General features: G+C 38.2%; 1 protein-coding gene across 1 annotated transcript; it reads left to right on the forward strand.

Annotated features, from left to right (window-relative positions):
- Nucleotides 1-21,139: 21,139 nt before the first annotated feature.
- On the forward strand, nt 21,140-51,172 carry LOC135567415 (butyrophilin subfamily 2 member A2-like; the record flags this gene model as incomplete). Its single annotated transcript, XM_065014815.1, has 5 exons — nt 21,140-22,673; nt 35,334-35,678; nt 38,037-38,339; nt 47,301-47,423; nt 51,104-51,172. Coding segments are annotated over exons 1-5 (910 nt in total), but the record flags the coding sequence as incomplete, so codon positions are not given.
- Nucleotides 51,173-51,456: the final 284 nt, after the last annotated feature.

Below are 51,456 nucleotides of genomic sequence, written 5' to 3' on the forward strand. Positions count from 1 at the left end.
ACATCATTAAGTTGTATTTTGCACTAACAAATATATACATTTCAGGAAAAAAATTTCCCCCTTCATTTAAAATGTGTGTATTGGTATTGTATGAAAGATTTTGTCAGCTTTCTCCCTGTCTCAACCCCAAGACCCCACTACAGTGCCAGTGTTGTCCATGCCTCTGCCCAGGCTGCTGGGTAGTCTACTGGTGGTGTGTCCCTACCTGCTGGTGACCGTCATACTGCTGGTGAAAGTCAACAGACGTAGGGCTCAAGGTAAGAACCTGAGTTCATACATTCCACTGGCTCCAACAACCTGTTGTCCAAATACATTATAATGGGGTCACGACGCTGAACCATGTCTTAGTATTGATAACTGTATCTCTGACTGAACCATGTTGTAAAGTGTTGATAACTGTATCTCTGACTGAACCATGTTGTAAAGTGTTGATAACTGTATCTCTGATTGGACCATGTCTTAGTGTTGATAACTGTATCTCTGACTGAACCATGTTGTAAAGTGTTGATAACTGTATCTCTGATTGGACCATGTTGTAAAGTGTTGATAACTGTATCTCTGATTGAACCATGTTGTAAAGTGTTGATAACTGTATCTCTGATTGAACCATGTTGTAAAGTGTTGATAACTGTATCTCTGATTGAACCATGTTGTAAAGTGTTGATAACTGTAGCTCTGATTGAACCATGTTGTAAAGTGTTGATAACTGTATCTCTGATTGGACCATGTTGTAAAGTGTTGATAACTGTATCTCTGACTGAACCATGTTGTAAAGTGTTGATAACTGTATCTCTGACTGAACCATGTTGTAAAGTGTTGATAACTGTATCTCTGATTGGACCATGTTGTAAAGTGTTGATAACTGTATCTCTGATTGGACCATGTTGTAAAGTGTTGATAACTGTATCTCTGATTGGACCATGTTGTAAAGTGTTGATAACTGTATCTCTGATTGGACCATGTTGTAAAGTGTTGATAACTGTATCTCTGATTGAACCATGTTGTAAAGTGTTGATATCTGTATCTCTGATTGAACCATGTTGTAAAGTGTTGATAACTGTATCTCTGATTGAACCATGTTGTAAAGTGTTGATAACTGTATCTCTGATTGAACCATGTCTTAGTGTTGATAACTGTATCTCTGATTGGACCATGTTGTAAAGTGTTGATAACTGTATCTCTGATTGAACCATGTCTTAGTGTTGATAACTGTATCTCTGATTGGACCATGTCTTAGTGTTGATAACTGTATCTCTGATTGAACCATGTTGTAAAGTGTTGATAACTGTATCTCTGATTGAACCATGTTGTAAAGTATTGATAACTGTATCTCTGATTGAACCATGTCTTAGTGTTGATAACTGTATCTCTGACTGAACCATGTTGTAAAGTGTTGATAACTGTATCTCTGATTGGACCATGTTGTAAAGTGTTGATAACTGTATCTCTGATTGGACCATGTTGTAAAGTGTTGATAACTGTATCTCTGATTGGACCATGTTGTAAAGTATTGATAACTGTATCTCTGACTGAACCATGTTGTAAAGTATTGATAACTGTATCTCTGACTGAACCATGTTGTAAAGTGTTGATAACTGTATCTCTGATTGAACCATGTTGTAAAGTGTTGATAACTGTATCTCTGATTGAACCATGTTGTAAAGTGTTGATAACTGTATCTCTGATTGAACCATGTTGTAAAGTGTTGATAACTGTATCTCTGATTGAACCATGTTGTAAAGTGTTGATAACTGTATCTCTGATTGGACCATGTTGTAAAGTGTTGATAACTGTATCTCTGATTGAACCATGTCTTAGTGTTGATAACTGTATCTCTGATTGAACCATGTTGTAAAAGTATTGATAACTGTATCTCTGATTGGACCATGTCTTAGTGTTGATAACTGTATCTCTGATTGAACCATGTTGTAAAGTGTTGATAACTGTATCTCTGACTGAACCATGTTGTAAAGTGTTGATAACTGTATCTCTGATTGGACCATGTTGTAAAGTGTTGATAACTGTATCTCTGATTGAACCATGTCTTAGTGTTGATAACTGTATCTCTGATTGAACCATGTTGTAAAGTATTGATAACTGTATCTCTGATTGGACCATGTCTTAGTGTTGATAACTGTATCTCTGATTGAACCATGTTGTAAAGTGTTGATAACTGTATCTCTGACTGAACCATGTTGTAAAGTGTTGATAACTGTATCTCTGATTGGACCATGTTGTAAAGTGTTGATAACTGTATCTCTGATTGAACCATGTTGTAAAGTGTTGATAACTGTATCTCTGACTGAACCATGTTGTAAAGTGTTGATAACTGTATCTCTGATTGAACCATGTCTTAGTGTTGATAACTGTATCTCTGATTGAACCATGTTGTAAAGTGTTGATAACTGTATCTCTGATTGGACCATGTTGTAAAGTGTTGATAACTGTATCTCTGACTGAACCATGTTGTAAAGTGTTGATAACTGTAGCTCTGATTGAACCATGTTGTAAAGTGTTGATAACTGTATCTCTGATTGAACCAGGTTGTAAAGTGTTGATAACTGTATCTCTGATTGAACCATGTTGTAAAGTGTTGATAACTGTATCTCTGATTGAACCATGTTGTAAAGTATTGATAACTGTATCTCTGATTGAACCATGTCTTAGTGTTGATAACTGTATCTCTGATTGGACCATGTCTTAGTGTTGATAACTGTATCTCTGATTGAACCATGTTGTAAAGTGTTGATAACTGTATCTCTGATTGAACCATGTTGTAAAGTGTTGATAACTGTATCTCTGATTGAACCATGTTGTAAAGTGTTGATAACTGTATCTCTGACTGAACCATGTTGTAAAGTGTTGATAACTGTATCTCTGATTGAACCATGTTGTAAAGTGTTGATAACTGTATCTCTGATTGAACCATGTTGTAAAGTGTTGATAACTGTCTCTCTGATTGAACCATGTTGTAAAGTGTTGATAACTGTATCTCTGATTGAACCATGTTGTAAAGTGTTGATAACTGTATCTCTGATTGAACCATGTTGTAAAGTGTTGATAACTGTATCTCTGACTGAACCATGTTGTAAAGTGTTGATAACTGTATCTCTGATTGAACCATGTTGTAAAGTGTTGATAACTGTATCTCTGATTGAACCATGTTGTAAAGTGTTGATAACTGTATCTCTGATTGAACCATGTTGTAAAGTATTGATAACTGTATCTCTGATTGGACCATGTCTTAGTGTTGATAACTGTATCTCTGATTGGACCATGTCTTAGTATTGATAACTGTATCTCTGACTGAACCATGTTGTAAAGTGTTGATAACTGTATCTCTGATTGGACCATGTTGTAAAGTGTTGATAACTGTATCTCTGACTGAACCATGTTGTAAAGTGTTGATAACTGTATCTCTGATTGAACCATGTTGTAAAGTGTTGATAACTGTATCTCTGATTGAACCATGTTGTAAAGTGTTGATAACTGTATCTCTGACTGGACCATGTTGTAAAGTGTTGATAACTGTATCTCTGATTGAACCATGTTGTAAAGTGTTGATAACTGTATCTCTGATTGAACCATGTCTTAGTGTTGATAACTGTATCTCTGATTGAACCATGTTGTAAAGTGTTGATAACTGTATCTCTGACTGAACCATGTCTTAGTGTTGATAACTGTATCTCTGACTGAACCATGTCTTAGTGTTGATAACTGTATCTCTGATTGGACCATGTTGTAAAGTGTTGATAACTGTATCTCTGATTGAACCATGTTGTAAAGTGTTGATAACTGTATCTCTGATTGAACCATGTTGTAAAGTGTTGATAACTGTATCTCTGACTGGACCATGTTGTAAAGTGTTGATAACTGTATCTCTGATTGAACCATGTTGTAAAAAGTGTTGATAACTGTATCTCTGATTGAACCATGTTGTAAAGTGTTGATAACTGTATCTCTGACTGAACCATGTTGTAAAGTGTTGATAACTGTATCTCTGATGGACCATGTTGTAAAGTGTTGATAACTGTATCTCTGATTGAACCATGTTGTAAAGTGTTGATAACTGTATCTCTGATTGAACCATGTTGTAAAGTGTTGATAACTGTATCTCTGACTGGACCATGTTGTAAAGTGTTGATAACTGTATCTCTGATTGAACCATGTTGTAAAGTGTTGATAACTGTATCTCTGATTGAACCATGTCTTAGTGTTGATAACTGTATCTCTGATTGAACCATGTTGTAAAGTGTTGATAACTGTATCTCTGACTGAACCATGTTTAGTGTAAAGTGTTGTGTTGATAACTGTATCTCTGATTGGACCATGTTGTAAAGTGTTGATAACTGTATCTCTGACTGAACCATGTTGTAAAGTGTTGATAACTGTATCTCTGATTGGACCATGTTGTAAAGTGTTGATAACTGTATCTCTGATTGAACCATGTTGTAAAGTGTTGATAACTGTATCTCTGATTGGACCATGTTGTAAAGTGTTGATAACTGTATCTCTGATTGAACCATGTTGTAAAGTGTTGATAACTGTATCTCTGATTGAACCATGTTGTAAAGTGTTGATAACTGTATCTCTGATTGAACCATGTTGTAAAGTGTTGATAACTGTATCTCTGATTGAACCATGTTGTAAAGTGTTGATAACTGTATCTCTGATTGAACCATGTTGTAAAGTGTTGATAACTGTATCTCTGATTGAACCATGTTGTAAAGTGTTGATAACTGTATCTCTGATTGGACCATGTTGTAAAGTGTTGATAACTGTATCTCTGATTGGACCATGTTGTAAAGTGTTGATAACTGTATCTCTGATTGGACCATGTTGTAAAGTGTTGATAACTGTATCTCTGATTGAACCATGTTGTAAAGTGTTGATAACTGTATCTCTGATTGAACCATGTTGTAAAGTGTTGATAACTGTATCTCTGATTGAACCATGTTGTAAAGTGTTGATAACTGTATCTCTGATTGAACCATGTCTTAGTGTTGATAACTGTATCTCTGATTGGACCATGTTGTAAAGTGTTGATAACTGTATCTCTGATTGAACCATGTTGTAAAGTGTTGATAACTGTATCTCTGATTGAACCATGTTGTAAAGTGTTGATAACTGTATCTCTGATTGAACCATGACCAACTGTATCTCTGATTGAACCATGTCTTAGTGTTGATAACTGTATCTCTGATTGAACCATGTTGTGTTGAAACTGTATCTCTGATTGAACCATGTTGTAAAGTATTGATAACTGTATCTCTGATTGAACCATGTTGTAGTGTTGATAACTGTATCTCTGATTGAACCATGTTGTAAAGTGTTGATAACTGTATCTCTGATTGGACCATGTTGTAAAGTGTTGATAACTGTATCTCTGATTGAACCATGTTGTAAAGTGTTGATAACTGTATCTCTGATTGAACCATGTCTTAGTGTTGATAACTGTATCTCTGACTGAACCATGTTGTAAAGTATTGATAACTGTATCTCTGATTGGACCATGTTGTAAAGTGTTGATAACTGTATCTCTGATTGAACCATGTTGTAAAGTGTTGATAACTGTATCTCTGACTGAACCATGTTGTAAAGTGTTGATAACTGTATCTCTGATTGAACCATGTTGTAAAGTATTGATAACTGTATCTCTGATTGAACCATGTTGTATCTCTGATTGAACCATGTTGTAAAGTGTTGATAACTGTATCTCTGATTGAACCATGTTGTAAAGTGTTGATAACTGTATCTCTGATTGAACCATGTTGTAAAGTGTTGATAACTGTATCTCTGATTGAACCATGTTGTAAAGTGTTGATAACTGTATCTCTGATTGAACCATGTCTTAGTGTTGATAACTGTATCTCTGATTGAACCATGTTGTAAAGTGTTGATAACTGTATCTCTGATTGAACCATGTTGTAAAGTGTTGATAACTGTATCTCTGATTGAACCATGTTGTAAAGTGTTGATAACTGTATCTCTGATTGAACCATGTCTTAAAGTGTTGATAACTGTATCTCTGACATCCATGTTGTAAAGTATTGATAACTGTATCTCATGTTGTAAAGTATTGATAACTGTATCTCTGATTGAACCATGTTTAGTGTTGATAACTGTATCTCTGATTGAACCATGTTGTAAAGTGTTGATAACTGTATCTCTGATTGGAACCATGTTGTAAAGTGTTGATAACTGTATCTCTGATTGAACCATGTTGTAAAGTGTTGATAACTGTATCTCTGATTGAACCATGTTGTTAAGTGTTGATAACTGTATCTCTGATTGAACCATGTTGTAAAGTGTTGATAACTGTATCTCTGATTGAACCATGTTGTAAAGTGTTGATAACTGTATCTCTGATTGAACCATGTTGTAAAGTGTTGATAACTGTATCTCTGATTGAACCATGTCTTAGTGTTGATAACTGTATCTCTGATTGGACCATGTCTTAGTGTTGATAACTGTATCTCTGACTGAACCAGGTTGTAAAGTGTTGATAACTGTATCTCTGATTGTATGTCTTAGTGTTGATAACTGTATCTCTGATTGAACCATGTTGTAAAGTGTTGATAACTGTATCTCTGATTGAACCATGTTGTAAAGTGTTGATAACTGTATCTCTGATTGAACCATGTCTTAAAGTGTTGATAACTGTATCTCTGATTGAACCATGTGTTGATAACTGTATCTCTGATTAACCATGTCTTATTTGATAACTGTATCTCTGATTGAACCATGTCTTAGTGTTGATAACTGTATCTCTGATTGGACCATGTCTTAGTGTTGATAACTGTATCTCTGATTGAACCATGTTGTAAAGTGTTGATAACTGTATCTCTGATTGAACCATGTTGTAAAGTGTTGATAACTGTATCTCTGATTGAACCATGTTGTAAAGTGTTGATAACTGTATCTCTGATTGAACCATGTTGTAAAGTGTTGATAACTGTATCTCTGATTGAACCATGTTGTAAAGTGTTGATAACTGTATCTCTGATTGAACCATGTTGTAAAGTGTTGATAACTGTCTCTCTGATTGAACCATGTTGTAAAGTGTTGATAACTGTATCTCTGATTGAACCATGTTGTAAAGTGTTGATAACTGTATCTCTGATTGAACCATGTTGTAAAGTGTTGATAACTGTATCTCTGACTGAACCATGTTGTAAAGTGTTGATAACTGTATCTCTGATTGAACCATGTTGTAAAGTGTTGATAACTGTATCTCTGATTGAACCATGTTGTAAAGTGTTGATAACTGTATCTCTGATTGGAACCATGTTTAGTATTGATAACTGTATCTCTGACTGAACCATGTTGTAAAGTGTTGATAACTGTATCTCTGATTGGACCATGTTGTAAAGTGTTGATAACTGTATCTCTGACTGAACCATGTTGTAAAGTGTTGATAACTGTATCTCTGATTGAACCATGTTGTAAAGTGTTGATAACTGTATCTCTGATTGAACCATGTTGTAAAGTGTTGATAACTGTATCTCTGACTGGACCATGTTGTAAAGTGTTGATAACTGTATCTCTGATTGAACCATGTTGTAAAGTGTTGATAACTGTATCTCTGATTGAACCATGTCTTAGTGTTGATAACTGTATCTCTGATTGAACCATGTTGTAAAGTGTTGATAACTGTATCTCTGACTGAACCATGTCTTAGTGTTGATAACTGTATCTCTGACTGAACCATGTCTTAGTGTTGATAACTGTATCTCTGATTGGACCATGTTGTAAAGTGTTGATAACTGTATCTCTGATAGAACCATGTTGTAAAGTGTTGATAACTGTATCTCTGACTGAACCATGTTGTAAAGTGTTGATAACTGTATCTCTGACTGGACCATGTTGTAAAGTGTTGATAACTGTATCTCTGATTGAACCATGTTGTAAAGTGTTGATAACTGTATCTCTGATAGAACCATGTTGTAAAGTGTTGATAACTGTATCTCTGACTGAACCATGTTGTAAAGTGTTGATAACTGTATCTCTGACTGGACCATGTTGTAAAGTGTTGATAACTGTATCTCTGATTGAACCATGTTGTAAAGTGTTGATAACTGTATCTCTGATTGAACCATGTTGTAAAGTGTTGATAACTGTATCTCTGACTGGACCATGTTGTAAAGTGTTGATAACTGTATCTCTGATTGAACCATGTTGTAAAGTGTTGATAACTGTATCTCTGATTGAACCATGTCTTAGTGTTGATAACTGTATCTCTGATTGAACCATGTTGTAAAGTGTTGATAACTGTATCTCTGACTGAACCATGTCTTAGTGTTGATAACTGTATCTCTGACTGAACCATGTCTTAGTGTTGATAACTGTATCTCTGATTGGACCATGTTGTAAAGTGTTGATAACTGTATCTCTGATAGAACCATGTTGTAAAGTGTTGATAACTGTATCTCTGATTGAACCATGTTGTAAAGTGTTGATAACTGTATCTCTGACTGAACCATGTTGTAAAGTGTTGATAACTGTATCTCTGACTGGACCATGTTGTAAAGTGTTGATAACTGTATCTCTGATTGAACCATGTTGTAAAGTGTTGATAACTGTATCTCTGATTGAACCATGTTGTAAAGTGTTGATAACTGTATCTCTGATTGAACCATGTTGTAAAGTGTTGATAACTGTATCTCTGATTGAACCATGTTGTAAAGTGTTGATAACTGTATCTCTGATTGAACCATGTTGTAAAGTGTTGATAACTGTATCTCTGACTGAACCATGTTGTAAAGTGTTGATAACTGTATCTCTGATTGGACCATGTTGTAAAGTGTTGATAACTGTATCTCTGATTGGACCATGTTGTAAAGTGTTGATAACTGTATCTCTGATTGAACCATGTTGTAAAGTATTGATAACTGTATCTCTGATTGAACCATGTTGTAAAGTGTTGATAACTGTATCTCTGATTGAACCATGTTGTAAAGTATTGATAACTGTATCTCTGATTGAACCATGTTGTAAAGTGTTGATAACTGTATCTCTGATTGAACCATGTCTTAGTGTTGATAACTGTATCTCTGATTGGACCATGTCTTAGTGTTGATAACTGTATCTCTGACTGAACCATGTTGTAAAGTGTTGATAACTGTATCTCTGACTGAACCATGTTGTAAAGTGTTGATAACTGTATCTCTGATTGAACCATGTCTTAGTGTTGATAACTGTATCTCTGATTGAACCATGTCTTAGTGTTGATAACTGTATCTCTGATTGGACCATGTCTTAGTGTTGATAACTGTATCTCTGATTGAACCATGTTGTAAAGTGTTGATAACTGTATCTCTGATTGAACCATGTTGTAAAGTGTTGATAACTGTATCTCTGATTGAACCATGTTGTAAAGTGTTGATAACTGTATCTCTGATTGGACCATGTTGTAAAGTATTGATAACTGTATCTCTGACTGAACCATGTTGTAAAGTGTTGATAACTGTATCTCTGATTGAACCATGTCTTAGTGTTGATAACTGTATCTCTGACTGAACCATGTTGTAAAGTATTGATAACTGTATCTCTGATTGGACCATGTTGTAAAGTGTTGATAACTGTATCTCTGATTGAACCATGTTGTAAAGTGTTGATAACTGTATCTCTGACTGAACCATGTTGTAAAGTGTTGATAACTGTATCTCTGATTGAACCATGTTGTAAAGTATTGATAACTGTATCTCTGATTGAACCATGTTGTAAAGTGTTGATAACTGTATCTCTGATTGAACCATGTTGTAAAGTATTGATAACTGTATCTCTGACTGAACCATGTTGTAAAGTGTTGATAACTGTATCTCTGATTGAACCATGTTGTAAAGTGTTGATAACTGTATCTCTGATTGAACCATGTTGTAAAGTGTTGATAACTGTATCTCTGATTGAACCATGTCTTAGTGTTGATAACTGTATCTCTGATTGAACCATGTTGTAAAGTGTTGATAACTGTATCTCTGATTGAACCATGTTGTAAAGTGTTGATAACTGTATCTCTGATTGAACCATGTTGTAAAGTGTTGATAACTGTATCTCTGACTGAACCATGTTGTAAAGTGTTGATAACTGTATCTCTGACACATCCATGTTGTAAAGTATTGATAACTGTATCTCTGACACATCCATGTTGTAAAGTATTGATAACTGTATCTCTGACTGAACCATGTTGTAAAGTGTTGATAACTGTATCTCTGATTGAACCATGTTGTAAAGTATTGATAACTGTATCTCTGATTGAACCATGTTGTAAAGTATTGATAACTGTATCTCTGATTGAACCATGTTGTAAAGTGTTGATAACTGTATCTCTGATTGAACCATGTTGTAAAGTGTTGATAACTGTATCTCTGATTGAACCATGTTGTAAAGTGTTGATAACTGTATCTCTGATTGAACCATGTTGTAAAGTGTTGATAACTGTATCTCTGACTGAACCATGTTGTAAAGTGTTGATAACTGTATCTCTGATTGAACCATGTCTTAGTGTTGATAACTGTATCTCTGATTGGACCATGTCTTAGTGTTGATAACTGTATCTCTGACTGAACCAGGTTGTAAAGTGTTGATAACTGTATCTCTGATTGGACCATGTCTTAGTGTTGATAACTGTATCTCTGATTGGACCATGTTGTAAAGTGTTGATAACTGTATCTCTGACTGAACCATGTTGTAAAGTGTTGATAACTGTATCTCTGACTGAACCATGTCTTAGTGTTGATAACTGTATCTCTGATTGAACCATGTCTTAGTGTTGATAACTGTATCTCTGACTGAACCATGTCTTAGTGTTGATAACTGTATCTCTGATTGAACCATGTCTTAGTGTTGATAACTGTATCTCTGATTGGACCATGTCTTAGTGTTGATAACTGTATCTCTGATTGGACCATGTTGTAAAGTGTTGATAACTGTATCTCTGATTGAACCATGTTGTTAAGTGTTGATAACTGTATCTCTGACTGAACCATGTTGTAAAGTGTTGATAACTGTATCTCTGATTGAACCATGTTGTAAAGTGTTGATAACTGTATCTCTGATTGAACCATGTTGTAAAGTGTTGATAACTGTATCTCTGACTGAACCATGTTGTAAAGTGTTGATAACTGTATCTCTGATTGAACCATGTTGTAAAGTGTTGATAACTGTATCTCTGATTGAACCATGTTGTAAAGTGTTGATAACTGTATCTCTGATTGAACCATGTTGTAAAGTGTTGATAACTGTATCTCTGACTGAACCATGTTGTAAAGTGTTGATAACTGTATCTCTGACTGAACCATGTTGTAAAGTGTTGATAACTGTATCTCTGATTGAACCATGTTGTAAAGTGTTGGTAACTGTATCTCTGACTGAACCATGTTGTAAAGTGTTGATAACTGTATCTCTGATTGAACCATGTTGTAAAGTGTTGATAACTGTATCTCTGACTGAACCATGTTGTAAAGTGTTGATAACTGTATCTCTGATTGAACCATGTTGTAAAGTGTTGATAACTGTATCTCTGATTGAACCATGTCTTAGTGTTGATAACTGTATCTCTGATTGAGCCATGTTGTAAAGTGTTGATAACTGTATCTCTGATTGAGCCATGTTGTAAAGTGTTGATAACTGTATCTCTGATTGGACCATGTTGTAAAGTGTTGATAACTGTATCTCTGATTGAGCCATGTTGTAAAGTGTTGATAACTGTATCTCTGATTGAACCATGTTGTAAAGTGTTGATAACTGTATCTCTGATTGAACCATGTTGTAAAGTATTGATAACTGTATCTCTGATTGAACCATGTCTTAGTGTTGATAACTGTATCTCTGATTGAACCAGGTTGTAAAGTATTGATAACTGTATCTCTGACTGAACCATGTTGTAAAGTGTTGATAACTGTATCTCTGACTGAACCATGTTGTAAAGTGTTGATAACTGTATCTCTGATAGAACCATGTTGTAAAGTGTTGATAACTGTATCTCTGATTGAACCATGTTGTAAAGTGTTGATAACTGTATCTCTGATTGAACCATGTTGTAAAGTGTTGATAACTGTATCTCTGATTGAACCATGTTGTAAAGTGTTGATAACTGTATCTCTGACTGAACCATGTTGTAAAGTGTTGATAACTGTATCTCTGATTGAGCCATGTTGTAAAGTGTTGATAACTGTATCTCTGATTGAGCCATGTTGTAAAGTGTTGATAACTGTATCTCTGATTGAGCCATGTTGTAAAGTGTTGATAACTGTATCTCTGACTGAACCATGTTGTAAAGTGTTGATAACTGTATCTCTGATTGGACCATGTCTTAGTGTTGATAACTGTATCTCTGATTGAACCATGTTGTAAAGTGTTGATAACTGTATCTCTGATTGAACCATGTTGTAAAGTGTTGATAACTGTATCTCTGATTGGACCATGTTGTAAAGTGTTGATAACTGTATCTCTGATTGAACCATGTTGTAAAAGTGTTGATAACTGTATCTCTGATTGAACCATGTTGTAAAGTGTTGATAACTGTATCTCTGATTGAACCATGTTGTAAAGTGTTGATAACTGTATCTCTGATTGAACCATGTTGTAAAGTGTTGATAACTGTATCTCTGATTGAACCATGTTGTAAAGTGTTGATAACTGTATCTCTGATTGAACCATGTTGTAAAGTGTTGATAACTGTATCTCTGACTGAACCATGTCTTAGTGTTGATAACTGTATCTCTGATTGGACCATGTTGTAAAGTATTGATAACTGTATCTCTGACTGAACCATGTTGTAAAGTGTTGATAACTGTATCTCTGATTGAACCATGTTGTAAAGTGTTGATAACTGTAGCTCTGATTGAACCATGTTGTAAAGTGTTGATAACTGTATCTCTGACTGAACCAGGTTGTAAAGTGTTGATAACTGTATCTCTGATTGAACCATGTCTTAGTGTTGATAACTGTATCTCTGATTGGACCATGTTGTAAAGTATTGATAACTGTATCTCTGATTGAACCATGTTGTAAAGTATTGATAACTGTATCTCTGACTGAACCATGTTGTAAAGTGTTGATAACTGTATCTCTGACTGAACCATGTTGTAGAGTGTTGATAACTGTATCTCTGATTGGACCATGTTGTAAAGTGTTGATAACTGTATCTCTGACTGAACCATGTTGTAAAGTGTTGATAACTGTATCTCTGATTGAACCATGTTGTAAAGTGTTGATAACTGTATCTCTGATTGGACCATGTTGTAAAGTGTTGATAACTGTATCTCTGATTGGACCATGTTGTAAAGTGTTGATAACTGTATCTCTGATTGGACCATGTTGTAAAGTGTTGATAACTGTATCTCTGATTGGACCATGTTGTAAAGTGTTGATAACTGTATCTCTGACTGAACCATGTCTTAGTGTTGATAACTGTATCTCTGATTGAACCATGTTGTAAAGTGTTGATAACTGTATCTCTGACTGAACCATGTTGTAAAGTGTTGATAACTGTATCTCTGATTGAACCATGTTGTAAAGTGTTGATAACTGTATCTCTGACTGAACCATGTCTTAGTGTTGATAACTGTATCTCTGATTGAACCATGTTGTAAAGTGTTGATAACTGTATCTCTGACTGAACCATGTTGTAAAGTGTTGATAACTGTATCTCTGATTGGACCATGTTGTAAAGTATTGATAACTGTATCTCTGACTGAACCATGTTGTAAAGTGTTGATAACTGTATCTCTGATTGAACCATGTTGTAAAGTGTTGATAACTGTATCTCTGACTGAACCATGTTGTAAAGTGTTGATAACTGTATCTCTGATTGAACCATGTTGTAAAGTGTTGATAACTGTATCTCTGACTGAACCATGTTGTAAAGTGTTGATAACTGTATCTCTGATTGAACCATGTTGTAAAGTGTTGATAACTGTATCTCTGATTGAACCATGTTGTAAAGTGTTGATAACTGTATCTCTGACTGAACCATGTTGTAAAGTGTTGATAACTGTATCTCTGATTGGACCATGTTGTAAAGTGTTGATAACTGTATCTCTGATTGAACCATGTTGTAAAGTGTTGATAACTGTATCTCTGACTGAACCATGTCTTAGTGTTGATAACTGTATCTCTGACTGAACCATGTTGTAAAGTGTTGATAACTGTATCTCTGACTGAACCATGTTGTAAAGTGTTGATAACTGTATCTCTGATTGAACCATGTTGTAAAGTGTTGATAACTGTATCTCTGATTGAACCGTGTTGTAAAGTGTTGATAACTGTATCTCTGATTGAACCATGTTGTAAAGTGTTGATAACTGTATCTCTGATTGAACCATGTTGTAAAGTGTTGATAACTGTATCTCTGATTGAACCATGTTGTAAAGTGTTGATAACTGTATCTCTGATTGAACCATGTTGTAAAGTGTTGATAACTGTATCTCTGATTGAACCATGTTGTAAAGTGTTGATAACTGTATCTCTGACTGAACCATGTTGTAAAGTGTTGATAACTGTATCTCTGATACATCCATGTTTTAAGTGTTGATAACTGTATCTCTGACTGAACCATGTTGTAAAGTGTTGATAACTGTATCTCTGATTGAACCATGTTGTAAAGTGTTGATAACTGTATCTCTGATTGAACCATGTTGTAAAGTGTTGATAACTGTATCTCTGATTGAACCATGTTGTAAAGTGTTGATAACTGTATCTCTGATTGAACCATGTTGTAAAGTGTTGATAACTGTATCTCTGATTGAACCATGTTGTAAAGTGTTGATAACTGTATCTCTGATTGAACCATGTTGTAAAGTGTTGATAACTGTATCTCTGATTGAACCATGTTGTAAAGTGTTGATAACTGTATCTCTGATTGAACCATGTTGTAAAGTGTTGATAACTGTATCTCTGATTGAACCATGTCTTAGTGTTGATAACTGTATCTCTGATTGAACCATGTTGTAAAGTGTTGATAACTGTATCTCTGATTGAACCATGTTGTAAAGTGTTGATAACTGTATCTCTGATTGAACCATGTTGTAAAGTGTTGATAACTGTATCTCTGATTGAACCATGTTGTAAAGTGTTGATAACTGTATCTCTGATTGAACCATGTCTTAGTGTTGATAACTGTATCTCTGATTGGACCATGTTGTAAAGTGTTGATAACTGTATCTCTGATTGGACCATGTTGTAAAGTGTTGATAACTGTATCTCTGATTGGACCATGTTGTAAAGTGTTGATAACTGTATCTCTGATTGGACCATGTTGTAAAGTGTTGATAACTGTATCTCTGATTGAACCATGTCTTAGTGTTGATAACTGTATCTCTGATTGAACCATGTTGTAAAGTGTTGATAACTGTATCTCTGATTGGACCATGTTGTAAAGTGTTGATAACTGTATCTCTGATTGGACCATGTTGTAAAGTGTTGATAACTGTATCTCTGATTGGACCATGTTGTAAAGTGTTGATAACTGTATCTCTGACTGAACCATGTTGTAAAGTATTGATAACTGTATCTCTGATTGGACCATGTTGTAAAGTGTTGATAACTGTAGCTCTGATTGGACCATGTTGTAAAGTGTTGATAACTGTATCTCTGATTGGACCATGTTGTAAAGTGTTGATAACTGTATCTCTGATTGAACCATGTCTTAGTGTTGATAACTGTATCTCTGATTGAACCATGTTGTAAAGTGTTGATAACTGTATCTCTGACTGAACCATGTCTTAGTGTTGATAACTGTATCTCTGACTGAACCATGTTGTAAAGTGTTGATAACTGTATCTCTGATTGGACCATGTCTTAGTATTGATAACTGTATCTCTGATTGGACCATGTCTTAGTGTTGATAACTGTATCTCTGATTGGACCATGTCTTAGTGTTGATAACTGTATCTCTGATTGGACCATGTCTTAGTGTTGATAACTGTATCTCTGATTGGACCATGTCTTAGTGTTGATAACTGTATCTCTGATTGAACCATGTCTTAGTGTTGATAACTGTATCTCTGATTGAACCATGTTTAAAGTGTTGATAACTGTATCTCTGATTGGACCATGTTGTAAAGTGTTGATAACTGTATCTCTGATTGATCCATGTTGTAAAGTGTTGATAACTGTATCTCTGATTGAACCATGTTGTAAAGTGTTGATAACTGTATCTCTGATTGAACCATGTTGTAAAGTGTTGATAACTGTATCTCTGATTGAACCATGTTGTAAAGTGTTGATAACTGTATCTCTGATTGAACCATGTTGTAAAGTGTTGATAACTGTATCTCTGATTGGACCATGTTGTAAAGTGTTGATAACTGTATCTCTGATTGGACCATGTTGTAAAGTGTTGATAACTGTATCTCTGATTGAACCATGTTGTAAAGTGTTGATAACTGTATCTCTGATTGAACCATGTTGTAAAGTGTTGATAACTGTATCTCTGACTGATTTGTAAAGTGTTGATAACCATGTTGTAAAGTGTTGATAACTGTATCTCTGATTGAACCATGTCTTAGTGTTGATAACTGTATCTCTGACTGAACCATGTCTTAGTGTTGATAACTGTATCTCTGATTGAACCATGTCTTAGTGTTGATAACTGTATCTCTGATTGAACCATGTTGTAAAGTGTTGATAACTGTATCTCTGATTGAACCATGTTGTAAAGTGTTGATAACTGTATCTCTGATTGAACCATGTTTAGTGTTGAGTGTTGATAACCATGTCTTATCTCTGATTGAACCATGTTGTAAAGTGTTGATAACTGTATCTCTGACTGAACCATGTTGTAAAGTGTTGATAACTGTATCTCTGATTGAACCATGTTGTAAAGTGTTGATAACTGTATCTCTGATTGAACCATGTTGTAAAGTGTTGATAACTGTATCTCTGATTGGACCATGTTGTAAAGTGTTGATAACTGTATCTCTGACTGAACCATGTTGTAAAGTGTTGATAACTGTATCTCTGATTGAACCATGTTGTAAAGTGTTGATAACTGTATCTCTGACTGAACCATGTTGTAAAGTGTTGATAACTGTATCTCTGATTGAACCATGTTGTAAAGTGTTGATAACTGTATCTCTGACTGAACCATGTTGTAAAGTGTTGATAACTGTATCTCTGATAACCATGTTGTAAAGTGTTGATAACTGTATCTCTGATGAACCATGTTGTAAAGTGTTGATAACTGTATCTCTGATACATCCATGTTTTAAGTGTTGATAACTGTATCTCTGACTGAACCATGTTGTAAAGTGTTGATAACTGTATCTCTGATACATCCATGTTGTAAAGTGTTGATAACTGTATCTGACTGAACCATGTTGTAAAGTGTTGATAACTGTATCTCTGATTGAACCATGTTGTAAAGTGTTGATAACTGTATCTCTGATTGAACCATGTTGTAAAGTGTTGATAACTGTATCTCTGATTGAACCATGTTGTAAAGTGTTGATAACTGTATCTCTGATTGAACCATGTTGTAAAGTGTTGATAACTGTATCTCTGATTGAACCATGTTGTAAAGTGTTGATAACTGTATCTCTGATTGAACCATGTTGTAAAGTGTTGATAACTGTATCTCTGATTGAACCATGTTGTAAAGTGTTGATAACTGTATCTCTGATTGAACCATGTTGTAAAGTGTTGATAACTGTATCTCTGATTGAACCATGTTGTAAAGTGTTGATAACTGTATCTCTGATTGAACCATGTTGTAAAGTGTTGATAACTGTATCTCTGATTGAACCATGTTGTAAAGTGTTGATAACTGTATCTCTGATTGAACCATGTTGTAAAGTGTTGATAACTGTATCTCTGATTGAACCATGTTGTAAAGTGTTGATAACTGTATCTCTGATTGAACCATGTTGTAAAGTGTTGATAACTGTATCTCTGATTGAACCATGTTGTAAAGTGTTGATAACTGTATCTCTGATTGAACCATGTTGTAAAGTGTTGATAACTGTATCTCTGATTGAACCATGTTGTAAAGTGTTGATAACTGTATCTCTGATTGAACCATGTTGTAAAGTGTTGATAACTGTATCTCTGATTGAACCATGTTGTAAAGTGTTGATAACTGTATCTCTGATTGAACCATGTTGTAAAGTGTTGATAACTGTATCTCTGATTGAACCATGTTGTAAAGTGTTGATAACTGTATCTCTGATTGAACCATGTTGTAAAGTGTTGATAACTGTATCTCTGATTGAACCATGTTGTAAAGTGTTGATAACTGTATCTCTGATTGAACCATGTTGTAAAGTGTTGATAACTGTATCTCTGATTGAACCATGTTGTAAAGTGTTGATAACTGTATCTCTGATTGAACCATGTTGTAAAGTGTTGATAACTGTATCTCTGACTGAACCATGTTGTAAAGTGTTGATAACTGTATCTCTGATTGAACCATGTTGTAAAGTGTTGATAACTGTATCTCTGATTGAACCATGTTGTAAAGTGTTGATAACTGTATCTCTGATTGAACCATGTTGTAAAGTGTTGATAACTGTATCTCTGATTGAACCATGTTGTAAAGTGTTGATAACTGTATCTCTGATTGAACCATGTTGTAAAGTGTTGATAACTGTATCTCTGATTGAACCATGTTGTAAAGTGTTGATAACTGTATCTCTGATTGAACCATGTTGTAAAGTGTTGATAACTGTATCTCTGATTGAACCATGTTGTAAAGTGTTGATAACTGTATCTCTGATTGAACCATGTTGTAAAGTGTTGATAACTGTATCTCTGATTGAACCATGTTGTAAAGTGTTGATAACTGTATCTCTGACTGAACCATGTTGTAAAGTGTTGATAACTGTATCTCTGATTGGACCATGTTGTAAAGTGTTGATAACTGTATCTCTGATTGAACCATGTTGTAAAGTGTTGATAACTGTATCTCTGATTGAACCATGTTGTAAAGTGTTGATAACTGTATCTCTGACTGAACCATGTTGTAAAGTGTTGATAACTGTATCTCTGATTGGACCATGTTGTAAAGTATTGATAACTGTATCTCTGATTGAACCATGTTGTAAAGTGTTGATAACTGTATCTCTGATTGAACCATGTTGTAAAGTGTTGATAACTGTATCTCTGATTGAACCGTGTTGTAAAGTGTTGATAACTGTATCTCTGACTGAACCATGTTGTAAAGTGTTGATAACTGTATCTCTGATTGAACCATGTCTTAGTGTTGATAACTGTATCTCTGACTGAACCATGTTGTAAAGTATTGATAACTGTATCTCTGATTGGACCATGTTGTAAAGTGTTGATAACTGTATCTCTGACTGAACCATGTTGTAAAGTGTTGATAACTGTATCTCTGACTGAACCATGTTGTAAAGTATTGATAACTGTATCTCTGATTGAACCATGTTGTAAAGTATTGATAACTGTATCTCTGATTGGACCATGTTGATTAACAGCGGACTAACCCTTCTGAATCTATGTAATACTGTATATCTCTAAGTAACTAAATACAGTATTTCTGTGTGATTGACAGGTGTTAAACCCTACTGATTCTATGTAATGTAAATACTGTCTATCTCTAAGTAACTAAACACAGTATTTCTGTGTGATTAACAGCGGTTATACCCTACTGATTCTATGTAATACTGCATATCTCTAAGTAACTAAACACAGTATTTCTGTGTGATTAACAGGGGTTATACCCTACTGATTCTATGTAATACTGTATATCTCTAAGTAACTAAACACAGTATTTCTGTGTGATTAACAGGGGTTAAACCCTACTGATTCTATGTAATGTAAATACTGTATATCTCTAAGTAACTAAACACAGTATTTCTGTGTGATTAACAGCGGTTAAACCCTACTGATTCTATGTAATACTGTATATCTCTAAGTAACTAAACACAGTAAACACTGATTCTATGTAATACTGTATATCTCTAAGTAACTAAACACAGTATTTCTGTGTGATTGACAGGGGTTATACCCTACTGATTCTATGTAATACTGTATATCTCTAAGTAACTAAACACAGTATTTCTGTGTGATTAACAGGGGTTAAACCCTACTGATTCTATGTAATACTGTATATCTCTATTTCTGTGTGATTGTAACTAAACACAGTATTTCTGTGTGATTGACAGCGGTTAAACCCTACTGATTCTATGTAATACTGTATATCTCTAAGTAACTAAACACAGTATTTCTATGTGATTAACAGGTGTTAAACCCTACTGATTCTATGTAATGTAAATACTGTCTATCTCTAAATAACTAAACACAGTATTTCCGTGTGATTAACAGGGGTTAAACCCTACTGATTCTATGTAATACTGTATATCTCTAAGTAACTAAACACAGTATTTCTGTGTGATTGACAGCGGTTAAACCCTACTGATTCTATGTAATACTGTATATCTCTAAGTAACTAAACACAGTATTTCTGTGTGATTGACAGCAGTTTAACCCTACTGATTCTATGTAATACTGTATATCTCTAAGTAACTAAACACAGTATTTCTGTGTGATTAACAGGTGTTAAACCCTACTGATTCTATGTAATACTGTATATCTCTAAGTAACTAAACACAGTATTTCTGTGTGATTGACAGATGTTAAACCCTTCTGATTCTATGTAATACTGTATATCTCTAAGTAACTAAACACAGTATTTCTGTGTGATTAACAGGTGTTAAACCCTACTGATTCTATGTAATGTAAATACTGTATATCTACATTTACATTACATTTAGGTCATTTAGCAGACGCTCTTATCCAGAGCGACTTACAAATTGGTGCTTTCAAGGGTGCACATACACACCTTTGCTCAGTTTGAAGGGGTGTTAGGAGTGGGCCAGGGGCCTGTGGTATATTTATACACACACACTATGTACATACATGAAGGATCCCTATCTTACACACACACACACACACTTTATGTACATACATGAAGGAACACTATCTGGGATTGTCAGAGTAGGCACGCATTGACCAATCTACCTTTTGGAGCATGACAGCAGAGTCCATTTTACAAGTCAAATGATCAACTGTTTTTACAAGCAAGGAAGGAAGGAAGGAAGGACTCACTGAATTCAAGAACAAGGCAATGACATAGTAGCAATAGGAGAAAAACTAAAAATCCCATTTACTGTGGCATGACAGTTTGTTTTGCGAAAACGATTGTTGAATCATCATGAAAATGCCTTTGAACTCTTCTCGTTGAGAGGACTTTCCTCTGACTGGATTGGTTAAAGTTTAAGTCCCATCTGAATAAGTACTTTTGAGTAATAACTGAAACAAAAATGGCAGCAGACAGAATTAATTCCCGCACTGAGGAAAGAAGCTCCTGGAGTGACAACACCAAGCCCCCTCCACCACCACCCTCAGCTCCCAGGCTTCACTCAAAGGTGAAAGCCTTTGGCTATACAGGCAATAGAGTACCACAGTATGTGTCATAACACCCATAAAACCCAGTGCTCAAACGGGGAAATGGTTCCAATCGTTTCCCAACCATTCATTTTTTCTATTCAATTTTAGAAACACTGAACATAAGGGCTGTGTTTCATGTAGGCCCACCCTGGCACGACGCCCTGACAACCACGCAAATCGGTCTCCGACAAGGTGGCTTTTAATCAACAGATTCTATGTAATACTGTATATCTCTAAGTAACTAAACACAGTATTTCCGTGTGATTGACAGGTGACCGTTTTGAAGAACAGCGAGGCTGAGAACCACCTGATCACCATGACAACACTCAGAATGGAACACACACAACATTCTAATTCTGGACCTGTTATTTACACCCCCAAAACATTTCTTCTTCTCCTGACCCATAATAGTGGCATTTAAAAAAAAATATATATATATATATATATATGATTTTTCTTATTTTAAAAGGTGTTTCAATATATGTTGTGTTGTATAATTCATTCAGCAGCAGTCCTTTTAAATGGGTAATCTGCAGATCAAAAATACAAATCCACCCAGCCACTGTTTTGGTAAACAGCTGTGTAACCTATACAGCCGACGTGTGTTCCTGGTTCCTGGTTCCTGATATGACTACGACTATCTGAGAATATAACTGATTGATTTGAATATAAAAGTAATACTTTTTTTATTTTTCAATTTAACATCTAGATACTATCTTACATTTTGTAACATAAATTAATTTCCTCATTCCTGTATGAATAAACATTAAAACCACTAGCTGGCTGTCTTTCTCCGTGCTTCCATAACCAACTAAACTCATTCCTGTATGAATAAACATTAAAACCACGAGCTGGCTGTCTTTCTCCATGCTTCCATAACCAACTAAACTCATTCCTGTATGAATAAACATTAAAACCACGAGCTGGCTGTCTTTCTCCGTGCTTCCATAACCAACTAAACTCATTCCTGTATGAATAAACATTAAAACCACGAGCTGGCTGTCATTCTCCGTGCTTCCACAAAGTGAAAGTAACTTTTGTTTTGTTTCACTCTTCTACTTACCGTCTTTCCTTGAACACATTATGTTCCTATGAGGCTTTTTTTCCCCGGGTTTACTGACCGGAACTCAGTTTTAATTTCCTATTACAAACAGCTTTCAGCAACAATATTTAAAAAACAACAACATGTGAAATGAAGACGTCAGCAGCTTGTTGTTTCGGGGGAATTATTCTGTGCATCGGGCTTTCGTTGAGAGCAACAGGTAGGTTTCAACTTTAATTATAGTTTTTTAATTCCGATACCAGAGAGATTTTTATTTAAAAAAACAGGCACTTTGTTTTTATCAAACACTCACGTCGATTTTCGGCCCCAAAAAAAAGACAGAGCGACATGTTTTTTTATTTCCTTACGCTCACAACGTAAGTAAATACTCTGTCCGGCGTCATGTCTGGAGACCGTTCCAATGAGACAGGTGTCGTTGACAACAAACCTTGGTTACATTCCAAACACTTAACAGACACACCCTCACTTCTGATGACGTTACCTGACCTCTGACGAGTTTACACGTGCAAGGGGAGGGAGGAGAAGGAAGGAGAGGAGAATGCCTGTTTACAAACTTTTTTTTTGTCTACCGTAACTAAGATGCTGTGTTAAAGGCCATTTTTTTTATTTTACCTTTATTTAACCAGGCAAGTCAGTTAAGAACAAATTCTTATTTTCAATGACGGCCTTGGAACAGTGGGTTAACTGCCTGTTCAGGGGCAGAACGACAGATTTTTGAACCTGCAACCTTTCGGTTACTAGTCCAACGCTCTAACCACTAGGCTACCCTGCCGCCCACAGATCTGCTCTCTTTAGTTATTGTTACTTATTTGACATTTATTTATGTGAAAAAGGTATTGTATTCTATTTTTTTATGATCAATTTTCACTTAAAATAGTTGGTGTCCTTTTTCCTTTTGAATAATTATTTTGTATTTAATTTCTCAGAATAATAGTTCCTGATTTACACTAAAAGAGGGTTTTTAAGTCTCTCTTTTACTACAGAGAACCCTTGGTTTGATGTTGAACATCATTTTCTGTTCGGTTGAATTTCAAAAGACCGGATAACATCTAGCTCAGAGTTTTACAGAAATCAGCTATTTTCACTTTAAGTTGACTTAAATGGTGCAGATCTCGTTTCCTTATCATTCACTGCTCCTACGTCTTTCACTCATCCTGCAGTTACTGCTTTTATATCATCTTTGTTGTTTTGTCCTGCAGTTACTGCTGTTATATCATCTTTGTTGTTTTGTCCTACAGTTACTGCTTTTTTATCATCTTTGTTGTTTTGTCCTACCATTATTGTTTTTATATCATCTTTGTTGTTTTGTCCTACCATTACTGCTTTTATATCATCTTTGTTGTTTTGTCCTGCAGTTACTGCTGTTATATCATCTTTGTTGTTTTGTCCTACAGTTACTGCTTTTATATCATCTTTGTTGTTTTGTCCTGCAGTTACTGCTTTTATATCATCTTTGTTGTTTTGTTACTGCTTTTATATCATCTTTGTTGTTTTGTCCTACAGTTACTGCTTTTATATCATCTTTGTTGTTTTGTACTACAGTTCTTGCTTTTATATCATCTTTGTTGTTTTGTCCTACAGTTACTGCTTTTATATCATCTTTGTTGTTTTGTCCTACAGTTACTGCTTTTATATCATCTTTGTTGTTTTGTCCTGCAGTTACTGCTTTTATATCATCTTTGTTGTTTTGTTACTGCTTTTATATCATCTTTGTTGTTTTGTCCTTTACTGCTTTTATATCATCTTTGTTGTTTTGTACTCATCTTTGTTGTTTTGTCCTACAGTTACTGCTTTTATATCATCTTTGTTGTTTTGTCCTACAGTTACTGCTTTTATATCATCTTTGTTGTTTTGTCCTGCAGTTACTGCTTTTATATCATCTTTGTTGTTTTGTTACTGCTTTTATATCATCTTTGTTGTTTTGTCCTACCATTACTGCTTTTATATCATCTTTGTTGTTTTGTCCTACCATTACTGCTTTTATATCATCTTTGTTGTTTTGTCCTACCGTTACTGCTTTTATATCATCTTTGTTGTTTTGTCCTACCATTACTGCTTTTATATCATCTTTGTTGTTTTGTCCTACAGTTACTGCTTTTATATCATTTACATTTACATTTAAGTCATTTAGCAGACGCTCTTATCCAGAGCGACTTACAATCTTTGTTGTTTTGTCCTGCAGTTACTGCTTTTATATCATCTTTGTTGTTTTGTCCTACAGTTATATCATCTTTGTTGTTTTGTCCTGCAGTTACTGCTTTTATATCATCTTTGTTGTTTTGTCCTACAGTTACTGCTTTTATATCATCTTTGTTGTTTTGTCCTACCATTACTGCTTTTATATCATCTTTGTTGTTTTGTCCTATAGTTATTGCTTTTATATCATCTTTGTTGTTTTGTCCTACAGTTATTGCTTTTATATCATCTTTGTTGTTTTGTCCTACAGTTACTGCTTTTATATCATCTTTGTTGTTTTGTCCTACAGTTACTGCTTTTATATCATCTTTGTTGTTTTGTTACTGCTTTTATATCATCTTTGTTGTTTTGTCCTACAGTTACTGCTTTTATATCATCTTTGTTGTTTTGTCCTACAGTTACTGCTTTTATATCATCTTTGTTGTTTTGTCCTACAGTTACTGCTTTTATATCATCTTTGTTGTTTTGTCCTACCATTACTGCTTTTATATCATCTTTGTTGTTTTGTCCTACAGTTACTGCTTTTATATCATCTTTGTTGTTTTGTCCTACCATTACTGCTTTTATATCATCTTTGTTGTTTTGTCCTACCATTACTGCTTTTATATCATCTTTGTTGTTTTGTCCTGCAGTTACTGCTTTTATATCATCTTTGTTGTTTTGTCCTACCATTACTGCTTTTATATCATCTTTGTTGTTTTGTCCTACCATTACTGCTTTTATATCATTTTGTTCCAATATAATATCTTATTGGAGCCAACTGGTAAATGCAGAGGGTCTTTTACTCAGTTATAAGGAATTCTGATCACTTTACAAGGTCCCTGTAACACCTAAAGATGTTACCATTGTTTTAGATTCCTCCGGTGTTGCTGTATTATTCAGTCAAGACCCTCAGACCTTCCATTGACCCTGTTGACTCATCAGTAGGGTCATGGCCTCATGGGTCTCCCGGTTGCGGCCGGCACAGGTATCGACCCAGCATCTGTAGCAACGCAGTTTTTTGCACTGCGATGCAGTGTCTTAGACCGCTGCGCCACCCGGGAGACCCCATACACAAAGTTTTTAATGCTTATCAACCCGTTTGGGCTGAGATCCCGCTAACGGAATCGATATGACAACAGCCAGTGAAAGTGCAGGGCGCCAAATTCAAACAACAGAAATCTCATTAAATCTCATTAAAATTCCTCAAACATAGAAATATCTTACACCATTTTAAAGATTTTAAAGATACACTTCTTGCTAATCCCACCACAGTGTCTGATTTCAAAAAGGCTTTACGACGAAAGCAAACCATGCGATTATGTTAGGTGAGTGCCTAGTCACAGAAAAACACAAGCAGAAATAGAGATAAAATGAATCACTAACCTTTGATGATCTTCATCAGATGACACTCATGGGACTTTATGTGACACAATACATGTATGTTTTGTTCGATAAAGTTCATATTTATATAAAAAATCTCAGTTTACATTGACGCGTTATGTTCAGTAGTTCCAAAACATCCGGTGATTTTGCAGAGAGCCACATCAATTTACAGAAATACTCATAACAAACATTGCTAAAAGAAACAACTGTTATGCATGAAACTTTAGATAAACTTCTCCTTAATGCAACCGCTGTGTCAGATTTCAAAGAAGCTTTACCAAAAAACCTTACCATGCAATAATCTGAGTACAGCTCTCAGAGACCAAAACAGCCAAACACATATCCGCCATGTTGTGGAGTCAACAGAAGTCAGAAATAGCATTATAAATATTCACTTACCTTTGATGATCTTCATCAGAATGCACTCCCAGGAATCCCAGTTCCACAATAAATGTTTTGATTTGTTCGATAAAGTCCATAATTTATGTACAAATACCTCTATTTTGTTCGCGCATTTAGCCCAGTAATCCAAATTCGCGAGCAGACGAAAAGTCAAAAAGTTCCGTTACAGTCCATAGAATCATGTCAAACGAAGTATAGAATCAATCTTTAGGATGTTTTTAATCATAAATCTTCAATAATGTTCCAACCAGAGAATTCCTTTGTCTGTAGAAATGCAATGGAAAGCCAACTAACTTTCAATGGAACACGCGTGGTCAGCTCATGCCTCTCTGGCAGAGCCCTGACTCAATCCCCTCTCATTTGCCCCCACTTCACAGTAGAAGCATCGAACAAGGTTCTAAAGACTGTTGACATATAGTGGAAGCCTTAGGAAGTGCAATATGACCCCATAGACACTGTGTTTTCGATAGGAAAAGAGTTGAAAAACTACAAACCTCAGATTTCCCACTTCCTGGTTGGATTTTTTCTCAGGTTTTTGCCTGCCATATCAGTTCTGTTTTATTCACAGACATCATTCAAACAGTTTTAGAAACTTCAGAGTGTTTTCCATCCAAATGTACTAATACTATGCATATCTTAGCTTCTGGGACTGAGTAGCAGGCAGTTTACTCTGGGCACCTCTGGGCACCTTATTCATCCAAGCTTCTCAATTCTGCCCCAGTCATAAGATGTTAAACAGTACTCTAAAATATTTTTATTTAAATGGTAATTTTATGTTTTGAGCACAGAAACAAATGAGAAAATATGGATAAATAAATTATGAAATGTTAATTATGGAAAGCAGTCCATGCTTTCATCTGCCAGAGAGTATCCCCAATCGGCCCGAGCCCCAAGTAATACATTTAGGCCAGATAACTCACACCGGAATCGGTGCAATGAAATGCAAATGAATTACTGCAAATTAAAAAAATTACTTAAAAATCATACAATATGATTTTCTGGATTTTTGTTTTAGATTCCGTCTCTCACAGTTGAAGTGTACAGACCTCTACATGCTTTGTAAGTAGGAAAACCTGCAAAATCGGCAGTGTATCAAATACTTGTTCTCCCCACTGTATGTGTATTTTAGCAAGCTAGCTTCATACTTTTCTCTTAGATGCTGAAGCCTTTTTGATTACATTTGACTCTCCGCGTAGAGTTTAATACGTTTGCATTGACTTGTGGGTCATATCAACCCCGCAAGTGACCAAAGTTGTTCACTCGCTCCCTCGAGCTAAATCGAGGGTCAAGGGGGGTCCAACGTTTGTGAATTGGACCTCCACTTAAGATGGAAATCGAACTACATCCGGTTTCGACTGGATTCCCCCCCCCCAGAGGGAAAGTGGCTAGCGCAAAGGGCAAAGGGCAAAGGGCTGAGGGGGTAAAAAATAACATGTTTAGACTGCAGCCCCTGTTCAGATAATAATGGGGCGTTCACTATCGGAGTTATCAGAAGCTCAGATAATAATGGGGCGTTTCACTATCGGAGTTATCGGAAGCTCAGATAATAATGGAGTGTTCACTATCGGAGTTATCAGAAGCTCAGATAATAATGGGGCGTTCACTATCAGAGTTATCGGAAGCTCAGATAATAATGGGGCGTTTCACTATCGGAGTTATCGGAAGCTCAGATAATAATGGGGCGTTCACTATCGGAGTTATCGGAAGCTCAGATAATAATGGGGCTTTCACTATCGGAGTTATCGGAAGCTCGGATAATAATGGGGCGTTCACTATCGGAGTTATCGGATGCTCGGATAATAATGGGGCGTTCACTATCGGAGTTATCGGAAGCTCAGATAATAATGGGGCGTTCACTATCGGAGTTATCGGAAGCTCAGATAATAATGGAGTGTTCACTATCGGAGTTATCAGAAGCTCAGATAATAATGGGGCGTTCACTATCAGAGTTATCGGAAGCTCAGATAATAATGGGGCGTTTCACTATCGGAGTTATCGGAAGCTCAGATAATAATGGGGCGTTTCACTATCGGAGTTATCGGAAGCTCAGATAATAATGGGGCGTTTCACTATCGGAGTTATCGAAGCTCAGATAATAATGGGGCGTTTCACTATCGGAGTTATCGGAAGCTCAGATAATAATGGGGCGTTTCACTATCGGAGTTATCGGAAGCTCAGATAATAATGGGGCGTTTCACTATCGGAGTTATCGGAAGCTCAGATAATAATGGGGCGTTCACTATCGGAGTTATCGGAAGCTCAGATAATAATGGGGCGTTTCACTATCGGAGTTATCGGAAGCTCAGATAATAATGGGGCGTTTCACTATCGGAGTTATCGGAAGCTCAGATAATAATGGGGCGTTTCACTATCGGAGTTATCGGAAGCTCAGATAATAATGGGGCGTTCACTATCGGAGTTATCGGAAGCTCAGATAATAATGGGGCTTTCACTATCGGAGTTATCGGAAGCTCGGATAATAATGGGGCGTTCACTATCGGAGTTATCGGATGCTCAGATAATAATGGGGCTTTCACTATCGGAAGCTCGGAAGTTACAAGTGGGAATTTCATTTGAATGAGTCTAGACTGAATACCAGTCTTTTAGCTAACATTCCACTCCTTGGAATGGAATGTTCCACTCCTTGGAATGGAATGTTCCACTCCTTGGAATGGAATGTTCCACTCCTTGGAATGTTCGCTAAAAGACTGATTGGCCTTTTAGGCAATGTCAATGTTCAATATGCAGCCTGATTTACAGTTTCTGATTGGTACTTGGATTTACAGTTTCTGATTGGTACTTGGATTTACAGTTTCTGATTGGTACTTGGATTTACAGTTTCTGATTGGTACTTGGATTTACAGTTTCTGATTGGTACTTGGAAACCACATCAATATTTTCCATGACGACGTTATGGAACATAACCTGCACGCAATTTTGGCTCAATATATATAATTAGAATTTTCACAACAACATCAACAAACAATACCGCCGTGACCTTGTGAGAAGACAGTGGCAATGCAAGATCATGTTGTTCATAGCGGCTAGAGAGGACTGGAGAGGACTAGAGAGGACTAGAGAGGACTGGAGAGGACTAGAGAGGACTGGATAGGACTGGAGAGGACTAGAGAGGACTGGAGAGGACTAGAGAGGACTAGAGAGGACTGGAGAAGACTAGAGAGGACTAGAGAGGACTGGAGAGGACTAGAGAGGACTAGAGAGGACTGGTGAGGACTGGATAGGACTGGAGAGGACTAGAGAGGACTGGAGAGGACTAGAGAGGACTGGAGAGGACTGGGGAGGACTCCGTAATGAGAGATACATAATGATAGATTCACCGCCGTGACCTTGTGAGAAGACAGTGGCAATGCAAGATCATGTTGTTCATAGCGGCTAGAGAGGACTAGAGAGGACTGGCGAGGACTGGAGAGGACTAGAGAGGACTGGCGAGGACTGGAGAGGACTAGAGAGGACTAGAGAGGACTGGAGAGGACTAGAGAGGACTGGAGAGGACTGGAGAGGACTAGAGAGGACTGAGAGGACTGGAGAGGACTAGAGAGGACTGGAGAGGACTGGAGATGACTAGAGAGGACTGGATAGGACTGGAGAGGACTAGAGAGGACTAGATAGGACTGGAGAGGACTAGAGAGGACTGGAGAGGACTGGAGAGGACTGGAGAGGACTAGAGAGGACTGGAGATGACTAGAGAGGACTGGATAGGACTGGAGAGGACTAGAGAGGACTAGAGAGGACTGGAGAGGACTAGAGAGGACTAGAGAGGACTGGGGAGGAGTAGAGAGGACTGGAGAGGACTGGAGAGGACTAGAGAGGACTATCCTTCCTGTTTGGCCCTGTCCGGGGGTGTCCTCGGATGGGGCCACAGTGTCTCCTGACCCCTCCTGTCTCAGCCTCCAGTATTTATGCTGCATTAGTTTATGTGTCGGGGGGCTAGGGTCAGTTTGTTATATCTGGAGTACTTCTCCTGTCCTATTCGGTGTCCTGTGTGAATCTAAGTGTGCGTTCTCTAATTCTCTCCTTCTCTCTTTCTTTCTCTCTCTCGGAGGACCTGAGCCCTAGGACCATGCCCCAGGACTACCTGACATGATGACTCCTTGCTGTCCCCAGTCCACCTGGCCATGCTGCTGCTCCAGTTTCAACTGTTCTGCCTTACTATTATTCAACCATGCTGGTCATTTATGAACATTTGAACATCTTGGCCACGTTCTGTTATAATCTCCACCCGGCACAGCCAGAAGAGGACTGGCCACCCCACATATGCTCTCTCTAATTCTCTCTTTCTTTCTCTCTCTCTCGGAGGACCTGAGCCCTAGGACCGTGCCCCAGGACTACCTGACATGATGACTCCTTGCTGTCCCCAGTCCACCTGACTGTGCTGCTGCTCCAGTTTCAACTGTTCTGCCTTATTATTATTCGACCATGCTGGTCATTTATGAACATTTGAACATCTTGGTCATGTTCTGTTATAATCTCTACCCGGCACAGCCAGAAGAGGACTGGCCACCCCACATAGCCTGGTTCCTCTCTAGGTTTCTTCCTAGGTTTTGGCCTTTCTAGGGAGTTTTTCCTAGCCACCGTGCTTTTACACCTGCATTGTTTGCTGTTTGGGGTTTTAGGCTGGGTTTCTGTACAGCACTTTGAGATATCAGCTGATGTACGAAGGGCTATATAAATAAATTTGATTTGATTTGATTTGATTTGGAGAGGACTAGAGAGGAGTAGAGAGGACTGGAGAGGACTGGAGAGGACTGGAGAGGACTCCGTAATGAGAGATATATAATGATAGATTCACTCAAGTTATATGGGGTCGTAGTAGTTACACTATATGACCAAAAGTATGTGGACACCTGCTCGTTAAACATCTTATTCCAAAATCATAGGCTTTAATATGGAGTTGATCCCCCCTTTGCTGCTATAACAGCCTCCACTCTTCTGGGAAGGCTTTCCACTAGATGTTGGAACATTGCTGCTATAACAGCCTCCACTCTTCTGGGAAGGCTTTCCACTAGATGTTGGAACATTGCTGCTATAACAGCCTCCACTCTTCTGGGAAGGCTTTCCACTAGATGTTGGAACACTGCTGCTATAACAGCCTCTACTCTTCTGGGAAGGCTTTCCACTAGATGTTGGAACATTGCTGCGGGGACTTGCTTCCCGTTCAGCCACAAGAGCATTAGTGAGGTCGGGCACCGATGTTCGGTGCTTAGGCCTGAACCATGAAAAACAGCATCATCACTCCAGAGAACTTGTTTCCACTGCTCCAGATTCCAATGACAGCAAGCTTTCCACTCCACTCCAGCCGACGCTTGGCATTGAGGTGATCTTATGCTTGTGTGCAGCTGCTCGGCCATGGAGACCCATTTCAAGACACTCCCGACGAACAGTGTTGACATTGCTTCCACTAGTCTCCTTTTCCAACTCAGACATATGTCTACTTTTCCAACTCAGACATATGTCTCCTTTTCCAACTCACACATATGTCTCCTTTTCCAACTCAGACATATTTCTCCTTTTCCAACTCAGACATATGTCTCCTTTTCCAACTCAGACATATGTCTCCTTTTCCAACTCAGACATATTTCTCCTTTTCCAACTCAGACATATTTCTCCTTTTCCAACTCAGACATATGTCTCCTTTTCCAACTCAGACATATGTCTCCTTTTCCAACTCAGACATATGCTCCTTTTCCAACTCAGACATATTTCTCCTTTCCTAAAAACATAGTCAACATTATTATTATCAAATGAATTGACCAGGAACGTTTGAATAGGGGGGGAGAGAGACAGCTATACTATCACTAGAGACTTATGCCTTATTCCACAGGATGTGTCTTTTCCAAACTGTTTTTTTTATTTTTTAAACTAAGGAAGCCTGGAGGTTTTTACTTCAACGTCTAGACGATAAAAGGCCACAATGATCATTTGTGCTTGGTTGCCAGATCCTTCAGATAGTATTCATACCCTTTGGACTCATTCCACATCTTGTGTTACAGCTTGGTTGCCAGATCCTTCAGATAGTATTCATACCCTTTGGACTCATTCCACATCTTGTGTTACAGTTTGAATTTAGAATGGTGCCTGAAGGAAACGAGGGCTGTTTTATGGGATCCTGACCAATCGTGACCCAGCACCGCTTTTCAGTCATATGTAGCAACATTTTAAAATGGTGTTTTTACATTGGTTAAAATTAAAAGCAGAAACTCAGAGCTACAAAATGGTATATCATACACTGCAGTCAAGGAACAATAGGGGAAGTCATTCTGCTTTGAATGTTGATAAACTTGTAACTCTACTTCTGAGAAAATGGCCCTTGAATTTTTGGTGCACCTACTGGGGAGCTCTTGTTTGTCTACATTCATTCAGCAACGTTCACACCCTCTTAAGCCTTTAGCCCCACCCAATTCAGCAACGTTCACACCCTCTTAAGCCTTTAGCCCCACCCATTCAGCAACGTTCACACCCTCTTAAGCCTTTAGCCCCACCCATCTCTTTAAGGAGTCACATGTGAGGCCATGTGCTAAACAGAGGGAGTAGTGTAGTAAACAACCAAAGATTACGACTAAAAGTGGTAAAAGTAGTAGCCTACAATAAGGAAAAACTCCAGGTTAAAATACACTTTATCGAGTCCTTGGTCAATATACTGACTTTGGTGCAGGTCATGTTGTTTTACACGTTACCATCTCTGGTAAACACACACTACATCAAATAAAATACACGTTTATTTGTCACACGTGCAGGATACAGGAGGTGTAAACTGTACAGTGAAATGGTTACTGGCATAGTAGTAAGAAAAAAACAGAACGTGTCAATATATTAAAACAAGAACCACAAGTATCAATGCCAGTAGAGAGAGAAGAACACAAGAACAACAAGTATCAATGCCAGTAGAGAGAGAAGAACACAAGAACAACAAGTATCAATGCCAGTAGAGAGAGAAGAACACAAGAACAACAAGTATCAATGCCAGTAGAGAGAGAAGAACACAAGAACAACAAGTATCAATGCCAGTAGAGAGAGAAGAACACAAGAACAACAAGTATCAATGCCAGTAGAGAGAGAAGAACACAAGAACAACAAGTATCAATGCCAGTAGAGAGAGAAGAACACAAGAACAACAAGTATCAATGCCAGTAGAGAGAGAAGAACACAAGAACAACAAGTATCAATGCCAGTAGAGAGAGAAGAACACAAGAACAACAAGTATCAATGCCAGTAGAGAGAGAAGAACACAAGAACAACAAGTGTCAATGCCAGTAGAGAGAGAAGAACACAAGAACAACAAGTATCAATGCCAGTAGAGAGAGAAGAACACAAGAACAACAAGTATCAATGCCAGTAGAGAGAGAAGAACACAGGAACAACAAGAACAACAATACCAGCCAACAACGACCTGAACATTATATACAAACAATACCAGCCAACAACGACCTGAACATTATATACAAACAATACCAGCCAACAACGACCTGAACATTTTATACAAACAATACCAGCCAACAACGACCTGAACATTATATACAAACAATACCAGCCAACAACGACCTGAACATTATATACAAACAATACCAGCCAACAACGACCTGAACATTATATACAAACAATACCAGCCAACAACGACCTGAACATTTTATACAAACAATACCAGCCAACAACGACCTGAACATTATATACAAACAATACCAGCCAACAAGTAACGACCTGAACATTATATACAAACAATACCAGCCAACAACGACCTGAACATTATATACAAACAATACCAGCCAACAAGTAGCGACCTGAACATTATATACAAACAATACCAGCCAACAACGACCTGAACATTATATACAAACAATACCAGCCAACAACGACCTGAACATTATATACAAACAATACCAGCCAACAACGACCTGAACATTATATACAAACAATACCAGCCAACAACGACCTGAACATTATATACAAACAATACCAGCCAACAACGACCTGAACATTATATACAAACAATACCAGCCAACAAGTAACGACCTGAACATTATATACAAACAATACCAGCCAACAAGTAACGACCTGAACATTATATACAAACAATACCAGCCAACAAGTAACGACATGAACATTATATACAAACAATACCAGCCAACAAGTAACGACCTGAACATTATATACAAACAATACCAGCCAACAACGACCTGAACATTATATACAAACAATACCAGCCAACAACGACCTGAACATTATATACAAACAATACCAGCCAACAACGACCTGAACATTATATACAAACAATACCAGCCAACAACGACCTGAACATTATATACACACAATACCAGCCAACAACGACCTGAACATTTTATACAAACAATACCAGCCAACAACGACCTGAACATTATATACAAACAATACCAGCCAACAACGACCTGAACATTATATACAAACAATACCAGCCAACAAGTAACGACCTGAACATTATATACAAACAATACCAGCCAACAAGTAACGACCTGAACATTATATACAAACAATACCAGCCAGCAAGTAACGACCTGAACATTATATACAAACACGCACACCAACATCGGGGAAACAGAGGGTTAAATAATGAACATGTAATTGGGGAATAGAAACCAGGTGTGTAGAAAACAAAAGACAAAACAAATGGAAAATGAAAAGTGGATCGGCGATAAGCTAGAAAGCCGGTGACGTCGACCGCCGAACGCCGCCCGAACAAGGAGAGGGACTTCGGCGGAAGTCGTGACACTCTCGGGTTAGTTATAAAAAACATCAGCTAACGTTAGCATGCTAGCGGTAGCTAAGACTCTTGTCAGTAGAGGGCGCACATAAGGAGAAAATTCAAGTATTTCATTCACCATGTCATTTTGTTTTTTTTCTCCAGGGTCGTCTCAGATTCAACTTGTCGGTTCAGCTGATCCAGTCGTTGCCTTGGCTGGTGACGACGTCATACTACCATGTTACCTGGAACCCCACGTCAGTGCCGTGGAGATGATGGTGGAGTGGACAAGATCTGACCTGAAAACTCAAAGGGTCCATCTTTACCGTGAAGGTCGAGACTCCGACGGTGAACAGCTTCCGTCCTACAGGGGAAGGACATCACTGTTTAAAGAAGAACTGAAGAACAGCAATGTCTCCTTAAAACTGACCGGAGTTACTCTCTCTGATGCTGGAGACTACAAGTGCTTCATTCCAACACTGAAGGAAACAACCATTCCACTCATTGTTGGTAAATCATAAATACTGGAGTGGACAAGTGTTCAGAGGTTTCTGAGTACAATCATAGCTCTATATGCTGAAAGGGGAAATGATTGTGTCTGTTTTTATCTTGTATCTGTGTAGGTGATGTATCTCAGCCGGTGATCTCTGTTGTATCTTGTATCTGTATCTCAGCCAGTGATCTCTGTTTTATCTTGTATCTGTAGGTGCTGTATCTCAGCCAGTGATCTCTGTGTTATCTTGTATCTGTGTAGGTGCTGTATCTCAGCCAGTGATCTCTGTTTTATCTTGTATCTGTAGGTGCTGTATCTCAGCCAGTGATCTCTGTTTTATCTTGTATCTGTGTAGGTGCTGTATCTCAGCCAGTGATCTCTGTTTTATCTTGTATCTGTAGGTGCTGTATCTCAGCCAGTAATCTCTGTTTTATCTTGTATCTGTAGGTGCTGTATCTCAGCCGGTGATCTCTGTTGTATCTTGTATCTGTATCTCAGCCAGTGATCTCTGTTTTATCTTGTATCTGTAGGTGCTGTATCTCAGCCAGTGATCTCTTGCTGTATCTCAGCCAGTGATCTCTGTTTTATCCTGTATCTGTGTAGGTTTATCCTGTATCTGTAGGTGCTGTATCTCAGCCAGTGATCTCTGTTTTATCCTGTATCTGTAGGTGCTGTATCTCAGCCAGTGATCTCTGTTTTATCCTGTATCTGTGTAGGTGCTGTATCTCAGCCAGTGATCTCTGTTTCATCTTGTATCTGTAGGTGCTGTATCTCAGCCAGTGATCTCTGTTTTATCTTGTATCTGTAGGTGCTGTATCTCAGCCAGTGATCTCTGTTTTATCCTGTATCTGTGTAGGTGCTGTATCTCAGCCAGTGATCTCTGTTTTATCTTGTATCTGTAGGTGCTGTATCTCAGCCAGTGATCTCTGTTTTATCTTGTATCTGTAGGTGCTGTATCTCAGCCAGTAATCTCTGGTTTATCTTGTATCTGTAGGTGCTGTATCTCAGCCAGTGATCTCTGTTTTATCTTGTATCTGTAGGTGCTGTATCTCAGCCAGTGATCTCTGTTTTATCTTGTATCTGTAGGTGCTGTATCTCAGCCAGTGATCTCTGTTTTATCTTGTATCTGTAGGTGCTGTATCTCAGCCAGTGATCTCTGGTTCATCTTGTATCTGTAGGTGCTGTATCTCAGCCAGTGATCTCTGGTTCATCTTGTATCTGTAGGTGCTGTATCTCAGCCAGTGATCTCTGTTTTATCCTGTATCTGTGTAGGTGCTGTATCTCAGCCAGTGATCTCTGTTTTATCTTGTATCTGTGTAGGTGCTGTATCTCAGCCAGTGATCTCTGTTTTATCCTGTATCTGTGTAGGTGATGTATCTCAGCCAGTGATCTCTGTTTTATCTTGTATCTGTATCTCAGCCAGTGATCTCTGTTTTATCTTGTATCTGTGTAGGTGCTGTATCTCAGCCAGTGATCTCTGTTTTATCCTGTATCTGTGTAGGTGCTGTATCTCAGCCAGTGATCTCTGTTTTATCTTGTATCTGTGTAGGTGCTGTATCTCAGCCAGTGATCTCTGTTGTATCTGTAGGTGCTGTATCTCAGCCAGTGATCTCTGTTTTATCTTGTATCTGTGTAGGTGCTGTATCTCAGCCAGTGATCTCTGGTTTATCTTGTATCTGTAGGTGCTGTATCTCAGCCAGTGATCTCTGTTTTATCTTGTATCTGTAGGTGCTGTATCTCAGCCAGTGATCTCTGTTTTATCCTGTATCTGTAGGTGCTGTATCTCAGCCAGTGATCTCTGGTTTATCTTGTATCTGTAGGTGCTGTATCTCAGCCAGTGATCTCTGTTTTATCTTGTATCTGTAGGTGCTGTATCTCAGCCAGTGATCTGTTTTATCCTGTATCTGTGTAGGTGCTGTATCTCAGCCAGTGATCTCTGTTTTATCCTGTATCTGTAGGTGCTGTATCTCAGCCAGTGATCTCTGTTTTATCTTGTATCTGTAGGTGCTGTATCTCAGCCAGTGATCTCTGGTTTATCTTGTATCTGTAGGTGCTGTATCTCAGCCAGTGATCTCTGTTTTATCCTGTATCTGTGTAGGTGCTGTATCTCAGCCAGTGATCTCTGTTTTATCTTGTATCTGTAGGTGCTGTATCTCAGCCAGTGATCTCTGTTTTATCTTGTATCTGTAGGTGCTGTATCTCAGCCAGTGATCTCTGTTTTATCTTGTATCTGTAGGTGCTGTATCTCAGCCAGTGATCTCTGTTTTATCTTGTATCTGTAGGTGCTGTATCTCAGCCAGTGATCTCTGTTTTATCCTGTATCTGTAGGTGCTGTATCTCAGCCAGTGATCTCTGTTTTTATCCTGTATCTGTAGGTGCTGTATCTCAGCCAGTGATCTCTATTAATGGAACCAAAGACTGGGGGGTGGTCCTGAAGTGTGACTCCGGAGGCTGGTACCCACAGCCTGAGCTTGAGTGGTTGGACAGTCATGGAAATGTCCTCTCTGCTACTGAACCCACTGAGACAAGCAACTCAACAGAGACCGAGATTAACCCTGAGGGTCGCTACACCGTGAGACGATATGTCACCGTCCGGAACACTGACAACAACAGGTTCACCTGTAGAGTTGTACAGTCGCAGATCAACCAGACAAGGGAGACACAGATTCATGTCCCAGGTGAGGTTTTCATTGGTTAACCCACGTACCTGAGACCTTTTCTTTAGATAGACTAGTGGAAAAGATTGGGTTTCCAATAGGATGACCTTGATGGTCTAAGCTGTTTTGAGTTGTATTATGTTATACATTATAATTTACTCCCTGTCATACAGTAGATATATAGGTGTTATAATGGTTCTACCTGTCATACAGTAGATATATAGGTGTTGTAATGGTTCTACCTGTCATACAGTAGATATATAGGTGTTATAATGGTTCTACCTGTCATACAGTAGCTATATAGGTGTTATAATGGTTCCACCTGTCATACAGTAGATATATAGGTGTTATAATGGTTCTACCTGTCATACAGTAGATATATAGGTGTTGTAATGCATTATAATGTAATGCATTTTTTCCAAGATGGCATAGCAGTTCAGACGTCTTTTGTCCTCGTCTTGTCGTGTCGTGTATATATATATATTTACAACTTTTTTTTCACATACATTTTATTTTTATTTTCCATCAACTCATCTTCAATACACTCTCCTGCAACCTGCCTCACCAATTGATATGTATAAATACGTATTATTTACCTCAAATCTGCAATCCTCCAAGAAGCTAGCCAGAAGCTAATCAGAAGCTAGTTAGCTTCTTTACTGGCAACTCGTTCGTATTCAGCTAACCACGGTTTGTGGTCATTAGCTATCCTTTAACTCGAAAATCTATCGCCAGTTTTGTACGGCGCAGCGCGGCTCGGAACGGAACATACCGGACCGATTTTTTCTCTCCATGTCCCTGGATTTCAACTGCTCTCTGGACATTCACTCCCGGATCTCACAGCTAGCTGGCTGCTATCCGTGTGTCTATCTGCTTTCGTCGATTCCGGAGCAAACATCAATTACTCCGGAGCTAGCGAGCTCCGTCAACCACTCCTGAGCTCCGTCAATCACTCCTGGGCTGCAGTCACCTATCCGGACCCGTTTACTGCCTACACGGAGCCCCTCCGGGCCCTCACAACTGGACTGCCGACGTTATCTACCCGAAGGAGATCCGGCTGGCTCCTCCGTCGCGACGTTACCTGAATGCCCATCTGCGGCCTGCTAACCGTTAGCTGTTTTACCGGATGCTCTCAGAATAGACAATCGGACAATTTATTTATTTTTATTATTAACATGTTTCTTCTTGGGCCTCTATAACTATATCTATTGTTTTTATTTTTTTGTTGTTGTGTGATTTGGACTAATCCCCTCAAACACGGAACTCCACTAATCTACTGACGGAACGCAAGAGGTGGCTAACAACAGACCTCCATCCTATGCTAGCTTGCTACCGATGTCCTGGCTAGCTGTCTAAATCGCCGTGACCCCAAACCAACCTCTCCACTCCCTGGACCCTTTTGATCACTCGACTAAGGATGCCTCTCCTTAATGTCAATATGTCTTGTCCATTGCTGTTCTGGTTAGTGTTTATTGGCTTATTTCACTGTAGAGCCTCTAGTCCTGCTCACTATACCTTATCCAACTTATTAGTTCCACCACCCACACATGCAATGACATCTCCTGGTTTCAATGATGTTTCTAGAGACAATATCTCTCTCTTCATCACTCAATACCTAGGTTTACCTCCACTGTACTCACATCCTACCATACCTTTGTCTGTACATTATACCTTGATGCTATTTTATCGCCCCAGAAACCTCCTTTTACTCTCTGTTCCAGATGTTCTAGACGACCAATTCTTATTGCTTTTAGCCGTACCCTTATTCTTCTCCTCCTATGTTCCTCTGGCGATGTAGAGGTGAATCCAGGCCCTGCAGTGCCTAGCTCCACTCCTATTCCCCAGGCGCTCTCTTTTGATGACTTCTGTAACCGTAATAGCCTTGGTTTCATGCATGTTAACATTAGAAGCCTCCTCCCTAAGTTTGTTCTTTTCACTGCTTTAGCACACTCTGCCAACCCGGATGTTCTAGCTGTGTCTGAATCCTGGCTTAGGAAGACCACCAAAAATTCAGAAATTTTAATTCCAAACTACAACATTTTCAGACAAGATAGAACTGCTAAAGGGGGCGGTGTTGCAATCTACTGCAAAGATAGCCTGCAGAGTTCTGTCCTACTATCCAGGTCTGTACCCAAACAATTTGAACTTCTACTTTTAAAAATCCACCTCTCTAAAAACAAGTCTCTCACCGTTGCCGCCTGCTATAGACCACCCTCTGCTCCCAGCTGTGCTCTGGACACCATATGTGAACTGATTGCCCCCATCTATCTTCAGAGCTCGTGCTGCTAGGCGACCTAAACTGGAACATGCTTAACACCCCAGCCATCCTACAATCTAAACTTGATGCCCTCAATCTCACACAAATTATCAATGAACCTACCAGGTACCCCCAAAGCCTTAAACACGGGCACCCTCATAGATATCATCCTAACCAACTTCCCCTCTAAATACACCTCTGCTGTCTTCAACCAAGATCTCAGCGATCACTGCCTCATTGCCTGCATCCGTAATGGGTCAGCGGTCAAACGACCTCCACTCATCACTGTAAAACGCTCCCTGAAACACTTCAGCGAGCAGGCCTTTCTAATCGACCTGGCCGGGTGTCCTGGAAGGATATTGATCTCATCCCGTCAGTAGAGGATGCCTGGATATTTTTTAAAAATGCCTTCCTAACAATGTTAAATAAACATGCCCCATTCAAGAAAATTAGAACCAGGAACAGATATAGCCCTTGGTTCTCCCCAGACCTGACTGCCCTTAACCAACACAAAAACATCCTATGGCGTTCTGCATTAGCATCGAACAGCCCCCGTGATATGCAGCTGTTCAGGGAAGCTAGAAACCGTTATACACAGGCAGTTAGAAAAGCCAAGGCTAGCTTTTTCAAGCAGAAATTTGCTTCCTGCAACACTAACTCTAAAAAGTTCTGGGACACTGTAAAGTCCATGGAGAATAAGAACACCTCCTCCCAGCTGCCCACTGCACTGAAGATAGGAAACACTGTCACCACTGATAAATCCACCATAATTGAGAATTTCAATAAGCATTTTTCTACGGCTGGCCATGCTTTCCACCTGGCAACTCCTACCCCGGTCAACAGCACTGCACCCCCAACAGCAACTCGCCCAAGCCTTCCCCATTTCTCCTTCTCCCAAATCCATTCAGCTGAAGTTCTGAAAGAGCTGAAAAATCTGGACCCCTACAAATCAGCCGGGCTAGACAATCTGGACCCTTTCTTTCTAAAATTATCTGCCGAAATTGTTGCCACCCCTATTACTAGCCTGTTCAACCTCTCTTTCGTGTCATCTGAGATTCCCAAAGATTGAAAGCAGCTGCGGTCATCCCCTCTTCAAAGGGGGGACACTCTTGACCCAAACTGCTACAGACCTATATCTATCCTACCATGCCTTTCTAAGGTCTTCGAAAGCCAAGTCAACAAACAGATTACCGACCATTTCGAATCTCACCATACCTTCTCTGCTATGCAATCTGGTTTCAGAGCTGGTCATGGGTGCACCTCAGCCACGCTCAAGGTCCTAAACGATATCTTAACCGCCATCGATAAGAAACATTACTGTGCAGCCGTATTCATTGATCTGGCCAAGGCTTTCGACTCTGTCAACCACCACATCCTTATCGGCAGACTCGACAGCCTTGGTTTCTCAAATGATTGCCTCGCCTGGTTCACCAACTACTTCTCTGATAGAGTTCAGTGTGTCAAATCGGAGGGTCTGCTGTCCGGACCTCTGGCAGTCTCTATGGGGGTGCCACAGGGTTCAATTCTTGGACCGACTCTCTTCTGTATACATCAATGATGTTGCTCTTGCTGCTGGTGAGTCTCTGATCCACCTCTACGCAGACGACACCATTCTGTATACTTCCGGCCCTTCTTTGGACACTGTGTTAACAACCCTCCAGGCAAGCTTCAATGCCATACAACTCTCCTTCCGTGGCCTCCAATTGCTCTTAAATACAAGTAAAACTAAATGCATGCTCTTCAACCGATCGCTACCTGCACCTACCCGCCTGTCCAACATCACTACTCTGGACGGCTCTGACTTAGAATACGTGGACAACTACAAATACTTAGGTGTCTGGTTAGACTGTAAACTCTCCTTCCAGACCCATATCAAACATCTCCAATCCAAAGTTAAATCTAGAATTGGCTTCCTATTTCGCAACAAAGCATCCTTCACTCATGCTGCCAAACATACCCTTGTAAAATTGACCATCCTACCAATCCTCGACTTTGGCGATGTCATTTACAAAATAGCCTCCAATACCCTACTCAACAAATTGGATGCAGTCTATCACAGTGCTATCCGTTTTGTCACCAAAGCCCCATATACTACCCACCATTGCGACCTGTACGCTCTCGTTGGCTGGCCCTCGCTTCATACTCGTCGCCAAACCCACTGGCTCCATGTCATCTACAAGACCCTGCTAGGTAAAGTCCCCCTTATCTCAGCTCGCTGGTCACCATAGCATCTCCCACCTGTAGCACACGCTCCAGCAGGTATATCTCTCTAGTCACCCCCAAAACCAATTCTTTCTTTGGCCGCCTCTCCTTCCAGTTCTCTGCTGCCAATGACTGGAACGAACTACAAAAATCTCTTAAATTGGAAACACTTATCTCCCTCACTAGCTTTAAACACCAACTGTCAGAGCATCTTACAGATTACTGCACCTGTACATAGCCCACCTATAATTTAGCCCAAACAACTACCTCTTTCCTAACTGTATTTAATTTATTTATTTATTTTGCTCCTTTGCACCCCATTATTTTTATTTCTACTTTGCACATTCTTCCATTGCAATACTACCATTCCAGTGTTTTACTTGCTATATTGTATTTACTTTGCCACCATGGCCTTTTTTGCCTTTACCTCCCTTCTCACCTAATTTGCTCACATTGTATATAGACTTGTTTTTTTTTACTGTATTATTGACTGTATGTTTGTTTTACTCCATGTGTAACTCTGTGTCGTTGTATGTGTCGAACTGCTTTGCTTTATCTTGGCCAGGTCGCAATTGTAAATGAGAACTTGTTCTCAACTTGCCTACCTGGTTAAATAAAGGTGAAATAAAAAAAATAAAAAAAATAATGGTTCTACCTGTCATACAGTAGATATATAGGTGTTATAATGGTCCTACCTGTCATACAGTAGATATATAGGTGTTATAATGGTCCTACCTGTCATACAGTAGATATATAGGTGTTATAATGGTTCTACCTGTCATACAGTAGATATATAGGTGTTATAATGGTTCTACCTGTCATACAGTAGATATATAGGTGTTATAATGGTTCTACCTGTCATACAGTAGATATATAGGTGTTGTAATGGTTCTACCTGTCATACAGTAGATATGTAGGTGTTATAATGGTTTTACCTGTCATACAGTAGATATATAGGTGTTGTAATGGTTCTACCTGTCATACAGTAGATATATAGGTGTTATAATGGTTCTACCTGTCATACAGTAGATATATAGGTGTTATAATGGTTCTACCTGTCATACAGTAGATATGTAGGTGTTATAATGGTTCTACCTGTCATACAGTAGATATATAGGTGTTGTAATGGTTCTACCTGTCATACAGTAGATATATAGGTGTTATAATGGTTCTACCTGTCATACAGTAGATATATTGGTGTTATAATGGTCCTACCTGTCATACAGTAGATATATAGGTGTTATAATGGTCCTACCTGTCATACAGTAGATATATAGGTGTTATAACGGTTCTACCTGTCATACAGTAGATATATAGGTGTTATAATGGTCCTACCTGTCATACAGTAGATATATAGGTGTTATAATGGTCCTACCTGTCATACAGTAGATATATAGGTGTTATAATGGTCCTACCTGTCATACAGTAGATATATAGGTGTTATAACGGTTCTACCTGTCATACAGTAGATATATAGGTGTTATAATGGTTCTACCTGTCATACAGTAGATATATAGGTGTTATAATGGTTCTACCTGTCATACAGTAGATATATAGGTGTTATAATGGTCCTACCTGTCATACAGTAGATATATAGGTGTTATAATGGTTCTACCTGTCATACAGTAGATATATAGGTGTTATAATGGTCCTACCTGTCATACAGTAGATATATAGGTGTTATAACGGTTCTACCTGTCATACAGTAGATATATAGGTGTTATAATGGTTCTACCTGTCATACAGTAGATATATAGGTGTTATAATGGTTCTACCTGTCATACAGTAGATATATAGGTGTTATAATGGTTCTACCTGTCATACAGTAGATATATAGGTGTTATAATGGTTCTACCTGTCATACAGTAGATATATAGGTGTTATAATGGTTCTACCTGTCATACAGTAGATATATAGGTGTTATAATGGTTCTACCTGTCATACAGTAGATATATAGGTGTTATAATGGTTCTACCTGTCATACAGTAGATATATAGGTGTTATAATGGTTCTACCTGTCATACAGTAGATATATAGGTGTTATAATGGTTCTACCTGTCATACAGTAGATATATAGGTGTTATAATGGTTCTACCTGTCATACAGTAGATATATAGGTGTTATAATGGTTCTACCTGTCATACAGTAGATATATAGGTGTTGTAATGGTTCTACCTGTCATACAGTAGATATATAGGTGTTGTAATGTGTTATAATGGTTCTACCTGTCATGCAGTAGATATATAGGTGTTATAATGGTTCTACCTGTCATACAGTAGATATATAGGTGTTATAATGGTTCTACCTGTCATACAGTAGATATATAGGTGTTGTAATGGTTCTACCTGTCATACAGTAGATATATAGGTGTTGTAATGGTTCTACCTGTCATACAGTAGATATATAGGTGTTATAATGGTTCTACCTGTCATACAGTAGATATATAGGTGTTATAATGGTTCTACCTGTCATACAGTAGATATATAGGTGTTATAATGGTTCTACCTGTCATACATATATAGTAGATATATAGGTATATAGGTGTTATAATGGTTCTACCTGTCATACAGTAGATATATAGGTGTTATAATGGTTCTACCTGTCATACAGTAGATATATAGGTGTTATAATGGTTATATCTGTCATACAGTAGATATGTAGGTGTTATAATGGTTCTACCTGTCATACAGTAGATATATAGGTGTTATAATGGTTCTACCTGTCATACAGTAGATATATAGGTGTTATAATGGTTCTACCTGTCATACAGTAGATATATAGGTGTTGTAAATGGTTCTACCTGTCATACAGTAGATATATAGGTGTTATAATGGTTCTAATGGATTCTACCTGTCATACAGTAGATATATAGGTGTTATAATGGTTCTACCTGTCATACAGTAGATATATAGGTGTTATAATGGTTCTACCTGTCATACAGTAGATATATAGGTGTTATAATGGTTCTACCTGTCATACAGTAGATATATAGGTGTTATAATGGTCTACCTGTCATACAGTAGATATATAGGTGTTATAATGGTTCTACCTGTCATACAGTAGATATATAGGTGTTATAATGGTTCTACCTGTCATACAGTAGATATATAGGTGTTGTAATGATATATAGGTTCTAATGGTTCCTGTCATACAGTAGATATATAGGTGTTGTAATGGTTCTACCTGTCATACAGTAGATATATAGGTGTTATAATGGTTCTACCTGTCATACAGTAGCTATATAGGTGTTGTAATGGTTCTACCTGTCATACAGTAGATATATAGGTGTTATAATGGTTCTACCTGTCATACAGTAGATATATGTTATAATGGTGTTGTAATGATATTATATAATGGTTCTACCTGTCATACAGTAGATATATAGGTGTTATAATGGTTCTACCTGTCATACAGTAGATATATAGGTGTTATAATGGTTCTACCTGTCATACAGTAGATATATAGGTGTTATAATGGTTCTACCTGTCATACAGTAGATATATAGGTGTTATAATGGTTCTACCTGTCATACAGTAGATATATAGGTGTTATAATGGTTCTACCTGTCATACAGTAGATATATAGGTGTTATAATGGTTCTACCTGTCATACAGTAGATATATAGGTGTTATAATGGTTCTACCTGTCATACAGTAGATATATAGGTGTTATAATGGTTCTATCTGTCATACAGTAGATATGTAGGTGTTATAATGGTTCTACCTGTCATACAGTAGATATATAGGTGTTATAATGGTTCTACCTGTCATACAGTAGATATATAGGTGTTATAATGGTTCTACCTGTCATACAGTAGATATATAGGTGTTATAATGGTCCTACCTGTCATACAGTAGATATATAGGTGTTATAATGGTCCTACCTGTCATACAGTAGATATATAGGTGTTATAATGGTACTACCTGTCATACAGTAGATATATAGGTGTTATAATGGTCCTACCTGTCATACAGTAGATATATAGGTGTTATAATGGTCCTACCTGTCATGTCATACAGTAGATATATAGGTGTTATAATGGTTCTACTACCTACCTGTCATACAGTAGATATATAGGTGTTATAATGGTTCTACCTGTCATACAGTAGATATATAGGTGTTATAATGGTTCTACCTGTCGTACAGTAGATATATAGGTGTTATAATGGTTCTATCTGTCATACAGTAGATATATAGGTGTTGTAATGGTTCTACCTGTCGTACAGTAGATATATAGGTGTTATAATGGTCCTACCTGTCATACAGTAGATATATAGGTGTTATAATGGTCCTACCTGTCATACAGTAGATATATAGGTGTTGTAATGGTTCTACCTGTCATTCAGTAGATATATAGGTGTTGTAATGGTTCTACCTGTCATACAGTAGATATATAGGTGTTATAATGGTTCTACCTGTCGTACAGTAGATATATAGGTGTTATAATGGTTCTACCTGTCATACAGTAGATATATAGGTGTTTTTATATTGTGTAATGTTATAATGGTTCTTCTCTGTTTCAGACGATATGTTTCCTAGCGTGTGGAGGATTGTTGGTATAATAATACCAACTGTAGCAGCCATTGTAGCCGTTGTTGTGCTGTTCTACTTTTGCAGAAAACATCGTCATAAACTCAAGAAAGAAGGTAGTTTTTTGTCTTGAACTCTGTGATTGTTACGATCAACTTCTTGGTTTTGTACCATTTTACCTCGTTTCCTTTGTCCTGCCATTTTAATGATTGATTTGTAACTATTTATCTGTCATTTTAAGTGTTAAGGTACTGGCCTACTGTTTCAAATAACATTTTGTAAACTAACACTGAAATGGTCCTTTTCCAACAATGCAGAGTTAAAGATAACATTTATTTTATAATGGCTTTGTTCTAGATATATAGGTGTTAATACGATGCATTAAAACTAAAAGCAGATTTGCTCGTAGATATATAGAGAACCTAGGAACCTACATAGAATTAATGTTGTAATGGTTACCTGTCAACTCAGGCATCTATACCTGTCAACAGTAGATATATAGGTGTTATAATGGTTAGATAAGTAGATATATAGGTGAAGTTTAACTGTCGGTTAGATAAGACTGTCATACAGAGATATATTTAACTGCGAAGTTAGATAAGACAGAAGTTTAACTGCGAAGTTAGATAAGACAGAAGTTTATGTGTTTATGACCTTGTAAACAATAAGGGAGGAATGCAGAGATCTATGGGTCCGTGGTGAAGTCCAGCCAACCTCTTGATACAGAATACAGAGACCTATGGGTCCATGATGAAGTCCAGCCAACCTCTTGATACAGAATACAGAGATCTATGGGTCCATGGTGAAGTCCAGCCAACCTCTTGATACAGAATGCAGAGATCTATGGGTCCATGGTGAAGTCCAGCCAACCTCTTGATACAGAATGCAGAGATCTATGGGTCCATGTTGAAGTCCAGCCAACCTCTTGATACAGAATACAGAGATCTATGGGTCCATGGTGAAGTCCAGCCAACCTCTTGATACAGAATGCAGAGATCTATGGGTCCATGGTGAAGTCCAGCCAACCTCTTGATACAGAATGCAGAGATCTATGGGTCCATGGTGAAGTCCAGCCAACCTCTTGATACAGAATGCAGAGATCTATGGGTCCATGGTGAAGTCCAGCCAACCTCTTGATACAGAATGCAGAGATCTATGGGTCCATGGTGAAGTCCAGCCAACCTCTTGATACAGTATGCAGTGATCTATGGGTCCATGGTGAAGTCCAGCCAACCTCTTGATACAGAATGCAGAGATCTATGGGTCCATGGTGAAGTCCAGCCAACCTCTTGATACAGAATACAGAGATCTATGGGTCCATGGTGAAGTCTAGCCAACCTCTTGATACAGAATGCAGAGATCTATGGGTCCATGGTGAAGTCCAGCCAACCTCTTGATACAGAATGCAGTGATCTATGGGTCCATGGTGAAGTCCAGCCAACCTCTTGATACAGAATGCAGAGATCTATGGGTCCGTGGTGAAGTCCAGCCAACCTCTTGATACAGAATGCAGAGATCTATGGGTCCATGGTGAAGTCCAGCCAACCTCTTGATACAGAATGCAGAGATCTATGGGTCCATGATGAAGTCCAGCCAACCTCTTGATACAGAATACAGAGATCTATGGGTCCATGGTGAAGTCCAGCCAACCTCTTGATACAGAATGCAGAGATCTATGGGTCCATGATGAAGTCCAGCCAACCTCTTGATACAGAATGCAGAGATCTATGGGTCCATGATGAAGTCCAGCCAACCTCTTGATACAGAATGCAGAGATCTATGGGTCCATGTTGAAGTCCAGCCAACCTCTTGATACAGAATGCAGAGATCTATGGGTCCATGGTGAAGTCCAGCCAACCTCTTGATACAGAATGCAGAGATCTATGGGTCCATGATGAAGTCCAGCCAACCTCTTGATACAGAATACAGAGACCTATGGGCCCGTGGTGAAGTCCAGCCAACCTCTTGATACAGAATGCAGAGACCTATGGGTCCATGGTGAAGTCCAGCCAACCTCTTGATACAGAATGCAGAGATCTATGGGTCCATGGTGAAGTCCAGCCAACCTCTTGATACAGAATGCAGAGATCTATGGGTCCATGGTGAAGTCCAGCCAACCTCTTGATACAGAATGCAGAGATCTATGGGTCCATGGTGAAGTCCAGCCAACCTCTTGATACAGAATACAGAGATCTATGGGTCCATGGTGAAGTCCAGCCAACCTCTTGATACAGAATGCAGAGATCTATGGGTCCATGATGAAGTCCAGCCAACCTCTTGATACAGAATGCAGAGATCTATGGGTCCATGGTGAAGTCCAGCCAACCTCTTGATACAGAATGCAGAGATCTATGGGTCCATGATGAAGTCCAGCCAACCTCTTGATACAGAATGCAGAGATCTATGGGTCCATGATGAAGTCCAGCCAACCTCTTGATACAGAATGCAGAGATCTATGGGTCCATGATGAAGTCCAGCCAACCTCTTGATACAGAATGCAGAGATCTATGGGTCCATGGTGAAGTCCAGCCAACCTCTTGATACAGAATGCAGTGTTGAGTATCATAACAGTCACCTGTACCAAAACGTAGGGCATTATGGGAGATGGCATCCAACAGTTTAAGAGCAGTAGCAGCTGCCCTTTAATAAATAATAACATAATCAACAACAGATCAAAAGGTCAAGAAGCTTCTGATAGGCTAATTGACATTTGGGTCAATTGGAGGTGTACCTGTGGATGTATTTCAAGGCCGACCTTCAAACTCAGTGCCTCTTTGCTTGACATTGTGGGAAAATCAAGAGAAATCAGCCAAGACCTCAGAAAAAAAATTGTAGACTTTCACAAATCTGGTTCATCCTTGGGAGCAATTTCCAAACGCCTAAAGGTACCACGTTCATCTGTACAAACAATAGTACGCAAGTATAAACACCATGGGACCACGCAGCCATCATACCTCTCAGGAAGGAGACGCGTTCTGTCTCCTAGAGATGAATGTATTTTGGTGCGAAAAGTGAAAATCAATCCCAGAACAACAGCAAAGGACCTTGTGAAGATTCTGGAGGAAACAGGTACAAAAGTATCTATATCCACAGTAAAACGAGTTCTATATAGACATAACCTGAAAGTCCGCTCAGCAAGGATGAAGCCATTGCTCCAAAACCGCCATAAAAAAGCCAGACTACGGTTTGCAACTGCACATGGGGACAAAGATCGTACTTTTTGGAGAAATGTCCTCTGGTCTGATGAAACAAAAACAGAACTGTTTGGCCATAATGACCGTTGTTATGTTTGGAAGAAAAAGGGCGAGGCTTGCAAGCTGAGGAACACCATCCCAACCGTGAAGCATGGGGGTGGCAGCATCATGTTGTGGGGGTGCTTTGCTGCAGTAGGGGCTGGTGCACTTCACATAATTGATGGCATCATGAGGTTGGAAAATTATGTGGATACATTGAAGCAACATCTCAAGACATTAGTCAGGAAGTTGAAGCTTGGTCACAAATGGGTCTTCCAAATGGACAATGACCCCAAGCATACTTCCAAAGTTGTGGCAAAATTGCTTTAAGGACAACAAAGTCAAGGTATTGGAGTGGCCATCACAAAGCCTTGACGTCTGGCCCCATAACTTTGCAAATGTTAACCTGTTTAAAGGTCTTACTCACATCAGTTACAGAGAGCGTGATCGCACAGTCATCCGGAACAGCTGGTGCTCTCATGCTTGGTTCAGTGTTTTTATGAGTGTCGATACAGCATCTTATTTATTTGGTTTATTCATTTCTGTTTTCTTTGTATTTACAGTGAAAAAAAATCTAGATCTTCAGACTAAGCTGGATACAGGTAGGTGGGCAATGTGTGTGTCAGACCTGGGTTTAAATACTGTTTGAAATTACATTTACATCATTTAAGTCATTTAGCAGACGCTCTTATCCAGAGCGACTTACAAATTGGTGCATTCACCTTATGACATCCAGTCTACGTAGTATGCTACACACTATTGAGGACATACATGGGCAACTTTAATTAAGGTGGGGGGGGCCCCAAAAAAGGAACTCAACATGATGGGCAGCAGTGGCTCGTGGGTCTGTGTATCCAAATCCCTGATTTATAACAAACCTACTAGGCAATAAATCACCTACTAGGCTCATCCACAC

The sequence above is a fragment of the Oncorhynchus nerka genome, unplaced genomic scaffold (assembly GCF_034236695.1).
Source record: "Oncorhynchus nerka isolate Pitt River unplaced genomic scaffold, Oner_Uvic_2.0 unplaced_scaffold_2083, whole genome shotgun sequence".
Taxonomy (NCBI): Eukaryota; Metazoa; Chordata; class Actinopteri; order Salmoniformes; family Salmonidae; genus Oncorhynchus; species Oncorhynchus nerka.